Source organism: Pituophis catenifer, unplaced genomic scaffold (assembly GCF_029215685.1).
Source record: "Pituophis catenifer annectens isolate HBS135680 unplaced genomic scaffold, rPitCat1.0.hap2 SCAF_2, whole genome shotgun sequence".
NCBI classification, from domain to species: Eukaryota; Metazoa; Chordata; class Lepidosauria; order Squamata; family Colubridae; genus Pituophis; species Pituophis catenifer.
In genome coordinates, this window is record NW_027256882.1 from 199,344,263 (window position 1) to 199,416,351 (window position 72,089).

General features: G+C 40.4%; 1 protein-coding gene across 1 annotated transcript; it reads right to left on the bottom strand.

Moving 5' to 3' along the window:
• Positions 1–3,665: 3,665 nt before the first annotated feature.
• On the bottom strand, positions 3,666–57,293 carry LOC139310323 (cysteine-rich protein 1-like). The gene is made up of 4 exons (XM_070934481.1): positions 57,251–57,293; positions 21,972–22,066; positions 14,147–14,201; positions 3,666–3,736 (listed from the first exon to the last, which is right to left on the bottom strand). The coding sequence occupies exons 1-4, from the start codon at positions 57,291–57,293 to the stop codon at positions 3,666–3,668; spliced, it is 264 nt and encodes an 87-aa protein (XP_070790582.1).
• Between the last annotated feature and the right edge of the window lie 14,796 nt (positions 57,294–72,089).

Consider the following 72,089-nt stretch of genomic DNA (forward strand, 5'->3'; position numbering starts at 1 on the left):
AAATGTGGCCCTTTTACAGCCTGTGGACTTCAACTCCCAGAATTCCTGAGTCAGCTTGGCTGTCTCAGTTATTCTGGGAGTTGAAGTCCACAGGTTGTAAAAGGGCCATATTTGCCCACCCCTGCCCTAATGCGTCTTTTGGAGCAAAAATTAATATAAGACCCGGTCTTATTTTCAGTGAAATATGGTAGTGTGCACTGTGATCATGTATGGATCTGGACTCACTAGCTTTTATTTTAGGAAGATTACATGATGAAGAAAAAAAGTAGGGCCTAGCTAACTGGTTTGAAAAACAAAGAACTGATATAAAAGAAGATGCAAAAATCCATTAGGCAAGGCATTTCAGCTGGTGGGATTCAGGAGAAGAGCTTTTTCTATGTGGCTCCCGTCCTTTAGAACATCATAGCTCCCCTAGAGGTGAGATCCATGTCCACTCTTATGATCTTCTGTAAAGGTTGGAAGTCTTGGTTCTGCCAGTTGTCCTGGGGCCCCAACAGGGATACATCACTCTGGAGGTGACTGCTGGAATAAGAGAATAAGAGAAGAGCCCCACCTCTCCCCGTGCGCATCTTCCTCTGCAATGTTTAATTGTAAATTATTATTGTTATTTATTGTGCAATGTTTTACTGGCTTTTAATATTTTAATGTTTGTAAGTCACCCAGAGTTGCCTTTAGGTGAGATGGGCAGCTTACAAATCAAACAAAAAAACACACATCTAAATAAATAAACCAATATTTGTTTGTATTTTGTGATATTATTGTCACCAATCTTGCAATTATAATTATTTCCCTAGACAAATGAGAATCCAGGCTTATGGCTTAGAAAGAATATACTCTTTTTTCAGAATTTTCTTTGATATGTGTACAATCACATTAATGTGTATGCCCTTTTTGTGAGCAAGAACAAATTCAGTTACCCAAAGCTACCCAATCTCTTCCCCTTGTCCAGTTGTGTATATTTTATTAAGGAAGCAAGCACAGGGCAGTTGAAAAAATAATACAGGCAATATTCTCAGCAAGCCGTGAAGATTTGTTACTGATGTACTGAAGGTCAAACCGTGAATGATTTGGTTAGTTAGAGGTTGCAAACACAGGAAGGGAATTTTCTCCTTTCTGTTGTTTAGATTTTACAGCAAAGTGCTTGGTGCCTTCAGTTCATAGAGTTAATTCAGGGGCCTATTTCACTATTTATAACAAGAGTTAAGAAGGACAGAATAAGGGAGGGCAACATTTCGGTGGTCACAACAGCTGCTTTCAATCTTGCATGACATATTGAGTTAGAAAAAGGGATTGTGGGCAGGAAAAAGTGGGTAAGGTGTAAAAGGAAAAAGTGGATGTGGAATGATGTATGTTTAAAAGGACATGGTATTTTCAAGAGGACAGAAAGAAGGGCATGGAATTAAACATTTTAGGAGACAAGGCTGCATGTACTTGCTTATATTTTGTCCTCCACCACTGCACAATATAATTTTTCTAAATTGAAGATTTTTTTTCAAACCAATTATATACACCTACACATGTACATGTACATGTACATGTACATATACCCATACCCAGTGGTGAAATGCTACCGGTTCGCACCAGTTTGGGTGAACCGGTAGTGATAAAATCTACCAGTTCGGGCGAACTGGTAGTAAAAAAATGCTACCGGTTCGTCTGAACTGATATTTCCGACAATCAGCTGTGCCGTGCGATTTATATTCGCTAAAAAGCAGGAAATCCTACTTTCTAGCGAATCTAAATCATGCAGCACAGCTGTTCCCCCCCCTCACTGTTTTACTTATCTTGTTAAACCTCCTTTTTCCGCTTGAAGCATGCGTTTGGCGTGCACTGCATACTTATAGTGCACACAGTCCATGCATGCCCAGCACACTTTTGGCACGCACTGCACACACACGGACAGTGAACCGGTGGCAATCTGTGGAGGATTTCACCAGTGCCCATATTATATCCATATCCATATCCATATCCATATCCATATCCATATCCATATCCATATCCATATCCATATCCATATCCATATCCACACCCATACCCATACCCATATCCATACCCATACCCATACCCATATCCATACCCATACCCATACCCATACCAGAGGTGGGTTTCAGCAGGTTCTGACCAGTTCTGGAGAACCGGTAGCGGAAATTTTGAGTAGTTTGGAGAACTGGTAGTAAAAATTCTGACTGGCCCTGCCCCCATCTATTCTCTGCCTCCCAAGTCCCAGCTGATAGGGATGAAATGGGGATTTTGTAGTAACCTTCCCCTAGAGTGGGGTGGGAATGGAGATTTTACAGTAGCCTTCCCCTGCCACGCCCACCAAGCCATGCCACAGAACCGGTAGTAAAAAAAATTTAAACCCACCACTGACCCATACCCATACCCATACCCATACCCATACCCATACCCATACCTATACATCCTCTTCAGTTCTCATTATTTCTGAGTAGTGGTTTTCTTATCTGTCATTCTTTGTGTTCCTAAGAAACATCTTCAAATATATGAGTGAAAAAAAAAAAATTAGGATAGTAGATTGATTCCATCACACAAAGGACAAGAGTTATGTTTTTTGGAGGAGTATACATTTATTCCTTCATTTACCTAAGGTGATCATGTAGTTCTGGGTGTCAGAAGTCACCAGAAGTAACAGTACCTGTTCAAACTATTTCCTTATTTGGTATAAAATTATGCCCCAATTTCTACTTATTTAAGCACTCAAAAGGGTGAACAATAGATGGATCGATCAAAACTCAATTCAAAACTCAAAAGCTGTCAAATCATATCAAGTCTATTCCACATAGAAAGCACACCACTCTTATCAATGGAATACTACTTGTGTTGGTTGATTGAGAAGCCTCTTGACAATAATACATGAAAGCAACTGCAAAAAAAGTGAATTATTATTTGTGTTGGAAATGTGGCTTGATTGCCATTAGTTCTTTATAATGAGATGTAGTTTCATTATATATAAATCCGAGGATTATCTTACAGCATAATGCAGTACATTTCCTCAAAAGTAAATCATGCTGGGCTTAGTGCTTACAGTGTAGGATTGCATGGATTAAACCTATGGTTCCCATAAGTGGTTGCTTAATGACAGAATGCCAATTGTGTGAATTAGGGACAATGGAGAACTTGTTTCAGTATGTTCTTATTGCTCATGTTTACCTCAAAGCTCTAGGAAAATATTGCATGAAACATTAAACATATATTGAACATGAAAACACAATTCATATTTCCCATCGCTAGCACATACATGAATAGGCCCATGACTACCTGGATTCATTGTGAAATTGGGCCAATCCTGCTCTCTCTTGTCTGCATTAGAGATGTGCATTTTTTTTTTGCTTCATTTCTGAATGAAAAGGGAAAAAAGATGTAATGTTGACTAAAAGGCGCAGAACTAACATGTTCATTGAAACACTGCACGTACCAAAAAGATAGTACATTTTTTGCAGATATTAACTGCAACCTATTGAAAATGTATTTATCACAGCTGCTATCTGAAGCAGCTGTAGCATTAACACTCTTCGAGGAGCTGTCTTAACTTATTTGGACTCATATTTATAACCAAGCGATAAAGTCCTTTAAATGTGAACTTGGCATATTGTTTTATAAAATGCTACTTCTGCAGCATAACAAAAGCCAGGCATCTAGCTGGATTTTCAGATTTGTGCTGGAACTCGGGAAGAAGAAGAAGTGCCAAAGGATGAACGCAATCTTGAAGGTCTTGCTCCTTAAAAACAAAAAACAAAAAAGTTAATGTTAGGGATAGATGGATGGATGGATTGATAAAGAAAAAACTGCATTTAACTTTCATAGGTTAGCACTGAAAGCCCCAGCCTTTTAACTATTTTTTAACAGTGTTTTAATCATTCTTGCCTCTTTTTAAAATGTGTAACTTTTAGATGAGTTTTTTTTTATGGTTTAATATGTTATTAAAGCATATGCACCAAGACAAATTCCTTGTGTGTCCAATCACACTTGGCCAATAAATAATTCTATTTTTCTATTTTTCTTATTGTACATAGCCCAGAGTTCCTCTGTGAGAGAGATGGATTGGTTCCAAAATGTGATAAATAAATAAATAAATAAAGAAGCTAGACAATTAAAATATAGACACATGCCAGGAAAGATGCTGTACCAGAAACCTAATCTGTACCACTTGCTTTATTCTTTTTTATCAAAATTTATCCTTTCTAGGAAATTACACTGGCTCAGTTTTGCAGAAAGTTTGCAAAATATAATATTGGCAATTAACAGGGAAAAGTGAAAAAAATAATAACGACAAGCTTCTGGTCCTATAGTGTAGAAGCATATGATTAAAGCTATTAGTTCTCCTTTACTTCCACTTTTCAAAGCTGGTTTAATCTCACAAGGGATACATAAAATTAAAGTTTATTGGAATGTGTGTGTGTATGTATGTGTGTGTGTGTGTGTGAATAAAATGCAATTCACAATTCTTGAAACATTCAATAGCTGCAATTAATTGAATGAAACAAAGAAAATATAAGTCTTTCCCCAGATTACAAGTTCTCACTGACCTGTTCCAAATCATCTACACCTCATTTTTACATAGCACAAAGACTTTTCCAAGGAAATGTTATGATCTCAAGAAAAAAAGGTTATCCTAATGCATATTTATTTTTCTTGCAAGCCTTCATTTGCTGCATTTGCAGAGAGAAGAGAGGTAAGACAAAACTGCCGTTCTTGGCTAAAACTTCTAGATCTGGGTTCCAAAAAGCCAAATGACCACTACATGGAAGAGGGATACAGGAAACTTTATTGTCATGTGTTGATCGCTTGCATTTTTGCAGCCCAGATCCGATAACCATATTCTCAAAAGTTACTGCCATGCACAAAGGAATGCTTAGCACATGATACTAAATCAAAATGTAGGAAGGTTTAGGTTTGGGTTTAGTACAGTGAGTAGACCAAGCCATTGTGTCCAATTAAACAAATCAAGGTTAAATAAACTTGGCAACCCACTATTTTTCATATCATCTGAGGGAAACATCACACACTACTGTAAGATTTAAAATGTGCATGAGGATATTTTCTTAATTTAGCCAATTTAAGACCCATGAAAAATATGCAAACGTTTAATATTTTTTTATCACATCAGGTAAGATATTAAAAGAAACCATTCTAGGAGACCAGAGATAGAAAAATCATATGGTAACAGAACTTATCCCCACTGTTTGAATCTTAAGATATGCTTGAGGGAGGGAGAGGGAGAAGAAGAGACTACAAATATTTAAGCTGAATTCCGGGGGGAAAACCCCACAAACATTTCTTAAAGTTCTGAAAATATGATGTCAGGGTAGAATTCACTGGATTACTGGAATGTTTGCATTCTACTTGGATATTTCCTTAAGGTTGGTTTTTCTCTCTGCCCAACTGATTTTTACAACAATTAACTGGATGAAGACATTTGGAGATCTTGAAAGATTTCATGTTCTTGACCTCAAGATGGATTTTTGCAGCCTAGAATCTGGCCAACCTATTGTGGTGATAAAAGGTACCCACCCACACACACACCATACACATGTAAACAACATTCACTACCAAACCTATGAGATTCCCCCCACACACCCTTATGTATGGACTGCTTAAGTTGCCATTGTAAGAAAACATTCATAGTACGCTGAATTGACCCTGAGGGGTGACAGGGAGAAGACTCACTCAGGAACTGTTGCAATATTTTTCAGGATCAGACTCAATAAATTTAGTAAGAGTTAAAGGTTTAAATATATCTCCTTTTATTTACAATAGGCATTCTATATTCACTGAATATTCATAGGTAGAAGCAAGAAAATGGGGGCAAACAGCTCCTTATATATACAATGGGTGGAGCTAGATGTGGGAGTGGTGAATCATGAATACATTAAAAATTGAAGAATAAGTTAACCCCTGATACCCCGTTCATATATTATTTACACATTATAGAATAAGGCATTTACATCTGACAAATCCCCCTCTAAATGCCGATTCGTTACACAACACCAATTACATTCAGATTCAGGACAGTACAAAACATACAGTTTAGAAGTTAAGTATTTATGCTGCTTAGCAGGTAAAGGTTTTGTCAATATGTCAGCTAATTGTTCTGAAGTTTCACAATGCACTGCTTTAATAAATCCATCCTGAGATAATTGTCTCACATGTTTAAATTTTATATCTATGTGTCTGGACCTTTGTCCAATGGCGTCTGATCTGGATATTTCAATAGCTGCTTTATTATCTTCATGCATAACAAAAGGCAAAGCAGGTTTTTTCCAAACATCTGAAATCAAATCATTAAACCATACAAGGTTATTTGCAGCTTTAGATAAACAAACATATTCTGCTTCTGTCGTTGAAGTGGCCACTAATTCTTGTTTACCAGTGTACCAGTAAACTGGACAGTCATTTAAGAGGAATATATAACCAGATGTACTTTTTCTACACGAGGTGTCTCCAGCCCAGTCTGCATCCGCATAACATGTAAGCTTTGGTTCTTTATTATCGTTAGGTTCCAACATTAAACAAAAGTCTAGTGTACTTTTCAGATATCTTAATATTCTTTTAACAGCTTCCCAGTGGTACATTGTTGGCTTGCTGACATGTCTGGATAATAAATTGAGGGGTAAAGCGATATCTGGTCTTGTCCAATTAGATATATAAAGAAGTGAACCTATGACTGATCTATAAAATGTGCTATCTTTGAATTCAGGGGATGATTCATCAGTATTTCTTAGAAAGTCAGTCTGCATAGGAGTATCACAAGGTTTGGCATTACTTAGATTGCATTTGTTTAAGAGCTCTATGATCTTATCTCTTTGAGTAAGTTTGAAACCTCTTTTTGTTTTGTTAATTTGAACACCAAGATATTTGTTCACTTTGCCTAGAGATTTCAATGAGAAATGTTCATTTAGCTTGGTTACAAAAGTTTCTCTTCTCTCTTTATGTTTTCCTATGTATAAAATGTCATCCACATAGATTAATACAAATTCTATGTAATCATCACCCTTTTTAACGAAAAAACAGTTATCAGCAGTGGTGGCATTGAAGTCCATGGTTTTAAGTACTTTTACTAAGCAATCATACCATCGTTTACCAGATTGTTTTAACCCGTATAAACTCTTGTTTAACAACCAAGTCTCATTTCTGTTTGTGTATTGACTGTGGGGTGCTCTTACATATATTTCCTTATCTAGTTTTGCGTGTAGGTACGCTGTCTGTATGTCATATTGGAATACATCGAGATTAAGTGCTGATGCTACCACTAGAGCTGTTTTGACACTCTCGGTTCTTACTGTGGGGGAATACGTGTCAGTGTAATCCTCCGGATATTTCTGTGCATAACCTTGTGCAACTAGTCTAGCTTTGTATAGGGTATTGCCTCCCTCTAAGTTCTTAATTTTATATATCCACCTGGTACCAATAATTGTTTTATCCTTTGGTGCGATTGCAGGTGTAAATACATTTAGTCCTTGTAAGCTTTCCATTTCCTTTTTCATTGCTAATTCCCATTTTTCTTTTTCTTCACGAGGGAGTTTTAACACTTCCTCATATGTATTAGGTGTCTTTGGTTCATCATCCATATGCATTACATAGTCTTTATATTTATTTGGCATCTGATTTCTGGTGTTTCTAATTGTTTTTTCAGGTTTACTATTGTTATCATGCAAATATCTTGCTTCCTTTTTAGTTAGTGTGTCTGTCTTTATTTTGTGTTGGCTATTTGTCCATGTTTTGGTTTTGTTTTTATATTTGTTGATGTTTTGCTTTTCTATGGTCCCTTTCTCTTGGGATTTTGTATCTTTGTTGTCACTTGGAAATATTTCATTAAGATGTATTTTAGACCAGTTGGCCTGTTCATGGAATACAGCTGTTCTGGAGACTATAAATTTGTTATTACTATCAATGAATCTGTACCCTTTAGTACCTGTCTCGTATCCCATAAATCTGAGTCTTCTGGACACGTTTTCTCCCTTTCTTCTCAGTTGCTTAGGTATGTGTATGTCTGCAGTGACCCCAAATATGTGCATGTGTGCCAATTTTGGTTTTCTATTATACATTACTTCATATGGTGTTTTATTTACTATGCTGGACCAGGTTCTATTCTGTGTGTAATTGGAATAATGTAAGGCTTCTGACCAGAATTGTTTGCTTAAGCCAGCATCTTCCAATGTGCATCTAATCATGGTTTGTAATGTTGAGTTCTTCCTCTCTGCAATCCCGTTCTGGAACGCAGAAAATGGACTAGACGTGTAATGTAACATTCCTCTGTCCTTTAACCATTGGGAGAATTCTTTAGACATGAATTCACATCCCCTATCTGTCATAATTTGTTTTATTCTGATATTGTGTTGTGTTTCTATGCGTTTATAAAATTCTTTAAATTTTTGAAAGGTTTCGTCTTTGTGTTTTAATGTATAGACAAATCCATAACGGCTATAATCGTCTACTATGGTTAAGAAGTAACGTTTTCTGTAAGTGATTGATGGAGTTAGTGGACCAACTAAGTCCATGTGTACTAAATCAAAAATTTGGTTGGTTGATCTGGTGGATTTTCTTGGTCTGGGGCTAGTCTTTAGTTTTGTAGATTTACATACTGAGCATTCCAAATAGTTTTCACAATTTTTTATTTTGACACCTTCTGCGTGTTCAGTCATTTTTTGTACTACAGGAAAACTGGCATGTCCTAACTTCCTATGTAAGATGTGAGCACACTCATCATGAATTGGCTTACCTATTTTTGGTTTTTTTTCATTGTGCACATCTTTGTGATCATGAGATATTTTACATTCATCATTGTCACTGTTGCTAATGTTTTCATCATCTACTTCAATACAATCTTCCATATTTGAATCAATGTTGTGTAACCATTTTTCCTTTGTTATCAGATAAGGTAGGCCTCCTTTAATTATTACAGTGCCTATATCTATTTTATTTTTCTCTAAAGTCGCCTTTCCTTTAGAAAAAACTATGTTAATATCAGAATCTCTACTTAGTTTTATGGCACTTAGTATGTTATGAGGTATTTCAGGTATTAGCAATACCCCCTCTATTTTTCCTAGACCTGGCAGTATTACATTCCCTCTGCCTAATACTTGAACCTTTTCTTGGTTAGCTACCTTTATTACAAATTTATCTTCTACAAATGAAGACAATATATCTTTGTTATTAGTGGTGTGATTAGTTGCTCCAGAATCAATAAGCCAATTACTATTTTCATTCTGCTGTGTGTTAGTGTTGTCTTGTTTATTTAATCCATTCAATGAACCAGATTTTCTATCCTTTGAATTATCTCTGCCCCCTCTATTGTCTTTGTAATTTGGTGGGCTTCTGTATCTATGTCTATCCATGGAAGACTGTCTATAATTGTATTTGTTTCTATATTCTGACCTATGTCTTTCTTTTGAAATTTTGGGGCAATCCCTTCTATTGTGTTCCCTGGATCCACAGTTATGACATTTAAATGTTTCATTATATTTTTCTTGGAAAGCTACTTTCCTATATGTTTTGTGTTCTATGTGATTGTTAGAACGATTCCTTCTTGAATTGTCTTCTGCTATTAATTTATTGGATAGACTTTCTATGGATAAGTATCCTAGATTGATTGTGTCTAAATGTGACATATAATTGTCCCATGATGAATCAAGTGAGTTGATAATAACACTTTTCATTGTTTGATCTGAAATCACCTCCCCCCTTAAATGCAGCTCAGCTCTTATTTTGTTTAAAGATATTAAATGCTCACTTATGGAAACCCCTGGTTTTATCCTAGATGAAAAGAAATCTTTAGACATCCTTGTAGTGGTAGCTACGCTGTCACTGTAAAACAAATTGAACATGCATTGAATAATTTCTGACACAGTCATATTTTGCTTAATGCTATGATACATTGCAGGAGACACGCTAGATATTAATAAGAAAAATGCTCTATGGTGTAAGCAGTCTATTTTTAGAGTCCAAGGTCTTTTTGGGGGACTAGTGATAAAAAACAGTAAGTTTTCCTTCATAAAGACAACCTGGAGCTGCTGATACCATTCTTGCAAATTAATGCCATCTACCCTTAGCTTTGGGAAGTCACTGGGTAAATTTCCGACATTATTAGGTCCATTACTTACAACCTGAGGTAGTCCGTGGTCTCGCAAATGCAGAAAGTTACAAAACGGCGTGGGGATGCTCGCAACGAGCCTGCACGGTCTCCTCGCCAGTTCATGTCTTCCCGGACCGTCTGCGTAGTCTTGCGCATGCGCGTTGTTCATTTCTTCCACGGAGTCGTCCTGAGAGGTTCTCCTCGTTGCGGCTCGCTCGTTCTGCTCCTCCTCAGACGAATTGGTCTCTGGCTCGATTTTGGGAGTCTTGACGATGGCGGCTGCTCTTCTTCTTCTTTTGACGGCGTTGGTGCTTGCTTCGGTCTGTGGCGTGGGGCGGTATCGGCAGGGCTCTCTGGGTTCGGGCGTCGTCGCTCTCGTAGTCAGAATGGGAGCGGGCAGGTCTTGAGGCATTGGCTTGACCGTTCGCTTCTTCGTCAGTTTTTTTGTTATTTTTAGTTTTGGTCCAAAGGCAGCAAAAAGCATTTTCATTGCTGATTTTATTTGATTGTTTGTTGAATCCTCTTCACTTTCCGATTCCGATTCTTCAGAGGTGTTAGAGTCTTCTTTTTCATTTTCGTTGTCTGATGTTTTTCGCGCCAGAAATTTTGAATTGAGCTTTCTGATTGGCTCTGCTTCGCTCACCCTGGAGGTCTGTTGAAACCAAGATGGCTGCCATTCAAAATTTCGCGCGGGATCACCGGTTTTCTTTTTCACAATAATATTTTCTGTAGTCATATCACTCACTATTTTGGTGTCTTTTGATTTTTCATTAGTGATGTGCTTCTCTCTCGCTGCTCCGCTGTTCTTCAGCATATCTTGGAGGTCCGCGATGAGACTTTCATCATTCTTCTGGCTTTTCAATAGTTTTAATATTTCTGACCTGAGTTCGTTATTCTTTATTTCGATTTCCTCCTCATCATCATTTTCATCTATTATTTCTTCGTCTTCAGTGGTCTTCAGATTCTCTCGAAATCGCATTTGTGGATTCGTTGATTATTTCTTGTTCTGTTTCTATTTCTTTGCTGTATGCCCTGGTGTTGGGCCTATCTTTCTTAGACATTTTTAATTTTTATTGAGTCAATTAACCATCCTCTGCTACCAGCTTGTTGCAATATTTTTCAGGATCAGACTCAATAAATTTAGTAAGAGTTAAAGGTTTAAATATATCTCCTTTTATTTACAATAGGCATTCTATATTCACTGAATATTCATAGGTAGAAGCAAGAAAATGGGGGCAAACAGCTCCTTATATATACAATGGGTGGAGCTAGATGTGGGAGTGGTGAATCATGAATACATTAAGAATTTAAGAATAAGTTAACCCCTGATACCCCGTTCATATATTATTTACACATTATAGAATAAGGCATTTACATCTGACAGGAACCTGTGGTCCAATAACCAAATTGTTTCTATTCACTGACCATATCTCAAAGATAGAATGGTTAGCATGACTTGACCCTAATGCTAATTTTAAATGTATTATAGTTGATAGGCGCTGTACAAAAATAATGTTAAGAGAAACAAGGCTAAGGCTCTTAGAAGCCAGTATGACAAGAAAAGGCAAAATGGGAGCACAGAAAAAAATTAGAAAGCAAAAGTAATCACACTTTCCTTAAATAATTAAGAGTTGTTAAATAACAATGAGGGTGGGAGCAAAGGAAGAAACAAACCAGATAAACAGAATTTTTAGGCAAACTTCAGAATTTCTGGAAAGGCCGTCCACTAGCATAATAACAAATTGTGGGAATTACTAATAAATTTATATAAAAACATCTTTTAGCTGTGATTTATAAAGAACAAGTTGAGAGACTGCTTCTTTAATAGATTTATAATCTAAAACAGTCCAATCTAAACCATCTAAAATAATCTAATCACACTTGGCCAAATATAGTTTTTCTACTCTGTTCTGGTCTGTTCTGTTCTGTTCTATTTTCTATTCCATTCCATTCCATTCCATTCTCCATCCCACTGCACTCCACCTTCCATTCCATTCCATTCCATTCCATTCTATTGTATAATAGATTTGGAAAAATTATAATAATCAAACTTTGGTCTTATACTTAAAGGCATAAACTGGAATGATTATTATGAATTTAGGAAAGTTGAATAATCAACTTTCTTCTTATTCTTGTAAACTGGGACAAGGTTTCTAAAATTCAATTCTGTTTACTTCAGCACAGTAAAATGAAATTGACTTGATTGATCAAATGCCAAATTCACCATTCTGGAAGATGTTAAGAATACACTCTGAAAAGGATCTGTCATTCTTTCAAATAAGCTTTCTTTGCTGCTACTAATTAGTTGGACTATTTTTCTTCATACAATGGAACCTAAGCAATGGAAAGAGAGATTGAGGACTGGGCTTCCCAATAGTGCAACTGGAAAGCAGCATATTGTTCTGCACATCTCAATTTGGAAAGAGCTTGCTAAGTAAAACGGCAGCTCCATAATCTGTATGAAGAACAGAGAATTAGCAGCTCCTTTGTTCTCACCTTTTCATCACCACTTCTATGTACAAAAAAAGGAAGGCATTGGACCATGCTGAAGTAAAGATAGGAATGATCTTTACTTATCTTCTGTAGATTAAAAAGATTTTTTGGTTTTCATTGTTACCAGCAGAACTGTTGCTGAAGTGATGGAATTAGAGCTACCCAGATGCCACAGACCTTTAAAGTAAAGTTCTATGAAATCAGGATAGTTTGGATGGACTGATAATACCGAACAGTTTGCTGCAGATTACTTTCTTTCCAACCAACCCACGGTGGGGACAAGTAATTCAGTCACCTGAAGTAGGTTATATCATTCATAACATGCCCTCCAATAAATTCTGTAAAGCAATCCAAATGATGCCTCACTTGACACCGAGTTACCTTCATAGCAGGGGTGAAATCCAGCAGGTTCTAACAGGTTCTGGAGAACCGGTACTGGAAATTTTGAGTAGTTTGGACAACCGGCAAATACCCCAGAGTGGGATGGAAATGGAGATTTTGAAGTATCCTTCCCCTGGAGTGGGGTGGGAATGGAGATTTGCAGTATCCTTCCCCTGCCACGCCCACCAAGCCACCCCATGCTCACCAAGCCACGGCCACAGAACCAGTAGTAAAAAAAATTGGACTTCATAGAGTCCTCATATTTGTCCTGATTCAATTTTCATTTGCATGCAACTAATCAGGCATAAGAGCTTAGAAGATCCACAAGTGGCATGCCAAATGGAACATGGAGATGTACAACATAGGCATGGATATAAGTGATTACTTGAGAGCAGGAGCACGATCTCACCTGTCTCCATGCCTCCCACACTTGTCCAATTTCAGATCGGTGAAAAATGGACGTACGTGTGTATGTTTATATGGCTCTTCCTCACAGTCAGGATCGCTAGAATTCCAAAGAAGATTTTCTACTATGGGCCTTTCTTACTGATGCTGCCAGGATAAATATAAAGGCTCTAGGGATGACAACTACTTGGGAATCCAAGCAGTTTCCCAGTCATTTTAAATAAAAGAGCAGTTCTGAAGAAAAGTGCACTAGCCATTTTGGTTTGTGATGATAAAAGTTGCAAAGATGAAGTAAAGTCCCTTTGATGCACATGTAAGCCTCCTGTTTTCAACAACTGGTGTTAGAAACTAGCTATCAATCAGCTTTTAACATTGATCAACAACAGTTTTTCTCTCCTTCTTGCTGGAGGTTGAAACTTGGTGTGCGTCCACGTGAACATTCCTGTTAATGGGAATTTGATCTGAGCAATGGAGATTTTATAACTATAACAGAAAGAGATATATTTATTGGAAATACATTATAAGGATGGGCAAAGCCCAGCATCTCGCTACCTACATCCTGCAAAGAAAAGAGTCTACATATGACAGGAAAGGAAGTAACCCAAGATTAGCAATCTTTTAGCCAAAGAGCAAGCAAAATAATAAAGAGGGAACACAGAAGAAACCCTGAAATCTCTATTTACTCCATACAACTTGTCTGCGCTCTACTTCTGCTTCCCCTGTTCTCTAGTGTTCCTCTCCTATTACAAGCAACTGGTTTCCAGGTCTTAAATTTACCTCTTGGTCCAAAACGCTGAAGATAGCAATGGGTGCAATAAGGCTTGTCATCATGCTGTGAAAGAAGATGAGAAACAAGATCAGTTATTATTATTATTATTATTATTATTATTATTATTATTATTATTATTATTGTTGTTGTTGTTGTTGTTGTTGTTGTTGTTGTTGTTCATCATCATCATCACCATATGGCATTGTTACATTAGCAATTGCAGAGTAGTAGCTTGGCTGCCAAGGTACCAGCTCCCTTGAAGGAAGCACTCCCATGGTGCGCCACAAGAGGGCGAGCTGGCTTTGCACCAGAAAAAAAGACAAGCGGCTCTTGCTATAGCATCATCCAAGGCACCCTCCCTCCCCAGAACCATTTTGGGCTTGGATCATTTTGAATCCAAGTTCATCCATGTCTGATAATTCCATACATTACATACAACCAGGAAGGTTCAGAGGGCAGGAAACTGCCTGCCTGCACAGAGCACCAGCTCGTTCTCCCCACCCCCGAAATGGTACCTGTTTATCTACTTGCATGGAATATGCTTAGGTGGACAGAAGCTGAACCAAGTGATGGGAGCTCACCCCATCACGCAATGCTATGACTCGAATCGCTGGAGCAGAAATAATCTCCAACGTCATTAATCCACTGAGCCACCGCGCCTCTTACAAGATCCATTGTTGCATATTTACTAAAGATATTCATGGACTGTTAATCTCATGGAGGCTGTTGTACCGCATGCTGATAGTGCATAATATCTGAGGGTAGACAATAGGATCCTGATCATAAGTATTCCAAATCATTGGAATTTGTATCACATCCTACTGGGCTAAAAGCAAAATTGCCACTTGAAGGCAAAAAGAGAGTATGAATCAGTCTGAATCTGGAACAAACATGTCTGTGATGTAAGAGATGCTCCTGCTGGAGTTCTGGCAAGAAAGATTGGTACTAGTATTATCCATGCACACACTTGCTATCCATCTGCTCAACCTGAGTAGGATGAATACATTTGTCAAGTCAGTTTCTCACTGTTCCACCTTTTCATTTTATTTCTACAGCAGTATGAAGGTTTCTTTTTTTAAAGAAACCCAAAAAAACTCTTGCAAAAAAACCTGTATACATTATAATGCACATTTTTCTAGCAGACACTACCTGAACTTTTTTTCTCTAAATTACTCATATACCTGCCAAAAGATGCTTGAAAGTTTAAACTGAACCCTCCTACTGCAGACACTTTGAAGTCCACCCAGGTTTTATTTTCTCCTTGAAGTCTATTTTCCTTAAATCAGATGCTAATGGAAAATTAAATATATGTGCCAGTCCAACCTATTTGGGTGTTTTGGAAAAAAGAACCCCAATCAATGAATTAGAAAGACACCCCTTTCTACCATTTCTTATTATTAACATTTTCTCAAATTCCTGCAATGTACCTTGAGTCTAAAACCATTTCCATGTAGGGGATAGAGGAGATCTGCCATTATGCCTCCCCCAAATGTTCTTGTTAAGGAGATTTAAATTCTGGGAAAGATGTGGGTGTGATCATGCAGAGTAAAACACATGGCCATTGTTACATGGGGAAACAGGATAAAAGCTGAGAACTTAGTAAGGAATTCCATGGGGAGAGTTCAAACAGTTATGACTGAGAGATTAGGGTTGTACTTTAGTTTTGTATTTTATTTTCTCTTTATTAGGAGGGTTTACTCTGAGCTCAGCACAATGTTAAAGTCATTGCCAGTTCAGTCCCACCCTTTTGCCCATTCAGGATAGCCTATTCTTCAAGGCTGAAATGCACTGGAGCAACCATTAGCACCCGGGTATGTTTTGCCCAGAGAAATTGTGTTGGTGCTGGTAGAATGTAGTGCTTAATTTATAAAATGCTAACCAAGACTGAATCTTGAGTTAAAGTCTTACCATCATCTACCCTACTGGCAAATGCTGAAATTTCTCACTGATGAAGGAAAAGTACTGTTCTCAACAGTACTGGGTTCATAATTGTAAGGGGTTGTGAGAATAACCTTGAGGGAAAGGAGGAAATAGCCAAGGCAAGACATTGGTCAAATAAGAGAAATTTGAGTCTGAAGCAGAAATATAATTTGAGAAAACATCTCAGACTTGAGCTTCCCTAGTCCTCCTTGAGATAAAGGCAGGGAGGGGAGAGATACATTCAGACTGGCAAGGCTGATATCAGCCCTTCAAAGTAGGCCATGGAAGGAAATCAAAGTTATGAATGCTAGTACTACATTTATTATAGGATTACAGTAACAAATCTTACCAGTCTGAATCTGCCTTCATATCATATCCCTGTAGTTCAACAGCATCATTTCTGTCTGGCAACTAAGCCAACTTAGTTCCATGTTGCTGCAATGGAAGAGGAACGGTTCCAAATCTATGTTTCAGTTGGAAACCAGATTGCCTTGAGGAAGATTTACTTATCACGTCATCTCTCCCTAGTGGTATTTACCCAGCTGGTTTGATCTGACAGGTGAGGCATGCTCTGGTGCCTATCTGCAAGGAAGTGCCATTGGCAAGACTCCCGAAGAGCCTTTTCTGTTATGGTACCCTTCCTCTGGAACAGCTGGCTGACTTTAGATCCCTGTGGAAATTATACTTCTGCTGGTTTAAACCACCCCTGCTGGTTTTTCACAAAGATTTGATTTTGCCATTGAGCCTAGAGCCCTGATAACATGGGTGAAGTCATTGTTATCCACCCAGAGTTAATAAATTTCATAAGTAAGTGAATAAATAAATAATTTCTGCATTGGGAGAGGGCTTCCCCCCTCCTGGTTTCTGAGTGTAGGATCTTGTAAAGAAAAAAAAACCATTTCTTCTCCTCAGCGTCTTCTCCTTAGAAGCCTTGGCAAAGCAAACAGGGATGAAATGCCAGTTTCCATTTTCTCTTCACTGATGGACCTCCTTTCCAAAGTGCCAGATTGCTTTGCTTTGCTTTTTTTTCTTCTTCTTTCCATTTCTTCTCTCCCACTCCTCCTGCCTTTGTGTGGAATGAGGGCAAAGAGATTTTTCTTGCTTTAAATTATGCAGCAACCCAGACCAGGTGGTGATCTTCCCTCATGCTCGTGCTTTTGAATCAACAAAACAGAATACAAGTGGATCGTGTTTAAGCTGCTTCAGAGGAATTGTGGGAGTCGAAATGGAAGTCCCCTTGGTTTCTGGGGTTGCTTCCTGATGAAGAGTTGATCTACAGAGCAATTGTCTTTTGCAACAATGTCCAAGTTGCATCATTGGGAAGTCATGATTTTGGATATGAAACTTCATGAATTACTCTTCAGTGCTCAAATCATAATTGACGTTAATGTGTAATTGATAAACAAGCTAACCCAAACAGTTCAAAAATATGTGCTGCTCTGGATTGTATTTCCTAATCCACAGCAAAGAAATTAAACCAGGAGGTCTATAGTGGTATATATATATATATATATATATATATATATATATATATATATATATATATATATATATATATATATATATATATATAGAGAGAGAGAGAGAGAGAGAGAGAGAGAGAGAGAGAGAGAGAGAGAGACAGACACTAACGAGACATTACAGTACTGGAAAGTTGTTAGGAGATGCTACTTAAAAGTATCCATACATAGTCTATAAAGCCTTATATACAAACTCCATCATAAAAATGAAAGTGACAATAACTAATACAAATTATTCATCATCTGTTTGGTCTATTGATTTGGGTTTTTTAGGCAATAGATGGCATTGAGGTTAATTATCTGGCCAGAGTCATGGGTGCCATTCTTGAAAGAATAATGTTCATGCTCCAGCTTCCCATATGTATAGTAACTTATGTTTAAGACTGTAATGATTCACTTAAAAACTGTGTCAAGAAAGGTCGTAAAATGGGGGGAAACTCACTTAACAACTGCCTTGCTTAGCAATGGAAACGTTGGGCTCAATTGTGGTTGTAAGTTGAGGAGTACCTGTACAAATCTGCTGGGTCTAGGAGAACTCAACACAGTCAACTCACTGTGGCTGATTCACCACGGCCAGCTCGCCACAGGACAAAAGTTACATAATATTGAAGAAATTTCAATAAAAATCCGTTCATTAAAGAACGGATGCAAAAGGAGGGACAAAATGAAATGTGAACAACACAAATTAAGAAAAAATGTAAATTATTTTAAATTAATAAATAAAATTGTTGAATTGTCCCGTGCCGAATTTTCCCATGGCAAATTGGCCGTGTTGAATTGTGGCAAGTTGGCTGTGGCGAGCTGGCTGTGTTGAGTTGCTATGGCAAATTGGCAGTGGTATGTTGGCCAAGGCAAGTTGATCATGGCGAGTTGTTCCATTCTGAACATGTCAGGTAGCTGTGAATTCTTAGAGTAGCAACCTAAGCATCTGGAGGAGGATAAGTTGAAGGAGGCTTGGCTAGAACAGTAAGAAGGAAGACAGTTAATCAGCTTTCATAAACAGTTTCCTTTCTGAATAGATCTTTTTGACTTCAGGTCTTTTTGAGCAATGCTTGTGCATTGTAATTTGATCATATCCATGTTATTCCAGATAAACCTAGGAAGTTATATTAGACCAGCTCAATACATTGTTCTCGCTCCTCCATTACTAACTCTGATGGCAACCAATGTCTCTCCAGAGAATTTCTGCAGACAATTTCTGACAACTTGCTTGGACATTTTACCTCTTCAATGTTAACTTCTGTATATTTAACATGCCCTGCTAAAATATGCAAATAACATCCATAGCTTAAGGCCATTCATAATGAACAAGATCATATCATGTGAATTTAACCCTTTCCTCCCTTGCTGCAATCTTAGTGAAAATCCCTCCTCTGAAACTGATATTTGCATTAGGGGGACCCCTATCAAATTTAGAAAATTTACTCTCCATATAAACTAACAACTTCAAAGGAGTCATTCTCATGAGCAAATCAAAAAGTCCAGGGTATGACCAGTGAAGCAACCAAGATGGCAAAAGGGCTATCCATCAGCATCCCCAAATAAGCTAAATTCTCTTAGGGGGCAATTATGGATTGCTTGGATTTTAGTCACTACTAGCACTGATGATGTTACCTAGTTTGGGTAAGAAAACAACCAAGCTCAGGGAGCTCCAAGGACTTCGCATTTCAACTCTGAGCTACAAATATTCTCCTTTATTGGTAGTCACTGTTTACCCAAACTTGAACTAATAGTATCAATGGACCTAAATAGTCTACAGCAGGGATGTCAAACTCAAAACCTGGAGCTGGATCTGGCCCATGGGGTGCTTAGATCTGGCCCACGGGGCTGCCCTGGAAACAGTGAAGGACCGGCCCACAGTGTCTCTGCCAGGGAAAACAGAGCTTGTGAGGGCCATGTGAGCCCTCCTGGGGTCCATTTTCACTGGCAGAGGGTTGCAGGAGGCCGTCGCAGCTGAAAATGGAGCCTGGGAGGGCCAAGCACAGCCTGCACAAACTCCATTTTTGTTGGCAGAGGGCTAGCAAAACAAACTACTAGCAAAAGTGGCATTTGATCACACTAGTGATGTCAAATTGGCCACGCCCCCCTGACCATGCCCCTGATGTGGCCCTCAATGAAATCCAGTTTGACGCTCCTGATCTAAAGTAAGGAAATAAAGGAGGGGATCAAAGGGTACACCTTATGCATTTTCAGGCCTTCCAAATAGATGTGCTATGATTCCATGAATAATATCAGCATTAGAGTTAAGTCAGGGTTTCTCAAATATGGCAACTTTAAGACATGGGGACTTCAACTCCTAGAATTCCCTAGCCAGCATGCTGGCTGAGGAAATTCTGGGAGTTGAAGTCCCCATGTCTTAAAGTCACCAAGTTTGAAAAAACATAGATTTAGAGCTTTTCCAATGAAGAAAAAAGACTGAAGGGAAGGCTGTGAAAAGTAAATTTCAGGAAGTGGGTCTGGCAACTTTGTGCTCAGTGCGCATATTTTTGCTTCTCTTCCCAAAGCATTTTAAATGTGGCTGAAATGATACTATTTCTCCTCTTGCTGTGTCAGGGCCATTCTATATTCTATGAATTGTTCATGCATCCCAGGCAGAAAACTTGATTTAATGCTGCAAACTGGATCAGGCATTCTTAAGGAAACCACTTTACAGTGACAGTAAGCTTAATTTGATACTTTGAATTCGCCCTAAAAGGAAGTACATTGGAATCGATTCTCCTTTCCTGTTACCCAACAGAAGGAGTCAATCCTTCACAGTTCCCTTTCCTGAAGTGGAATGATGTTGTTTCTTGGCTCTGGCCTCTTTTCTGACGAACCAAATAAGAGATAATTTATTGCTGCTACATTGAAACTTCTGCATCATTGGCTCCAACTTAGCATCATTGAAAACAACATAGTATTATCGCTAACTTGTGCCAATTCCAATAACTGTGTCTTAACCCAACAGGATAATTTAAGAGGAAGACATTAAAGTTTTAGTGGGTGCAAATGTCTCTCTTGCTAGAGGCAGCTTGGAACTACCTGGCTACCTGCCCATGCATCTTTTCCATTGTTATATTCCATTGAAGTGACGTACAAGACCAACCTTGTCTGGGTTTGGAAGGTAAGCAAGATTGAGGGATCCTTAGTGCTCTCTGAGCTTGGTTGTTTCCTTGCAGATGTTTCCTTGCCCAAACTAGGTAACATCATCAGTGCTAATAAGCAGGTAAGCATTAGTACTTGGCTAGAGACCACTAGAAAACCTCAGAATTGTAGATTAGATGTCAAAGTTAAAGCAGGGGTGAAATTCAGCAGGTTCTGACAGGATCTGGAGAACCAGTAGTGAGTAGTTCGGAGAACCAGCAAATACCATCTCTGGCTGGCCCCAGAGTGGGGTGGGAATGGAGATTTTGCAATATCCTTCCCCCAGGAGTGGGGAGGGAATGGGGATTTTGCAGTATCCTTCCCCTGCCATGCCCACCAAGCCACGCTCACCAAGCCAGACCACGCCCACAAAGCCACGCCCACAGAACCGGTAGTAAAAAAAATTGAATTCCACCACTGCTATCAAGGAACTGCATGGGTGTGTCCATATACTCACCTGGGGTCGACTAACTTGAGGGCACCTTTACCTGGTTTTTATAGCATTCCGGTTTCTTGTCATTGCAGGGCGTTTGAGCAGCACATGGAGCTATTTTGAGTCCTCCTTCTGCTGTCAAACTTGGTAGGCCTTTACTATAATTAGTATCTTTCTCCATGTAATCAAGTGCAATCCACATTCCATCACAGTCCACCTGTCCACTGAACCATAACTAAGCAACATGAATCAGAGGGGGGTGGAGTGGAGCTCCATGAAGGAATGTGTTGGACAAAACATGGGGGAGTTGCCATAGTTTTCTAAACTTCCAATTACCTTCCAAAACCCAAAAGAAACAGGCAGCCCAAGAGTTACCTAAGGGGGTGTGGGTACAATTGCTTAGATCCCCCCAATCATGCTTTTACTTTCTCATATGCAAATGAGGACTGAAAGAAAAAATTCTGCAGAAAACCTGGCATCTTGGCCAAAACTGATTAAGTCTCTTGGTGACATATATGATGAGGCAGTGTATGTAGAGATATAAACAAACCAAGGTTCCCCTTGCAATATGTCACACACACACACACACACACACACACACACACACACACACACAAACACCACTGCACATCCACATTCCATTCTGCTGGATTTAAGTTAACTGTAGCCTACGTATTTTCCCTTTCCCTCTCTTCAAGCCAAAAGATGAAAGCAATCTTTGCTGGCAAACCAATTCCAGGCAGCCTTTGAAAACAGAGCCCTCTCTCAGGAGACATTGCTGTCAGGGTATCACAAGTTACGGAAGGAGACAGATGGAATAGTTGGTTTGCTCTGTACCTCAGCATGCTGGCCAGGAGTGAGTTGCCGTTTGCAGTGGTGGCACTTCAGGCAGAGGGGATGGTAGTCCTTGCCGAGAGAACGCCTCCGCTCAGCTGTTAAGAGAGGGAAAAGATATGAATAATTGTACAACTCCAAGCCCCTCATTAATAGGAGAAGGTATGTGGAATGCAGCTTTGAACTGCAAAATTTCTTGCTAGAATTTCAGAATAAAAGGAGTTTTAATACAGAGGCAATACATTGACATTTTTTCCTTTGTTGAACCCTACCTGTTTCTCTTTTGTAATTTTTATCTTTGGCTCGCAACATATAATGATATCATTCTTATCTTTAACTCGTAGACATATTAAAACTGTAACTGTTTAACGCATTTCATTTATGTTGTCCATTTTCTTTTCTTCCATTCAATCATGTCTGATTCTTGAGATGGCCTGGAGAAGTCTCTGCAGTTTTCTTGGCAAGGTTTTTCAGAGGTGGTTTGCCATTGCGTCCTTCCTAGGGTTGAGAGAATGTGATTGGCTCAGGGTTACCCAGCTGGCTTTGTTCCTATGGCAGGACTAGAACTCGCAGTCTCCCAGTTTCTAGTCTGATGCTTCAACCACTGCACCCAACTGATTCTCCTGTCCAATTTAAGGGCATGTAAACTTTTAAGACTTTCAAGGACATATCCCCACCTGCTGTAATTGAGAAATAACTTTCTCTACAGAAGTAAAGTGTAGGCAAAATTTTAAAAAGATTCCTGAATTTTACACCTTTGCCATTCTATGTGTGCTGTGCAGCCTAGCTATGATAGTCTGCCAGCAACTGAGATTGCACAAAATGCAAAATGCCAGTCTGCAGGAGCAGGAAAGGGGTTGTTTGCAGCAATCCTGGGCCAAATGCCTCATTCCAAGAGGTCATAAGAATATGGGAAGGTCCCTGCTTAGCTTAGTCCACCATTCTGTGTCACAAGGTTACTAATTTTGTACATGCAGGTGGAGTACACACAGGAGGGAATAACTTTCTCTCATAAGAGGCTAGAAAGCCTCCCCCAAAGCCTCCAGCGTTTGGATGATATAGCTCAGGATGTCAAACTCCAGGCCCGCAGGCCGGATCTGGCTCGCAATGTGGTCGGATCCAGGCCATGGGGCCGTCCTCGTAAGGGGAAGGCCCGGTCTACCCAATGCAAAGAGGAAATATGCCAGCAGTTTGGGGAGTGGCGTCAAGCTGGCCACACCCACCCAGTTGACAACGCCCACCCAGTTGGCCACACCCACCTGACATTTTGCTTCTCGCTTCTCATCCAATCTCTGAGCTGAAATCTTGAATGAGAAGTGAAACGTCTTCAGAGAAAAACTAGAAAATCCTATTGCCTCTTAAAAAAGAACCTTTGGGACAACCATGACCTGGATGACTGAGAAACTCCATAGACATAAAGCAACAGTATTTTACTTAAATTTGTTGTTATCAATAGAACTTTGAAGCTCTGGTGCTGTTAGTGAATATATAGATCCATTTAACCGTGGTTTTTTTCTTTCCTACAAGTGCAGGGTCCACTATTTTTCAGATTGCTTGCTATAAGAATTGACTGACCGGTTTGTCGTTTGAGTCTAATTTCATGAACTGAGAGAATGCGACTAGCTCAAAGTCACCCAGCCAGCTTTCATACTTAAGGTGGGATTAAAACTCACAGTCTCTTGTCTTCTAGCCTTCTCACCATTACATCAAACTGGCTCTTGTATTTAACCATTTCTACCTAAGAATTACTCACAGTTTTTCCATCCTGTTGCCATGTAGGAGCATTAAGCTGCTAATGCCAAGCTCTCTATTCAGGCTTCTTGCAATTTTAGAGCGGGGACGGGGGTAGGGTTGAATCTCAGAATAAAGCCTTTGTATTTGATGCTTCTTTCCACCACTAACAGAATCTGGTGTAACACTCTTAATGTAGTTGTAAGCTGACTGTAGGAAACCTAGATTCAAAGTACTGCTTGGTTAGTAGTAACCACAGAAATGTGGTTTATGTGATATATAGTGCTTTCAATTTAGGAACAGATTCTGACAATAGCATTCATGCATTACATCATTTCTGAAGTTCAGAAAAATGTATTTTGAACATATTCATTATGCTTTTGAATATAAATTTTGATGAACTAAGTTTAGGTATGCATCAGAATCCTTTTTTTTTAATAGTAAAGAGAATAGTCTTAGGTGCAGTATCTGTGAATGATCACACTTTGAAGTCTATGAACTGGCCAAGCCACTTTGGCACTGCAATGCTTAGACTCCACCTAACTGATCTCTAAAACTCTGCAATGGATAACTGTCCAGATTTAACTCTAGCTAAGGACCATTGTTTTAATTGGAAAGGAAAACCCTGATTTATACATGCAAAGAAACCACCGTGGTAACCATTTCTAATTCTAATTCTGGGCAACGTTCATTAAAATGCTCAAAGGATGAAGGTATGAGGAGTGAATGAAAGAAACAAGCAAGTGCTAAAGTAAGAAAAGCACAGCAAAATCAGGAGTCACCGCAAGAGCCAAGAGTAAACTGTGTTTGCAAAAGACTTAAGTCCCAACCATAACCCACAATGCTTTTCACTTTGTTTAAGATGACTGTATTATGTATGTGCAACCAGCTTGCAAGCACTGAGAAGTTTATGGGGCAACAGCGCTATCCAGATTTTATTCTCTACCAAGAATAAAATGTCTCCATCTTTAACAATCCAAGCAATTTGTGTTCTTCATAAAATCTATTACAGATATTTAGAGGATCCTTCTAAATATCTGTAATAGATTTTATTTTTTTTTTCATATTCTTTTATTATTAAAAAAAATTAACATACATAACATACATGAATCATAATATATAATACATAACAATATACACAATACAAATAATCAACGAGTGCTCCCCCACCCCTCGGGATCATTTCTGCTTCCAAAATCTTAAAGCTTCTTCTGGTGGTGGTATCCCCCTTCCTCCAGAAAACACATATATTAGGAACTATTTCCAGATTCCATTGAATTCATTTACTTTCATTATGCCCCTCCTTACTTTAATATTACAAGACAATTTATCATTTATGGCAATGTCCCATACTTCCTTATACCATTCTTTCAAATAATAATAATAATAATAATAATAATAATAATAATAATAATAATAATAATAATAATAATAATTTTATTTCTATACCGCTCTTCTCCCGAAGGACTCAGGGCGGTGTACAGCCTATTTAAAACACAAGACAAACATCAATTTAAAATTTAAAATTATTAAATAAATTTGACTCCATTTAAACAATAATCACCTCATGTCTTCCAGTTCCTAGAAATCATTAACCTTGCTGCGGTCAACAAATTTGTTATCAACTCTTTTGTCTCTTTTTTACATTTTATATCTTCCAATAGTGAGAGTAATGCTACCTTTGGTGCCTCTTCTACCTTTATTCCTACAATTTCTTCAATCTCCTTAAACACCATCTTCCACAATTTTTACACAAATTTACAATCCCACCACATATGTAAATACGTTCCTTTTTCCCCACAACCTCTCCAACAGTTATCTGAATAGTGCTGATTCATATTGCTTAATCTAACCGGAGTTAAGAACCACCTCCATACCATTTTATAATAATTCTCTTTTATTCTTACTGACATATTTCTCAACACTCTTTGTTGCCAACTATTGACCAACGCATTAAGAGATGACGGGGAGATAGAAGGGATAGGTAAAATAAAACTAAATATGTTTGCTGATGATACATTGTTAACAGTTAAGAATATAATAGATAAGATGGAAAAAATTGGATGGCATCTAAAAGAATTTGAAGAAATAACTGGATTAAGAATAAATTGCTCAAAATCTGAGTTGATGCTGTTTAATTACACTAAAAGGGAAGAGAAGGATTGGGAAGGGAAGCGAAGCGAAATGAGAATTAAAGATCATATTAAATACCTGGGAGTTAGAATTACAAAAAATTTGGAGAGTTAGAAAAGGAAAATCTAGGCAGCTTAAAGAAGGAGATTTTGGAAAGTTTGAATAAATATAATAGGTTGAATTTATCATGGTTTGGAAGAATTGCTTTAGTAAAAATGAAGATTTTAGCAAAGATCAATTTTGCTTTTAGGATGCTACTAATAAAAATATCAGAATTAGAGTTAAAAAGTTGGCAGAATATACTGAATAACTATTGTAATGGGAATAAGAAAGCGAAGATAAATAAAAATAAGTGATATCTAAGCCAAAAAAAAGTGGGTTTAGTACTCCCAAATATTAAATTATATTATGTCTCTAACAGGCTTAGACATGTTATAGAGGCAATTTTAGGAATAGGAGAATTGGAATGGTTGGAAGATAAATCTAAAATTAAAACCAAATTAGAATGGAAGCTGGAAAATATATTTTTTATAGAAGGTGGAAAGAAATGGGTGGAAAGCATAAGTAATCCTTTCCTGAAGTTTCATTGGGAAATTTGGAGTAAATATAAAAGGAGGTTGCTTCCGAAGAACTCTCCATTATCATCGGTAGTAATCTTGGAAAAGTTCCCAGGGAATTTGAAGAATAAAGTGAATACAATTTTAAAAGAGAAAAATAAAATAAAACTAAGGGAATGGTTAGGAGGAATGAGGACACGTGAGGAATTGGAAGAGGTTCTAGGAGGTAAACGATTGTCTTGGTTAAATTACAGCCAAGTGGAACAATGGACTATAAATTGGATAAGAGAAAATGGAGAGTGTAGAGAGTTAACGAGGTTTGAGGAATTAATTGAAAAAAATGGAACTGTAAAGGAAGAAAATAAAGGGATAAAAGGCTTAATGAGTGGAATTTATAAAATATTGTTGGAGGAAGAGGAGAGGGAAAATTTAGGAAAGATGGTATGGGAAACCGATTTGAAGATACAAATAGGGCAACAGAGTTAGGACAGAATTTGGCAACAAAGAGTGTTGAGAAATATGTAATAGATTTTATGAAGAACACAAATTGCTTGGATCTATTACAAATATTTAGGGGATCCTTAAAAAGGGACACAGTGGCTCAGTGGCTAAGATGCTGAGCTTGTCGATTGAAAGGTCGGCACTTCAGTGGTTCAAATCCCTAGTGCCGCATAACGGGGTGAGCTCCCGTTACTTGTCCCAGCTTCTGCCAACCTAGCAGTTCGAAAGCACATAAAAAATGCAAGTAGAAAAATAGGGACCACCTTTGGTGGGAAGGTAACAGTGTTCTGTACGCCTTTGGCGTTTAGTCATGCCGGCCACATGACCATGAAGACATCTTTGGACAGTGCTGGCTCTTCGGCTTTGAAATAGAGATGAGCACCGCCCCCTAGAGTCTGGAACGACTAGCACATACTTGTGAGGGGAAGCTTTACCGTTACCTTTTTAGAGGATCCTCTTCTGGGTCCAGTGCCTTTCAGGTAGACTGTGTTGGACATCAACTTAAGCCAGCTGTTCTACAATTTTTTGCAAAGCTGTATAGTTAGGACTAAGATCTGTGGTCGCACAGTGGTTAAAATGCAGTACTGCAGGATAATTCTGCCAACTGCCACCAGTTCATTCCTGACCAGCTCAAGGGTGACTCAACCTTCCATTCTTCCAAGGTCGGTAAAATGAGGGCCTAGACTGTTGAGGGAGATACACTGACTCTGTAAACTGGTTAGAGACTGCTGTAAAGCATTATGAAGCGGTATATAAGTCTAAGTGCTATTGTTATTGCTATTATGCCTTTGCAATTTATCCAAACTCAGAGGGTTTATAGTATGTTCTTTGTCTCACTGAGCCTTGGAGGGGAGGGGAGGACAGAATATATATATGTAATGTATACGTTATATGGGGTAAATTATATGGTTCGGTTAATGAGCTTGAGACAAAAGCAGGACTGCACCAGAGTTGGGAAGGAGATGTAAAGGTTGTGCCTGATTGGTCTCTGTTTATCACCCCCAGCAGACATCTCCCCTGCCTTTAGCCAATATATTAAAATTTAGCCAATACATTCGAAACATAGGCAAGCTTTTATTGACAATTATTTTTCATAGAGTTTTAAAACCTTAAAGAAAAAGGTGAAAGAAATTCCATCTGTTTCCTTCCAGGTTATTTTTAGCTTTCATCCTATGTGCCTTCCCTTGGTAGGTACTGTCTCTGATTAATAATGGAGGCATCTGATACTGGAAATAAATCTGTCAGCGTTTTGTCCCATCACCTCCCTGCAGGATGCACTGGGACTTATTAAATGCATGATGCATCAGTCACACTTTAAAACCACCTCCTTCCCCCCACCCCCCCCACCCCATTCGTTCAATTGCAGGCAATGCTGCAGTCCTCTATATTCAGCACCACGCGTTCTCGCCTTTGGGAAAAGGCTGCTCTGCACAAGCTAAATGTTGCACTGCCCTTGTCGAGGTGAAGCATTAGTAAGCATGCGAGCAAATGCCCTGAAGAAAAGCTCTTTCGCAACGAGAGTCTGCAGAGGGCTCCACTTCCTATCAAATAGAATCAAATTCAGAAAGCAGTGCAGCAGCTTTGCTTCCACAGCACCCACAGACACCATACCTTGATCCCAAACGGTCTCTTCCGGCAACAGGGAGAGAGGCTGATCTGGGATTGTTGAACTATTTTCAAGTCTTTTTTTTTTTTAAAGGAAGTTACAATGCAGTTGGAAAGAACAGCATGTTAAGGAAGGGCGTATGTGTGAGGACAGAGAACCAGCAAGTTGTGCATGAAAGTGAAAGCATATTAAATAACTGCCTTATTTACCATTTACCTCAGGGGTCCTCAAACTTGGCAGCTTTTAAGACTTGTGGACTTCAACTCCCAGAATTCTCCAGCCAGCTAAAATTCTGACTGGCCTCAGCCTCATCTATTTTCTGCCTCCCAAGTCCCAGCTGATCAGGAGGAAATTGAGATTTTGCAGTATCCTTCCCCTGGAGTGGGTTGGGAATGGAGATTTTACAGTATTCTTCCCCTGCCACGCCCACCAAGCCATGCCACACCTACCAAGCCACACCCACAGAACCGGTAGTAAAAATTTTTGAAACCCACCACTGATGTGGTCCCTTTACTTTGGTGTCACTGTCAACCAGAACCTGAACAAGCTGCCATTTTGGTTATGTGGGAACTGGAATTTAAATTTACAATTAAATGCCTGTTAAATTGAATAAAAAAATAAATAAAGGTGGTTTTAAATTTGTGTGATACATTAACCCCAAAAGACTATGATGGCTATATATGACATACTTATTAATGAGCTTTATGTTTTAGTATATTGGGCAAGCACAATGTATAAAGAAGACAGAAACAACACAGGAACATCCAGAACTACAATGGGACAACCTGGACCACACCATGCTTCACATTCTTACTACAGCCACAAATATTGTCCCTAAGAGTTGCTTTTTCAATCAGCTTTTCCCAGGTTAAACTGGTCTACAAAAAAATAAAATCTCGAGACTGAAATAGGAAGAGATTGTTCTATTAGCACTATACCAAGTTGCTGTCCCTTTTGATGCATTAAGACTAGAAGTGCTTAAGACACAAGAGAGTCAGCATGACATAATCACTGCCAGGAAGTCAAACTATCTCAGGGTTGTGGCCCATCAGCAGCCTGTGCAGTTAGTTGCTGATTCTGACAGTGAGGAGGCTGGTGTGGCACTCGAGTCGGACAATGAGGAGGCTGGAGAAGATGTGACAGAGGCGGGGATTCAGCCAGGGCCTTCAGAACCTCTAGAAGCTCCCATAAGTGAAGAGGAAGAAGAGGAGGAGCCTCTTCTCGATGCACAAGCGCGCAGAGCTGCGAAAAGGCAGGAGTGGCTCCTCAGGAGGAGGTCTCCTTGAGAGTAAGGCTTGGGGCTAATTGGCCATTCTCCTAGCCTATTTAAGGAAGGACGACGACTGATGTAATTTGCAAGAAACAACTTCGTTCAAATTCCTTCGCGTCTTGATTCAGAAAACGTTTGATTTGGCTCTTGTTTCTCTCTTATCAGTTTTCCTGCAAATTGCTTCTGGGCATTCTGCCAACGACAGTAAGATTATGGTTATCTGAAATACTGTGCCTCAGAATTGAGTTATTATTCTTTGAATTCTTGTCAGCTGTTAATGAAGTTAAATTAACAGCCCTTGTTCAGAAAAGACTGATTTATTGTACCTGTGTCGAACAACTACTAAGAAATCTCATTAGTAATCTTTAATTAGTAAATTAAGGTTTGTACAGACTTTGTGTGTGCTGCGTTCTTTGGGGTCCATAGCTGGGGCAGAACACTCAGATCACTGATTCTTCTAATTCATGATGGTCCATCCAATTTTCCAAGGTCTTAGGCAGCAGTTTCTTCTTTTGATTCTGCTACTTGAGCACCTGCTACTTTCCTACAACAGTCCTAAAATCTAACTAGTAGGGTTTCAATCTGAAGATTTAGTGCAAAGATAAATGATCAAATTTTCAGAGCATCTTCTGAAGCAATATTTAGAGCTGTCTAATCAAATCAGACACCTTCACGTTGATTTTTATTGAATGTCTTTCACAACTGAATTTGCTTGAATCCAATCAACCCAATGCAGATCAATTCCAAGTGTCAAATCAAAATTGATTCAGTGCTTCAAATCAACTCAATGATCCCGGTAAATTGATCCGAAATGAGCACAGGACAGCCACCCCAGCTGACGAAGCAACATGGCCCCAGGGACAACAGTGTCAATATTCTTTTATAAATGGCAATGAAATTTGACTTGTGAATCTGACATCATTGAAAAGAGGTTGGGACATTCAACATTCCCGATACTTTAAGGAACTTGAATGCCCATCTAAATACATTCAAACAAATAAGCACATATATACTGTCAGAGAGCCAGTAGGGGTGTAAAGACTACTCAGTATATTATACTAAATTCATAGGTATGCAATCAATGAAGTGAACTTCAGGGTCTTAAGAAATAAAGTCCTTTCTTTAAATCCAAGATAGCTAGTTTGTAAAAAGCTGGGAGAGGCAGAGAGAGGGGAACCTTTGGAATTCAACAAATAGCATCCCACTCAGTTGTAATACTTTGACAGACTTTGAAAATAAAACTGATGATGTGTTGTGGCCCGCCAGTGGCCTGCGTGGATTGTGGCTGATCTCGACAACGAGGAGGCTGGTGTGTCATGCCAGCAGTCTGTGCAGCCGGCGCTCGAGTTGGACAGCGAGGAGGCTGAAGAGGATGTGGTGACAGAGGCAGAGACTAAGCCAGGGCCTCCAGAACCTCCAGAAGCTCCTTCAAGTGAAGACAGTGAAGTGGAGGAGCCTCTTCTCAATGCTCGAGCAAGCAGGGCTGCCAAAAGGCAGGAGTGGCTACTCAGGAGGAGGTCTCCTCGAGAGTAAGGCTTGGGATTAATTGGCCACACCCTTAGCCTATTTAAGTTCGCACACAGATAGCAAACATTGCTGGAAACAACGTTTGGTCCTACGCAGTGCATTTTGAGAGTGAGTTTTTTGTTACAACTTGGTTTCTGGGCTGATTGCCAACCCTTGTCGGACTTTGTTTAATCTCTGTAATTCATAGCAGGCTGATAAGGACATTGGTGGTTAAAGCCTGCATTTTGAAAGGGGTCTGTTTGTATTAAACGGAGTTTTTGGAGCTGTGTGTGTGTACTACACTTCTTGGGACCCGTAGCTGGGGCAGAACATGTCCCGGAAGCTATTCTCCAAGCTCGGGGACAGAATGAAAGCTGAGCTCCTGCTGGATTTTATTATTTATTTATTTATTTTATTGAATTTCTATACCGCCCTACTCCCGAAGGACTCAGGGCGGTGAACAGCCACGAAATAAAACACATACATATAAAAATTTAAAATCGAATAAAATGAATTAAATAAATTTGGCTGAATTAATACCCATGATTTAAAATACCCATATTTTAAAACACATTAAAATTTAAAATTTGCACTTAAAAGGGAGAAGATTTAGGCGAGGCCAGCTTGATGAAATAAAAGAGTCTTCAGCTCGCGGCGGAAGTGCGCAGATCTGGAATCCTCCGTATCTCTGGGGGGAGCTTGTTCCAGATCGTCGGTGCCCCCACAGAGAAGGCTCTCCCCCTAGGGGCCAACAGCCGACATTGTTTGGCCGACGGCACCTGGAGGAGCCCTCTCTGTGGGAGCGTACTGGTCAGTGGGAGGCTATTGATGGTAGTAGGCGGTCCCGTAAGTAACCAGGTCCTAAGCCATGGGAAGGTGGTAACCAGAACCTTGAAGCGCACCCGGAAGACCACCGGGAGCCAGTGCAGCTCGTGCAGGAGAGGTGTTACATGGGAGCTCCATGCCGCTCCCATAACCACCCGCGCGGCCGCACTCTGCGCCAGTTGGAGCCTCCGAGTGCTCCTCAAGGGGAGCCCCATGTAGAGAGCATTACAATAGTCCAGACGAGAGGTGACGAGGGCATGAGTGACTGTGCGTAACGAGTCCCGATCTAGAAAGGGACACAACTGGCAAATCAGGCGAACCTGATGAAAAATCCTCCCAGTCACGGCCATCAAGTGCTCTTCTAAAGACAGCCGTGAATCCAGGAGGATGCCCAAGTTACGAGCCCTTTCCATGGGGGCCAATGATTCGCCCCCAATAGCCAGCGATGGCGCCAGCTGACTGTATCGGGATGTCGGAAACCACAGCCACTCGGTCTTGGATGGGTTGAGCCTGAGCCCGTTTCTCCCCATCCAGATCCGTACGGCCTCCAGGCACTGGGACATCACTTCAAGGGCATCGTTGGGGTGGTCTGGGGTGGAGATGTACAGCTGGGTGTCGTCAGCGTACTGATGGTACTTCACCCCGAAACCACGGATGATCTCGCCCAGCAGCTTTACATAAATGTTGAACAAAAGGGGCGAGAGAACCGATCCCTGCGGCACCCCACATATAAGGGGCCTCGGGGTCGATCTCTGCCCCCCTGTCAACACAGACTGCGACCGGTCAGAGAGAAAGGAGGAGAACCACCATAAAACGGTGCCTCCCACCCCCAACCCTTCCAGCTGGTGCAGCATGATACCATGGTCGATGGTATCAAAAGCCGCTGAGAGATCTAACAGGACCAGGACAGAGGAACAACCCCTGTCCCGAGCCCTCCAGAGATCATCAACCAACGCGACCAATGCCGTTTCTGTGCTGTACCCAGGCCTGAAGCCCGACTGGAACGGATCCAGATACGTTTGATAGAGATTGATTTTCTTTGATTATGTGTTGTGGGTTTTTGGAGGAAGGGCATTCTTATGTTTGGTTTTTTTATTAACTTGTAATTATTTGCAATCTAGTATCTCTGGGAAGTGGGCAGCCTATAAAGAGTACAAAGAAATAAAGCCCTCAGGATGGAAGAATGTCTCAGAAGGGAGAGGAAGAGGAACCTGCAGGAAGCATTATGTCTTTGAGGGATAAACAAATATCCTCTTACATTAAAGATGTTCCTCTGAATAAGGAGGTACGCCTAATATTGAGTTCAAACTTTACTGAGCTCACCTTGGCCATAAATGCCAGTTGGGTGACTTTGGGCCAATCACTCTCTCTCTCTCTCTCAGCCCAACCCAACCCACCTTACAGGGTTGTTGTTATTGCAAGGAAAATAGGAGGAGGAAGGTGTGTTGGATATGTTCACTGCCTTGAATTATTTGTAAAAATAATAAAGTCAAGAAATAAATAAATATTGGGGGATTTGATTATTCGAAGCATATACTTATGAGTGTGTGAGGAGTATACTGATCGCCTGATGACTTGCTTGTATGATGCAAAATTTCAGACATCACAGAGTGTCTAGACAGCCTGGTGGGAGATGCTGGGAATAAGCCAATGGATGTTGGCATCAGTTATGTAAAATATAGGTCATTCTGAAAGGAAATGTTAGGTTGTTTATTAGGGTGCTGAAATCCAGGTCTACCAAGCTGGTTTTCTTAGAGAAAAAAAATACCTGCATAGCCTGAGAACACGGGTTAGAGCTCTAAAACCTCACGAGGGGCAAATTAGGTTTGCAAAAAATGAATGGGTTCCTCTTGGATCAGGGAGGTACTAAATTGCAGGGGTCCATTTAAAGGGTGGCACAGCAGCCTTTAAACAGATTCATGAGGATAGGGAGGGCAGGCAAATCAGGATGCAAGCACTTGATTTAAACTGGTACAGAAAAGAGGGGGTTAAATTATGTGCTTTTCTAACGGTTGTCTCAAGGTGAGACAATGTAGATCTAAGAAGTAAGTGTCGCTGAGCAAAACAAAAAATAAATAAATAAAACCCCACAAAATCACAAGGGTAAAAGTGCACTCCACAGATCTAGCAACCACTGCAGAAACTGGATTAATAGAAGTCATCAACTGGGCCAGGGTTACCTCTAGAAATAAGCTATAGTGGAAAGACTGGAAAAGAAGTATTAGAGGTACAATATGTCAAAGAGTACACAGTATCCCATGAAGTAAAAAAAAAAAAATTACAAATGGAAGGAACCCTTCTGCTGAATCATTGCAGGTCTCTATATTCAACCTTCAAAAGCAAGCCAGTATTATTGATAGTACTTTTCACTAAAGGTAAAGCTGACCACAAATGGAAAATGAATTCATCTGACATAGAAACAATGGGTGATGCTAATCAACCTCATACAGGTTGGAAAAATGAATGTTCTGAATGGGGCAAACAAAGTAAATTTCCACATAGCCTATGAGTCAATAAAGGGAGATGTAAAATGAGATTTAATCCTAAATAATGTCCAGAATCTTTTTTCCAGACTTATAAGGTAGAATGGTAACCAGTATTCTGTATCCCTTAACAAATCTCAGTAGCCACATTTTACTTCGGAAGAGTAAACTCCTCCCTCGTTCTCCCCAAAAACTGTGGATTGAAAAAAAAAGGAAAGTTGTAGTTGTAATGTTGTTACCTTTGACTGTGCCAAAGAGAGTGGGAAGCTGATGCCTTTTTTCTTTTTCCCCCTCACATTACACTATACCCCCTCTTTTTCCTTTCTCTTTTTCCTTTTCAATGTTTTTTTTATTTCTATTTTATACTTCGATAAACTAATTAAAAGTTTTAATTTGGAAAAAGGGGGGGGGGGAAAGAAAAGTTGAAAGAGAGATTCAAGAACGTCCGTTTGTTTCATAATGGTTGCATATTATTCAAAAACACAACAACAGAATCTGAATTAGAAATTACTGTATATCTCAAAACAATAAATATTCACTAAAGTCCAAGAAAAAAAAAACAGAGTCCAAGAAAATACTAAAATGATTAATGAACAAGATCAGAGAAGTCTGCTCAAACAAGAACAGAAATGACCATATGTTCTGGCAAGTTAGATATGCAAGCAATGCTAAAAGATGCAAAACAAACAAACAAAATCTATGAGAAGCCCATAATAGAGTCTATTAAGAAAAACAATAAAACAAAACACACACACACAAACACACACACAGTACTTGGAATAAAAAGAGGGGTCCAGAGAGTTCATTTGGCCATTGCATGTTACAGGCACTTAAAGAAGAATAAGGAAATAATCCAGAAACTGAATTCTTTGCCTCAGGCTTCCTGCTGAGGTTGTAGGATGGATGGGTGTGCCTGAGTTGGCTTTTCTGGAGGAAGTCAGTTGAACTGAGGCAAATAAAGGTAATGAGAGCTGAGGTTCTAAGCCAAATTGACAAACTAAAAATAAATAAAACCCTGGATCCAGGCAGTTTCCACCCAAGAATTTTTGAACAACTTGGATATGAAATTGCTGATCTTTTCATAAAAATATGCAGTCTCTTTTGAACCTTGGAATTTGTTTCCAAGGGCTGGAAAATAGCCATGGCAGTTCTGATTATTATTATTTTTTAACACAGAGATGAAGGGATGAATAATAAAGCAAATTGTAGGTCAATTCTCTTCTGGAGAAGAATGGTTGAAAGTTTTACAATATTAAAGAAAAAAAATAAGCAAGTACAAAAAAATATGTCTCACTAGAAAGTACCAACATAGCTTCTGCAAAGATAATAATAACTTGATTATACATTATACACAGTCTACCCATACAACGAGATTCACTTAACATCCAAAGCCCAGGTCCAACACACATAACAATCCCCAAACACACCCCTACCCAACACAAATTCCCCACCCCTAAACCACCAAACATCCACACAACAGACCAAGTAATGCTGTCCAACAGCTCACTGATAGTGGCCCTTTAGTTCATTGTTGAGTCCAATTATAGCTCTTGTCTCACTGATCTTCTAGTTGTTATTGAGAATATTGACTAGCAGGGAGACAAGGGTGAACCAACAGATGTTGTACACTTGGACTTTCCAAAGTCCAAGTGTTGTAAATTCCTTCATCAAAGGCCTCTGAGGAAACTCAATTTTCATGGCATGCAAAGACATGGGCTCTGATGGATTTGGCTACAAGAAGCACAAAATAGAAACAAATGGACAATCCTCACACTGGAAAGACATGCAAGGTGGGGTCCCTGAGAGATCCATTAATTCAAATCAATGTTTTTAAAAAATTATATATAGTGTAAATGATCTGGAGTTAAAGCTGAGCAATGAGACGCTATGTTTCCTGATGATACACCAATCAGTTCAGGATAGTAATCTTAAAAGAAATTGTAAAAAGTAACAGAAGTATCCCTTCAAATTCAGTGATGGCAAATGCAGTTTAATTGAAAGGGTATAAAGTTTACTTATATATTAGTGGATTCTGACTTTGACCAAGAAAAGAAACTAAGTTATGGTGGACAATTCAGTGACAATATCAGTCCAGGATGCAATTGCTATAAAAAGGGAAATCCCATGTCTGGAATCCTTAGATAGGATTGAAAACAAATCTAACACTATAATAATCCTTGTACAGCTCTGTGATAAGATCAGGCTCGGAATTCTGTGCATAATTTTGGTCATTTCACCTTAAGAAGCATATGATAGAGATAGAAAGGGTGGAAGAAGTTGGCAATCAAAATAATTAGGGGGTTGAAGAAGTTCGCACAGAAGGTAAGAATACCGCAACTGGAGCCTTGGTAGTACAGTGGTCTAAGGCACCCTGTTATTAAGCTGGTTATTAAGACCAGCTGCCTGCAATTACTGCAGGTTCGAATCTCGCCAAGGCTCAAGGTTGACTCAGCCTTCCATCCTTTTTAAGGTAGGTAAATTGAGGACCCAGTTGTGGGGGCAATAAGCTGACTTTGTATAAATATACAAAAGGATGAAGGCTATTGCTGAGCACTTTGTAAGCCGCCCTGAGTCTCCGGAGAAGGGCGGCATATAAATCAAATTATATATATAAAAAACTCTTTAGTCATTGATAAAAGAAGATAAAGAAAGACTTGCTTGATGTATATACAATTATACAAGGCACAGATAATGTGAATAGTGAGTTTCACTCTCTCTCTCTCCCAAGTTCATTTATTGAAAAGAAATGCAGGGAGATGTGAGACCAACAAAAGAAATATATATATATATATATATTTTACATAGTGCATACTTAAACACTGCAATTTGCTGCCAACCGTTCTGGTACTGGCAGCCAGTTTCAAAGGTTTTGAAAGGGCAGAGGACAAATTCATGGAGAATCAAGCTATCAGTGGCTATGAATATTGATGGCGGTTTATTATCTCCTGAACAATAAGCTGGGTTGTTCCAACAGTGGAACAGAGCAATCATTCAGGCATCTGAACTTCCCAAATATGCCTAGTTGCCCATTATGTGACATTAAATTCTGCATTGGATGGGCTTATGGCCTGATCCAAGAGAACTCTTGTAATTTTATAATGATTCCAATTGGGTTAGACCCAATTTGCACTGGTCTACTAAATACACTAATTAGAGATATGTCCTAGTACCAATTATATGAACATAGGCTTGCACAGTGTTCCCTAACATCAGTATTCTGTCAGCCTTCATCATGTTCTCTCTCTTTCTCTCCCTTGACAACATGGAACATCATGTTGTAAGAATTATTGAGATTATTGAGAAATTTTTGAATGCTTGACATAGTTGGTAAGTTATTATGTGTGATAACTTATCATCAACAGCAGTAAGTAAATTCAGACAGCAAATTTACATATTATCCTTAGATACTTTTCAACACGCGTAAGAATATTTGAAAGCTGCAGTTCTCCACAAACTCTTCTGACAATCGGTCCCATTAAATGTAATAGGGTTCATTCCTGAGCATTTATTTATTTGTTTGTTTGTTTGTTTGTTTGTTTGTTTGTTTATATGCATGCATGCATGCATATATACATACATACATACATACATACATACAATTTAGAGGTTGACTGACTCCAAATGATTCTGAGTCAGGGGTGGGTTCTACTTATCTTTACTACCAGTAAAGATAAGAAACTTCTGCGCATGCGCAGATGACCCATGATGCCGTCGTGGCAGGTGGGCGGAGCCTCCCGCTGGTTTTACTACCAGTTCTATAGAACCGGACAGAACCAGGAGCAACCCACCACTGTTCTGAGTGACTTACACTTAAAAAACAAAAATGATAAAAAATAAACCAGCCATTTCAATTCTAAGAAGACAACTTCTCTTTAGCAAACAAGACCAGGGACTCAGCCACCACCCTGCCCCAAGGAAGGGAGAACAAACATGTTTTCAGTGACTTTCTGACTGTCATCAGGGTAGGAGCCATACTAATCTCTGGAGAGATGCTGTTCTGACGTACAGGCAGTCCTTGAGTTACAACCATAATTGAGCCTGGCAATTACAATCATAAATTGTGACAGTGGTAAAGTAGATCATCCAATATTATGACTTTTTTTTGAAGCAGTGACTAAGCAAATGTGGAGTGATCTGCTTTACAACTGAAGTACCGAGCTCAATTACAGTCATAATTTGAGGACTATCAGTACAGGATTACGCTGGAGGTCTTAATACTACTATGGGTTTTTTTTTTTAAAATCAGGATTATTTCTTAGGAATACATATCGCACTGACCATTCAGGAATTAGAATGGACTGAATCCCTGTCAGGATTACATGAGACAAGAACGGTCTTTTGTAATCCTGTCAGAACTGATGAAGCTTCTTGGATGAGAAGTGAAACATCTTCAAGGAAAAACAAAGAAAGTCCAGTTGCCTTTTGGGACAGCCATGACCTGGATGACTGAGAATCTCCATAGACAAGAGAGAAGAACCTTGTGTAAAAAAAGATACCATTATACCATTATACCATTATAACCAAATATTGTTCCTCAACATATATCATCTATGCCCTCCTACTTATGTTCAATGCACACATCACTAAACTAGAGATTATTTATGTGCATGCTGTTCCAGATCCTTTCAGACATCGCACTGGTTTTAATAATATATACTGTTCTAAATCATGTTAATTGACAATGTTTAATTTTAAATTTCAAATTTGGCTTGGTCTTTGCAATATAGGCTGAGAAAAGCTTGGCTGAAGATTGTAACAAAAACGCTATATAGAATAATTCACCACTCAGGTTTTCACTGGCTAATCACTTTTCTTTTAATGACTTGGTATCCTATGAAAAAAGTGTCAATGGTCATAAAATACTGAAATGTGAAAGAGACAAAATATTATAAAGGAAACAAGTTTGACATTTACAAATGATTAAAAGGAAGTGTTCCCTGAGTGCATTTTTCTGCATTCAAATGGCTAATATCAATGGTCAGTTCAGTTAATCTCTACTTCTTTTCACTCCTCACCACCCTAAATATTCTCCTGTCACTTTCCTCCTAGTAAAATCAAAATATTGGCAAGCCAACAAACTTCTTGAGGTCATGTTGTGCCCATAAGCACTTATTAATGGAAGGGATTTCACAGCCAGTGCTCATATACACACAATCATTTCTGACAGCATTTAGAATACCATTAGTAGGACGTCAGTATTAATTACTCCTGCTCAGAGTGTTTACTTGACCAAACAACATAGCAGTTATTAACAGGGGTAATGACTACTGCAATGGTAGAGAACCCATGTGTGGGATTAGTGATATGAAAATACTGCTGGTGGTAGCCATTTCTATAACCATCAAGACTGAATTACTGCCAATGATTTAGGAACGGAGTCAATAATGTCCATACCTGCAAACAGGTGAATTCTATTAGTTGCAATCCTAGCAATATTTCTTAGTATGCTGCACTTTCATAACTTTGTGAGGTTGCTCTCAATACCTTTGTTCCAAACAGAATAAAGGAGTTGCAAGGGACCTTGGAGGTCTTCTAATCCAACTCCCTACTCAAGCAGGAGACCCTTTACCATTTCAGACAAATGACTGGCCCATCTCTTTTTAAAAGCCTTCAGTGATGAAGCACCTACAACTTCTGAAGGCAAGTTGTTCCACTGGTTTATTGTTCTCACTGCCAGGAAATGTCTCTTTGGTTCTAGGTTGCTTCTCTCCTTTAGTTTCCATCTGTTGCTTCTTGTCTTACCTTCTAGTGCTTTGGAGAATAGATTGGACCCCTCTTCTTTGTGGCAGCCCCTCAAATATTGGAACACTGGTATTATGTCATCCCTATGTCCTTCTTTTCACTAGACTAGACATACCCTATTCCTGTAACTGTTCTTCCTATGTTTTAGCTTCCAGCCCCCAAAGGATTTGAAAACATGAAATGCAGATACTAGAAAGAATTATCCTGAAGAGTCCATCAAGGAAACCATGGTATGTTACTGGGAAATGGTTCATCTACCAGAAGTTTGTAAGGATTTAGTGACATCTAATTTAAATAAATATCATCAACATATAGCCTAAGTGCAAATCTCTATCTGATGAATCTTTTCCCATCACCCCATGTTGTCTTTTCCAATCCAGTGCCTTCCATCATTCTTGATAAGAATTCAATATATCTGAAGGACACCAGAATAGGAAAGCTGATGTACTATAATTCTTTACCAATACAATTTCCACTACATCACAATAAATTCTCCATCTTGCATGTTGAATTATGGCTCCCGATATATGGAAACTACAATAGAGAACTTAAGATCTAAAGTGGCAACTCTTCCTTTCCAGATACCTCAGCAGAACCTCAGGGATAGCAACAAAAATGACAGAAAATTTTGTACAAGACCAGAATTTCAATAGTAGTAGTCATTGAGTTACAACCATGCATTTAGTGACAGCTTGAAGTTACAAGTCACTGACTTATGACTGGCCCTTGCACGTAGTACTTTTTTAGGATCTCCATGGTCACATGATCAAAATTCAGGTGCTTGGCAACTGGCATGTGTTTACAATGGTTGCAGTGTCCTGGTGTCACATAATTGCCATTTGCGATCTTCCCAACTTTTTTCCAAAAAGCAAAGACAATAGGGGAAGCTGAATTCACTTCACAGCTGCATAATTCACTTAACTTTTTTTTTAAAGTTTTTTATTAATAATACAATTAAAAACATTGGACATGATTTGACATTTCCGGTTTAGACTTTTCCGTCACATTTTACCTTACAACTAATACAATTCCTTTAGGTTATACAAATTATACAAACCTTGTTTCACAATTCAAACATGAACATTCTTACGTCTATAGAACTAACATCCATAACAATTTCATTCCTATCTCTTTCAAGAAACTAACATATAGATTTCTAAACTTTCAACTCATCAGTAATCCTTTATCCCGGCAATCTTCCTCCTCTCCAACCAATAGTATAATTTACTCCAGATTTCGTAGCATTCTGTTTCGCTCTTATCTTTGAGTTCCAACGTCAACCTGTCCATTTCAGCAAAAGTTAATATCTTAGCTACTACTTCTTCTTCTGAGGGGGTTTCTTTATTTTTCCAGTTTTGTGCCAAGGCCAGTCTTGCTGCCATTAGAATATGTAACATTAAGTATATTGTTTCCTTATTGTATTTATCTCTTGTAATACCTAGTAAGAAAAGTTCTGGCTTTAATTTTATATTTTGCATTAGCATTTCCTCCAGCCATTGCTTTATCCGGTGCCACATAATTCACTTAACTTCAGTGCTTCACCTAACAACCGTGGCAAAAAAAAAAAAGTCACAAACTCTGGCACGACTCACTTAACAACCACCTTGCTTAGCAAAAGAAATCCTGATCCCAATTGTGGTTGTAAGTTGAGGACTATATGGCTCAAGGAGAGAGAGCACTACCCTGTTTATTGCTGACTATTAAGAAGCTCTTGGTTTCTCTGCAACAGTAGGTCTAGGGTCAGAAGTATCATGTAGCAGAGAGAGGCCGATTTTGCCTGTCATGAAAAAGCAGGAAATTGTTCATGATTTAATGTGTTAATCGTCCAAATTTATGGCAAGGAGAGGAGGATGTAGGATTTTCTACTGCAAATACCAAAATGAATCTTACTTTGAGTAGTAGGGGTTCTATTGCATGCTCTAGTGTAGGCAGCCAATGTCTTAAGATATTTCTTGGAGTTAGAAACCAGATGTTACTGAGTTACAATTCCCCTTGTTAATGGGGCCAATAGTCAATAATTATGGGAGTAGTACAACAGTGAAAGTCAGTTGACTGACATAGGCTCCCACTGGAATTTAAGTAAGGGTTAAAGTTCAAGATGGTCAATCTTTCGGTGGTCAGGAGTTGCAGTTAATTGTGGACAATGTGGGGTGGGGGGAGAGAAGGAAGAGTCTAGATGAGACAAGCAATAAGAAAAATGGACAAAGGATCGATCTACTCTATCTATCTATCTATCTATCTATCTATCTATCTATCTATCTATCTATCTAATCATATCCATCCATCTATCTATAACCAGCCCAACTCAACCAAGACATCTGAGCAGCTTACGAGACCGCCTTCTGCCACCGATAGCCTCCCACCGACCAGTTCGCTCCCACAGAGAGGGACTCCTCAGGGTGCCGTCGGCCAAATTATGTTGGCTGGCGACATCCAGGGGGAGAGCCTTCTCTGTGGGAGCCCCTGCCCTTTGGAATGAACTGCCCCCGGACATACGCAAGATCTCTGACCTCTCTCTGCTGGTACACGCGCTGTCGCCCCAGGTCAGATCTCCGTGGCATTTCTTTCGTGAGCTTCTGTTTCCCTGCAAACAATGAAACAGAAGCTCACGAAAGAAAAAGATCTTACCTCTTGCCATGCTGCCACTGTTGGGATGCCCTGCCTCCTGCCAGCCAGCTGGTGTTCGGGTCTCTTGCGCACGCGCACATGTCTGCACATGCGCATGTGCACATCTTTCAATTTGGGTATGCACGTGCGTGCTGTTTAGGCACTCGATGTCTAAAAGGTTCTCCATCCCTGCTATAGTTTGTGTGTCTTTCCTTTCTCAGAATAGCGAGAAGCCACGGAGTTGATTTTAGGCAATTTTAGTTCGCAGTGATTATTTTCCAAGGGGGTCATTAAAAAGAGATTCAAGAATTTGTAGTTGCCTGTTGTTAACCCTACCAGGAAAAAAAAATGCTTGAGAAGAAAACAAAAACGTGTTTTTATTTCAAGCAAAAAATAAAACATCTCATCTGGAGCAGTCCAGCCAAACATTTCAAACTGGCTATCTCTTGACAGAAAGAAACTCTGATCAGTTTGTATGTTACACGTTTCGTTGAAACAAGGCTCAAAACATTTTGAGTATTTTGGCCATAAGAAACCATGGAAACACAGAAGAAGTATCTTGCTCCCTTCTTTTCTCTCCAGTATTACAAGAATAGATATGGTAGCAGTTCAGCCTGAGTGCAACCACCAAGCCAGCTTGCAGAAGAATTGGCAGATAAAAGGAAATAAAATATTTTTCAAAACACTCATCACAAAAGCATGTTTTTTCAGTCTCCTATATTGCTTTCCTTGAATCCAGATATATGGCTATCTTTCTTCCTTTGTCCATTGGTATACTAATTGAAAGAAACATGCAGAGAGATTACTAAACTGGTTCATGTTAAAAAAAGAGAAAGAACACACAGAAGCTGTAATTTCTCTCACACACCTTTCAAATCAATTTCCTTCTCCAGGGCAGGAGGACATCCTGGCAGAAAATGAATTCCAGTCAGTCCATTAACCCAAACAAGATTTCTTTAAAAAAAAAAAGCGTGCGCACACGTGTGTGTGTGCACTTTTAGCAATAGCACTTTTAGACATACTGTATATACCACTTCATAATGCTTTACAGAGTGGTTTACAGAGTCAGCATATCCCCCCAACAATCTGGGTTGTCATTTTACTAACCTCAGAAGAGTGAAAGGCTGAATCAATTTTGAGCCAGTGATAATCGAACTGCTAGCAGTCAGCAGAATTAGCCTGCAATACTGCATTCTAACCACTGCACCACCATAGCTCCAAAATGCTTTCTGGAATAACTTTTTTTTAAAATACATTTTTCTGAATGCATTTAAGAGGGATCATTCCTGAAGATTGCCAGTGACCCCAAAAAGTAGCACTTCCTTACTTCAGCTTCTTCTAGTTACCGATGGTGGAGCACCACCATATACGATGCAATAGCTTGTGCCAATTCAGAGTGCAGCAGGTGGTCCTGTAGATATCCAGGTGCCAAGCTATAATGGAAGTAGAGTAAGCCTCCTCTTAATCTAAGATGGATGAGTACAAACCTATCCTTGCTGATAGCAGGATCATGATCTCATTGTAATATTTAAAGGTAAAGGTTCCCCTCGCACATATGCACTAGTCGTTTCCGACTCTAGGGGGCGGTGCTCATCTCCATTTCAGAGCCGGAGAGCCAGCGCTGTCCGAAGACATCTCCGTGGTCATGTGGCCGGCATGACTAAACGCCAAAGGCACACGGAACGCTGTTACCTTCCCACCAAAGGTGGTCCCTATTTTCCTACTTGCATTTTTTACGTGCTTTCGAACTGCTAGGTTGGCAGAAGCTGGAGGAAGTAATGGAAGATCACTCCGTTATGCTGCACTAGGTATTCGAACCGCTGAACTGCCAACCTTTCGATCAACAAGCTAAGCATCTTACCCACTGAGCCACCGCATCCCCACAATATTTAAAGACATACCTGCAAATTTAGTTGGGGGAGGGAATTCTCTCCTTTTTGGCAATTTGGTACAGGCTGGCTGCCCAAAATTAATGCAATTTCTGCCTGGTAGAAAAAGAAAGTGTCCACCCAGGGGAAAGGACCCCTTCCAGGAAACAGAAATAAATTAAAACAACCCTCCTTATCAGGCATTTTATATCTTAAATGTAAATTACATTTTTATCCTCATCAGCATGCGGCACACAAAAGGAATCATAGGTCACACACAAACTCTCACTCAGCAAAACAACTTTTTTTTTTTTTAAAGCATGTTTAGTGTTTGAGATGCATACAGGCCAAATCAACAAATCTGAACATGCCCTTGAAGCAAAATGTACCATATCAATACTATACAAGAGTGCACAGTCATTTTACTTAGCAGGCCAGCTAAGTCTTTTGCACTCTGAAGGTTCCCTAGATTAAAAAACGCACAAGACAATGCACAGTGCAATGATCAACAAAACGCAGAAACTCTCTCCCAAATCAAACAGAGTTACTATGTGTCTGCTTTTTCAAACACACCCAAAATACAGAACTCCAAAAGAATGAATGTTTAAGCAGCTGAATGAAGTCAAACAAACAAAAATGTAACATAGCTGGCTTGCTAAGCTAAAGTGTTTGTGTGCACTCTGTGCATGTCTTTGAAATTGCTGATTGTGGCAATTTCAAAGTATCTTTGAAAATGGAGACTCGCTGCATCTCGAATCTCAAAATCACTAGGAGCCCTGGCGCATGTATCAAATGTGGGCAGACAGACCTAAAGTCAATTTTACATTCACACGTCATCTACCCTGTTTTCCAAAAAATAAGCCCTATCCCAAAAATAAGCCCTAGCATGTTTTTACATGTGCACCTAATATAAGCCCTACCCCCCAAAATAAGCCCTACTTAAGAGCCTGTGCAGCTGTCCACCTGCCCATTCTGTCTGGTTGCTTGCAGTGCTGTGGCCACGAGGTGGGGTGGTGGAGCTGCCCTACATACCCTGCACCGGCTTACCTCAGGGCCCCCACAGCCAGGCCATCCATGTCCCGACACCTCCCTCATGGCAGCAGCACCAGCAGCCATGTGCAACCAGAGCCCACATGGCCACCAGCCCACTTCTGCTTGCTTGTGGCCACAACAGAGCAGGAGGCTGAGTGGTGTGTTGGTGCTGCAGCCGTGAGACAAGGCAGGTGTCACAGCGTGGCTGGCCTGGCTGCGGGGGCCCTAAGGTAAGCTGGTGTGGGATGCGTGGGGCAGGTCCTCCACCCCCCCCTGCCTTGCCTTATGGCCATGACACCAGTGTGTCACTCAGCCTCCTGCTCCACTGCAGCTGTGAGCAAGCAGAAGAAGTGGGCCAGGGGCCACGCAGGTTCCTGCTGGATGGGGTTGCTAGAGCTGCTGCTGTGAGGGAAGGCAGGTGTTGGGACATGGGTGGTCTGGCTGGGATGCTGAGGTAAGTGGTGTGGGGCACGTGGGGCAGCTCCACCCTCCCCTGCCTCATGGCAGTGGCACTAGCATGCCATGTGGCCTCTTGCCCCGCCACAAATAAGCAGAAGTGGGTTTCCCGTACATGGGGGGGGGGGGAAAAATAAGATATCCCCCAAAATAAGCCCTAGTGATTATTTTGGGGCCCAAAAGAAAATAAGACCCAGTCTTATTTTTGGGGAAACACAGGTATTTTAGTTCTGAAGGCTATGTGTACAGATAGTCATTGATCTACAATCATCCACTTAGCACCTGTTCAAAGTTACAACCGCACTGAAAAAAAGGGATTTACAACCCGTCCTTGCACTTACAGCCATCACAGCATCCCAACAGTCACATGATTAAAATTTGGACATTTGATAACAGACATGTATCTAGATGACTGCAGGGTCCCGGGGTCATAGGATCACCATTTGCAACCCTCTCAGCTGGCTTCCGATAAGTAAAATCAGTGGGGAAATCTGGATATTGTTAACGTCCATGTGATTCATTTAAAAATTGCAGTGAGTTACTCAACAACTGTGGCAAAAAAGTTGTAAAATTGGGCGCAACTCACTTCACAACTACCTCGTTTAGCAATGGTAATTCTGATCCCATTTGAAGTCATAAGTCATTTTCTGTATACTACTACTACTACTTCTTCTTTTAGTTCCTTTGAGATAGTTTTTGACTCCTGGTGACTGCCTGGACTAGTCCCTGCAGTTTTCTGGACAAGATTTTCAGAAGTGATTTGTCCTTGACTCTTTCCCAGGACTGAGAAGGAATGACTGGGCCAAGGTCACCCAGCTGGCTTTGTGACCAAGAAGGACTAGAACTCATAACCACCTGGTTTCTAGCCTGGCACCTTACCAACAACAAGAACACCCCACCAATTTGGATTTATTGGCTCCTTGTTGTGCCAGTCTGTCTGAATCACAATCAGAACAGAGCTGGAAGAGACTTGGAAGTCTTCTAGTCCAGCCCCCTGCTCAAACAGGAGATCCTATACCATATATATATATATATATACTCTTCTTAAAATCCTCCAGTGATGAAGCATGCACAATGTCTGAAGGCACATTGTTCCACAGTGGTTAATTGTCCTCCATGTTAAGAAGTTTCTCCTTAATTCCAAGTTGCTTCTCTCCTTGATTAGTTTCCATCCATTGTTTCTGGTCCTGCCCTCTGGTGCTTTGGAAAATAAGTTGACCACCCCCCCCCCCAATTCTTTGTGGCAGCCTCTAAAATACTGGAATAACTGCTATCATGTCCCTCCTAGTCCTTCTTTTCTCTAGACTGGCCAAACCCAAATCCTGCAGCCGTTCTGCATATGTTTTAGTCTCCAGGCCTTTAATCGTCCTAGTTTGGAGCCTGGTTTGCTCCAAAGCGCCACCTCTTTCAAGCTTAAGTCAATAAGGAATACATACACATAGCCATTCTGCCATACAGCCCCAGTTTATTTATTTATTTATTTATTGGTTCGATTTATATGCTGCCCTTTTCCTGGAGACTCAGGGCGGCTTACAATGCGTTAAACAATAGCCGCCATACTTTTGTATATACCTGCTTAGTAGGACTTTCGCCGCCCCGCCCCCCCAAGCAGTGTTCTTTTTTATACAAAGTCAGCTTATTGCCCCCACAAACCAGGTCCTCATTTTACCTACCTTGAAAGGATGGAAGGCCGAGTCAACCTTGAGCCTGGTGAGATTTGAACTTGCAGTAATTGCAGGCAGCTGGTGTTACTTAACAGTGCTTTAGTCTGCTGTGCCACCAAGGCTCAGTTCTTCAGGCAGGAAAACTCAACTCAGTGTAACATGCCAATAACGAGGAAAAAATAAGACTTCTAATGGAACCTTCAAAAACCAACCATGATTTCTTTCAAGCAGATCAACCTGTTTTGTGTTCAATTTGAATCAAGTCTTTTTTCACATACACACACACACACAAGCAGCACAAATCACTTGAAGCAGCTATTTTAAACTCGAAACGTTTCAAATCGTTTTGCACGTTTCTTTTGACTGTTGTGCTCCACGTGCTGACGGTTTGCTTTTCTCTACTTTTTTCTCAACTGCTCTTCTCCAGACCACACTCAACTGATCTAATCTTCAGATTACATATCAGCAGCAAGAGATGGCCCCATAAATATTGATGTATCTGTCTAAGTTCTATTTCTCTAACCACTTTTTTAAGTGAACATGAACCCTGGGAATAATTTGAAGATGAAGGGGCATTCAGAATTTCTAATTGGAAATCAGTCTCATAATTCTCCTTAACCATTTTCTGTTTTACTGCCTGAGAAGAGATTCTTCACTCTACATAGATATTATACTAAACAATATAGGTGTTGCCTGTGAAAATTCCAGCTTGTGCAATAATTGCAATTGATTTCACCAAGCACAACGGAAGGAAGAAGGGAAGGGGGAGAAAAGGAAGAATGCAAGCAAGCACTGGGAAGCCTGTTGTATATCATATTCTGGAAAGAATTTGAAACAGAATTAGAATACAGAAAATGCCAGTTTTTGTTTTTTTTAAAAAAAAACCCTGCTCTAAACTGAATATCTATATGGCATCACATTGCTCTGAATGGAAAGTTCAACAGTTGGGATGTACTTGTCCTGAATCTGAGGCAGGTCCAATAACAGAATAATGGAATAACAGAGTTGGAAGGGACTTTAGAGGTCTTCTAGTCCAACCCATTTCCTAGGCAGGAAGCCCTATATCAATTCAGACAAATGGTTGTCCAACATCTTCTTAAAAACTTCCAGTGTTGGAGCATTCACAACTTCTGAAGGCAAGTTGTTCCACTGATTAACTGTTCTAACTCTCAGGAAATTTCTCCTTAGTTCTAGATTGGTTCTCTCCTTCATTAGTTTCCATCCATTGCTTCTTGTCCTGCCTTCAGGTGCTTCGGAGAATAGCTTCTTCTTCTTTGTGGCAATCCCTTAGATATTGGGACACTGCTCTATTGTGCACTCCTAGTTCTTCTTTTCATTAAACTAATCATGCATTAAAAATTAAAGTTGGTTAACATGGATGCAAACAAGGGCGGGGGTTGAATAGTGATATGTGCTACCGACTTCATTATCCTTATTTCAGGTAGATAAATCAGGAAGGATAAGGCTCTGAGTGATTCTCTGCTAGAAACATTTGCCCAAAATGATAATCATAATGAAAGAGTAAAGGCAAGCTTGTCATTCATAAATCTCAGAATTGGCATTGGACTCAATTCAGCCAGAAAACTTCACTTTTGACACAGAGCTCAGATATGGAAAAGAAACACATTTTCATGTTGACCTGCGTCTGGAAAACCGAAAAACATCTCCATTTTGAGATCCGAGCTTCCTCCAGGAGTGGGAGGGAATGGAGATTTTGCAGCATCCTGTTGCTCACATTTTCTAGCATGTTTGCTTCTTGAGCTACATAAAATTGCAAAATGGTAATTTCCTTTTTGGATCTGTACTTCCTGTTTCTGTGGCTTCCTCGCTGCTTAAACCCCAATGGTTTCATTGCCTTTAACACCTGACACACAATTTATTCCTGCTGCAATTAAGTTCTTTGCTGGTAAAGCTCAAGCACAATTGCTATAAGAGGCTCAATTAGGACCATATAGCAGTGTGATCACCTTAAGGGATTACAGATCATAAAAAGAAGGAAAAAATACAGTATGATCACCTTAGAAAGGATTCAAACAAAACTTCTAAGAAGTATCTTCCAGGTCACCCACTGTGTTCCAAATGCAGTACTCAAGACTCAGTAAACTTGAATCTAATCGCTAGATAAATACCTTTATCTACTGGCTGAAACTACATCACAACCTAGCAGACTGACCCATCTGATATTGGCAGTTTTTCTTGGGAAACAGCAATCCGAAAAGAAATTGAGCCTCCATGGTTTCTCCAGTGACGCCATCTTAACCTTAGAATCAGATCAAGTTAGGTCAATACAGAGGTGGGTTTCAGCAGGTTCTGGCCAGTTCTGGAGAACCAGTAGCAGAAATTTTGAGTAGTTTGGAGAACTGGTAAATACCACCTCTGACTGGCCCCGCCCCCATCTATTCTCTGCCTCCCGAGTCCCAGCTGATTGGGAGGAAATAGAGATTTTGCAGTAAACTTCCCCTGGAATGGGGAGAAAATGGAGATTTTGCAGTAACCTTCCCCTGCCACGCCCACCAAGCACGCCCACCAAGTCATGCCACGCCCACCAAGCCACGCCCACAGAACTGGTAGTAAAAAAAATTGAATCCCACCACTGGGTCAATACTACTGCAAAGGATCATAGATATGGAATGTCAAACAGAAATGGGTGTTTTCTTTCTTACACAATAATTGCAAATAACCAAATTTTGATGTCTAAACTAGCCTCATATAGCAGGGACCAACATTGGTAAAGGCCCCAATGCTGTACAAATCCAGTGCAGTATTTCTATGGACCTCTTTAAATGTTTCTGCAAGGTTCAACCAAGCCTGCACATATTTTTTTATTATCACACTCCCTTCTCTATCTGTACACAAACTGGTTTCACCTTCCTTGCCCATATAATTTGCCAACCTCATCTCATAGTCACATTCCTTGTCAAGAACTTCAGAGTATCCAACAAGTTTTAAGTTAGTCATCTGAACAGAGAAAAATAACTCCACACAACTCACTTCCCCACAGCCCTTCAACTGATCTCTGAAAGTCCTGTGGAAGAAAACTGCTGAGAGCTGAAGAGTGATCACCTGCTCAAGAGAAGACCAGATGTTTGAGGAAGTATCAGAAAAAAACAAGAGCACACATGTTCAGGAAATGGGGTGATCAGGAAGAAGGAGAGTGATGATGGTTCTATCTGAGGCCCCAACAACTGCATTTGAGGAAATGAAGGTGAGAGCAGAAAAGTTTTTTTATATGGTTTAAAAATTCTGAGATGCATTTTCATTGTTGGGAGGGGGAGCACTCCAGGAAAAGGAGCAGCTCAGAATCCAGACTCCAAGTTTCTAGAACAAGGGTGTCAAACTCACATTGTCATGGCATCGTCATGTGACATATCATGACTTCCCCCTCCCTTTGGTAAACTTGGTGTGGGCGTGGCCAGCACGTGACGCATCCGGCCCATGGGCCATGAGTTTGACAGCCCTGTTCTAGAACTATTTCTGGGAGAAGAATATTGAGTCAGTGGGATCATGGTTACAGAGCAGGGGCGTCAAACTGGTGGGCCGCAGGCCAAATGCGTCACATGCAGGCCATGCCCGCCCCAGCTCCACGAAGGGGAAAACATATCATGATTTTTTCACGTGATGGCAACGTGACACTGTGAGTTTGACACACATGTTGTAGTGTAGTTACATTATTAACGTAATGCATGGCTTCTTAGTCTAGGCCTCTGGCAGAAGGAAAGGAACTATTGTTTTGAGAGTGGTGGGTTGAAGGACAGCGGTCTCTTGCCTCATCCATCACCAGGAATCCAATTGTCCTGGAAAACTGCATACCATTGCTTCCCAGTATATCCTGACAACAGGGAGACTAGCCCATCCCACTCATTGGCAAGATAGAGAACAATGGCTCCAGTGCTTCTTCTCATTTTCCCTCCACATCCCTTTTCCTTTTATGCCATTTCATTTATTTATTTACTAATTTAGACAGGCAGTCCTTTGTTATATGACCACAATTGAACCCAAAATTTTTGTTGCAGAGTAAGACAGTCGTTAGGTGACTTTTGCCCCATTTTAAGACCTTTCTTGCCACAGGTGTAAAGTGAATCACTGCAGTTGTTAAGTGAATGATTTGGTTATTATGCAAATCTGGCTTCCTCTATTGACTTTTATTTATTTGTTTTAGAAAATTTATATTGCTGCCTATTTGCACATGGCAACTCAAGGCAGCTTACACGAATATAAAAACATCATATATAAAAAAATAAAAAATAACAAAACAACAAAATAATAAAATAATAGCCCGTTTCCCCCTAACTCCGGCAACAACACATCACACAAGCCATTTAATGGGCTCCAACCCGTTCTAGGCTCCCCAGGCCCGCTAGCAGAACCAGGTCTTCAGCGCCTTCCTGAAGAACGTTAGAGTGAGGGCCACTCTAATCTCTGGCGAAATGATGTTTCAGAGAGAGGGAGTCACCTGTTGTAGCTCACCAGCTGCCAGCAGAGCTGGCGGCAGACTTGGACGATGAGGAGGTTGGGGAGGAACTTGGGCCAGTCCTGGAGTCTGGGGAAGGCTCTGATGAATGTTCTGTATCAGAAGAGGAGAGCGAGCCACGGCTGTCCAACATTTCCCAGCTGCCTTTGGAGTCGGAGATAAGTGGGGAAGAAGAACAGCTGGGGCCTGTTACAGATGTGCATATGCACAGAGCTGTCAGGAGAGGAGAACAATTGAGTACCAGGAGCCGACTCAGAAAGAAAGGCACACGTGGATGCTGCCTGGCCCCTCCCTGGCTGGGAAATAAATAGAAGCTAAAGGGGAGTAACATCATGGGAAACAACCATTCGGATTTATTCATTGTGATTCGTGTCTCAGAGCCTGCTTGAGAGAATTTGATTTACAGCTTTGTGGCTGGAAGCTCCCAGCCTGGCAATTATCCAAGGACTGATAAGGTCTGTACTTCAGTTAACCCTTGGAAGGATTATTGCCTGGGCTTTTCTGTGTGGGAATGCCATGAATTCCCAGTAGCTAAATAAAGAGGATTTTTTTGGGACAAGGGGTTCTGTTTCTTGGTTCTGCTAAGGCTGGGTCAGAACACTACCATGGAGAAGGCTCTTCTTCTGTGTCCCACCAGTGTATCTCCCTAGGGGATGGGACCTGCAAAAGTCCTTGGCTCCCCACTCTAGTCAGTTGGGTAGATGTGACCAGCAAGAGACGGTCCCTCAGATAACTTCGCTTGTCGAAAGCCGACTGGGAAGGTTACAAATTGTGATCACATGACCTCAGGACAGTGCAACTGTCATAAATACATGCCTGTTGCCAGCCATCCAAATTTTGATCATGTGACCATGTGAAAAATGGTCATAACCCACTTTTTCTAGTGCTGTTCTAACAGTCACTAAACAAATGGTTGTAAGTCAGGGACTTATGTGTATGACTGCCTATTCTAACCAAATAACTCTGGGCAGCTAGTAGATAATGAACCCACTATCTGCTGTGCTCTTTGGAGGAAATAGGACAGAAAGACCAACCCGTATGGAAACCATTGATAACGGCTATTTGTTTTGTAGTGGCTGTCCAATACTATCACAATGATTTCCCCAGCCGCAAAATAACTGCAGTTTCAAATGGAATAAATGTGATACCTTCAAAACTAGGCTTGAAGCAAAAATTCGAGGTATTGTAAAGGCTTCGTCTTGATAGAAACATCCATGAAATTTTGAAGGGGGTAGGCTGGCTTTAGAGTGACCTTTAAAGTTACTTTTAGTGTGCTTTTTTCATCGTGTTAATATTTCAACCATGTTTTCTGCTGTTGTGGCTTCATTGTTTTGCTTTCGGGGAAGGACCGCACTATCTTCATGGCTTTTGCAGCTGTCATGCTCATAAATAGATAATCATAATGAAAAAAAAGTGTATCACGAGACAGGGAGAAGAATGGAGGGGATGCACATCTCTTCCCAATACTGAAAAGACAAAGTTGCCTTTTTTGGGAGGAAATGTGTTTAGATTCCCTGTAAATTTGGAACCTCGGCAACAGTGGCAGCTGTGCCTCCATGAAGCCAAAAGTGATCATCTGGAGTCCTTGAAGCACATGGACAGATTTTTTTTCCCCCAGTTTTAATGGAAATAGATCCAGATCCGTGTAAAGATACCTCTTCTGCTATCATAAATAGGAGAAAAAGAAGAGGCAGGGACTATTTTCTCTCTCAAAATGAATACCCACTGTTCAGGTAGGGAACATGGAAGAATATGGTAAAGAACAGTGCATGAAATAAAACTACCACAGATTCTACAATCAAGCACAGAATGTCAGATGTCTAGTCAAGGTTCGAAATGGAACTAAGCAGAGGGTAACGGAAATTTTGAGTAGTTTGGAGAACCAGTAAATACCACCTCTGACTGGCCCTACCCCCATCTATTCTCTGCCTCCCGAGTCCCAGCTGATTGGGAGGAAATGGGGATTTTGCAGTAACCTTCCCCTGGAGTGGGGAGGGAATGGAGATTTTACAGTATCCTTTCCCTGGAGTGGGGTGGGAATCAGTGGTGGGTTTCAAAAAATTTACTACTGGTTCTGTGGGTGCGGCTTGGTGGGTGCGGCTTGGTGGGCATGGCGGGGAAGGATACCGTAAAATCTCCATTCCCACCCACTCCAGGGGAAGGATACTGTAAAATCTCTATTCCCTCCTCAATCCAGGGGAAAGTTACTACAAAATCCCCATTTCCTCCCGATCAGCTGAGATTCAGGAGGCAGAGAATAGATGGGGGCGGGGCCAGTCAGAATTTTTACTACCGGTTCTCCAAACTACTCAAAATTTCCGCTACCAGTTCTCCAGAACTGGTCAGAACCTGCTGAAACCCACCTCTGGTGGGAATGGAGATTTTACAGTATCCTTCCCCTGCCACACCCACCAAGCCATGCCCACAGAACTGGTAGTAAAAAAAAATTAATCCCACCACTGGAACTAAACCCTTTCTATCATGTCCTTGGGAGCCTCCTAACACTCAGGAGTTTGAATCAGGAATGTCTACATTCCTGGTGTAGCAAAACCAGGTTAGGGAGATTAATAGCAGTCTCTCAAATATGTGCCTTAAAACATACAAAGTCATCTTTGGAAGATCCACCCACCCTAATGAGTAGTTCTTTCCTTGGAAAGGTTAGAGTTTGCTACAAGCACTGAAGATGAAGAAACCTATTTTTATAAAACAGGAGCTGTTTAAAATGAGGGTGAAAGAGACAATTGATCCAAAACCCAAATACAGGAGAAAATCTACCCAAGATACATTTCAGGATTTCAAACTTTCAGATGGGTCAGGATTTCTCATATCAGGCAGAAAAATAAAACCACTTAAACATAATTCCAAGGGTTATTTCATTATTTTGGGTTTCAGTACTAGGATGCTTCAATAGCCAAGGAAAAGAAATAGGGGGGAAAAATCACTTTAATGTAAGATACAATAAGAAGAAATGGAAAGGAGGAATAGGCTCAAATTTGTGGTCCCAGTCAGTTTCTAAACAGCCTTGACATTGAAAGACAGAGTTTTAGCCTTGTTTATTCTCTGTTCCCACTGAGCTCTCTTCCAGGCCTTGCTGAAACATCTGCAAAATATTGCTATAAGAAAGCATTGTGCAGCACACATTCTTTAGTTAGTTCCATCACAAATGTTTGTTGGAGGTTTCCCTTTGGACATGGATAGTCCAACAGAAGACACCCACCATTTTGTTCGCCCACCATGGAGGGGGATGAATAATGAGAGCCACAGCTCATCTGAAAGATACTAGGTTGTGGGGGTGGGGACAATTTAATTTAAACAACAGCTAACTTTCATTTAATTTCTTGAAGGTATAAAAAAAAAGTTCTCCCAAGTTGCTTTTGGCCTCCAGGGACAATTCTAGGGAACAGTTTTTAAAGAAACTCTTTTCAAACTTACAGTAAAATGGGAAGAAAAGGAACCCAATCAGGGGTGGGCTGCTGGGGTTTCGCAGGGGTTTGGGAGAACCTGTAGCTAAGATTCTGTGCAGTTCGGAGAACCCCCAAATACCACTCTTGGCTGGCCCCACCCACCCCACCCCACCCCTCCCCTCCCAGGAGTCCCCATGCAGCCCTTTTAGATGCAGGTAAGTACAGGGCATGCAGGGAGGCTTAGGGAGAGCGAAAACGGGCCTACCGGAAGTTTGGGAAGGCCAGAAACGGGCCCATTTCCGGTCTCCGGGGGGCTTCCAGAGCCTGGGGAGGCCATTTTCACCCTCCTGGAGCTCAAGGAAAACCTCCAGAGCCTGGGGAAAGCAAAAATCCCCCTCCCCTCCACCGTGGTGCAGGAGGCCAACTAGGCCATGCCCACCATGGCCACGCTCACCTAGCAACCGGGCAGAAAACCCCTTGCTAAAATTTTTGAAGCCTATCCCTGAACCCAATGATGAAAAAACTGAACAAAACTAAGACCATATGTCAAAGGAACATAACAGTCAAACAAGAGGATGAAACTGTGTATAATTAATTTCAGGGACAGTCATGTGGAGCTGTTTCCTAGTTTGGACCTCCTTTGTGCAACATGTCTAATTTCTGCAACAGAATTTGCAGAGTGGCTTTGGCCAAGGAGAGGCAGGGCTCAGAATTAAGAAGACAAATGTTTCCTAAATTAGAAGGCATCTTAAATATTTCCGAATCCCTCTGTTTTACAAGAACATTATGACAGAATTAATGATCCTTTTGTAATACATTTCAGGCCTATGCAGTTGACTTCCCTAACCAGCACATCCGAAAGCCATTTTCTATGGAAGTTTATACTTTCTTAGCAGTTCAAATAAAATAGCATTTTTTTTTCTATATAAAATGAGAGAAAACCCCACTTCTGAGTTGCACCGATGATGTTACCTAGTTTGGGTAATAAAACATCTGCAAGAAAACAACGAAGCTCAGAGAGCACTCAGGATCCCTCATTTCAACCCAGACTTACAGATGTTCTTCTTTATTGGCAGTTTCTTCTGTCAATAAAGTTCTGAAAATGGGATCTTCAGGCTATTCATCATGGCTAGAGCATAGCACTTAAACTTATGTAATGCTTCACAGTGATTTACAGCCCTCTCTAGGTGGCTTACAGAGTCAGCGTATTGCCCCCAACAGTCTAGATCCTCATTTTACTAACCTCGGAAGATGGAAGGCTGAGTCAACCTTCAGCCAGTCAGGATCGAACTCCTGGTACTGGGAATGCAGAATCAGCCTTCGTTACTGCATTCTAACCACTGCGCCACCATGGCTTCATTCACAACATTCAGTATTCCCACCTGAACAGATGAGACTTAAACGGTCATACGACGAAAAGACTTACCAAAGTAGACTGGCTTTCCACAAATGGGACAGTAGGAAAGCATTGTCTATCTCCCTTTAGGCACACTCTCCAACTAACGCTTCTTGAATAAACAGACTTTTGTTCACATGAAGAGACAGGAAAAGCAGGGTTGGGTGAGCAGGGTGGTGCTACATTCCGCTTTTTCAGAGAGGATGTTGTGGTCGCTGGTAAATGTGATGTAGTGGCAGCATGAAATGGAAGGAAGGTATCAAGTATTTCTTATTTTAAAGCATGATGTTGTAATCTCTTTAGGTTCTGATCTGGCAGTCTTCGGCCTTTCTCCCTCTGCTTATTTGATATTTGATTTAGTTTAGATTTTCTTTTATTTCTTTATTTCAAACATTACATTATTGTTTATTAGCATCCTACCTCCTGAAGGAAACATGTTTGGGGCCTGAAACAAAACAAAATAGACAAAACCTGAAAGTAACTTTCTTAAAGCAAAATAATTTTAAAAAGTTAAAATATGATATTTAAAACAAAGCTCTTTTAAAAACACTATTCTGAAAGGATTTTTTTCCGTCCATTCCTCCTCCTCCTCCTTTGCCACTTTTTGAGGACCCTGGTCACATAACTATGTCTTTTTAGGGGCTTTGCTGGGGGAAGCAATGTTAAATAAATCAAGATGACCACAACTGTCTAATTGAAACCCCACTCTTTTCAGGTGCATCATATGTAAGGTCACACCTTAAAAAGGAGTGACATTTTGATCATGGGATCATGGCTGCCACCTGGACTTGTTTTTAACCTATCCACCCATCCACTCACCCACCCTGCAAATGTCCCTTGTCTCTTTCTTCCTCTCCTCTTATTCTAGTGTCTAGAATGTGTAAGGCACATTCTAAAACAAGTTTTCTTAAGTTCTCCTCCAATGCGACAGGATGTCAGGCAGCACATGAGAGCAAGAAACAAGGTTTTAGCCTTAATCAGTGAAATCTGAAAATGGTGAGACCTCTCTTGACCTAGTCCTGGTTTCTCTGAAGCCACCTTGTGTTGTGTGTCTTGCTGCAGTTTATGCAAACATTCTCAGGAGCTGTGGTAGTGCAGTGGTTAGAATGCAGTATTGCAAGCTAACTCTGCCCACTGCCAGAAGTTCAATCTCGATGAGCTCAAGGTTGACTCAGACTTCCATCCTTCTGAGGTTGGTAAAATGAGGACCCAGATTGCTGGGGGCAATATGCTGAGGTTGTAAACAGATCAGTGAGTGCTGTAAAGCACTGTGGAGTGGTATATAAGTCTATTGCTATTGCTCATCTTCTAGACCACAGCTGTCCAACCTTGGCAACTGGTTGGTTGGGGAATTTTGGAAGTTGAAATCCACAAGTCTTAAAGATGCCAAGGTTGGACACCCATGTTGGACCAAGGTAGGCAACTTCTAGCCCATGCAGCTCCCAAGATCTCTGGAAGAGGGTAACAAAATGCAGTGGGTTCCCATTCTTTCTTTTTTTTTTAATCACCTCTCTGCTATTTATGTATCTATTGGAAATCCACTTTATTTTAAGCTCTCAGTATGCCTGATATACAGTTGGACCAGGGGTGGGTTCTACTTACCTTTACTACCAGTTCGCAACAGGATCGCACGTGCGCACATGTTTCGCTCGCACGCTCACCTTGCTTCTGCGCATGCGCACATTGCTGATGACAACATCCGGGATGGTGGGCGGGGTCTCCCGCCAGTTTTACTACCGGTTCTTGCGAACTGGTCCGAACTGGGGGCAACTTACCACTGAGTTGGACTAGAAGACTTCCAAGATCCTTTCCAGCTCTGCTGATGTTCTCCTCCTGATGTTGTATATGAATAAAAACACCATTTATATAAGGTCACATTGTCACTGTCCTATATTCTCACCTGAAGCACATATCCATTCATACCTCCATTCTTGAGTGGTGATGACTGTAATGTTCCCCTGTCAACATCACCTAAAGCCAATATATTTACAAATTTAGTGACTGGTAAGAGCCAATGAAATACCTTCCTTCAGTGCCTACCAGGGGTGGGTTCTAAATTTTTTTACTACCGGTTCTGTGGGCGTGGTTTATTTTGTGGGTGTGGCTTGGAGCTCATGTGACTAGGTGGGCATGGCTAGCTGGTCAGAGTCATTTCTGGAAGGTCCTCGCACTTACGACAAGTCCTCACACTTATGACCCGACTCATTTGTTTGCTTTTAACACTGATCAGCTGTAGGACGGCCCTTTGAAGCCCCGCAGCAAGAGTTTAAACAGTTTTTTTCCCTTGTCATCAGCTGGGACTCAGGAGGCAGCAATAGATTGGGGGTGGGACCCAATAAAAGGTAAGAATAACGTGGGTGGGTGGGGAGGAGGGTGGGTGGGGAGAACCGGTTCAGTGACATCATATTGTCACCGCTACCGGCTCGGCCGAACCAGACCGAACCGGGAGGAACCCACCACAGGTGCCTACAGCAGTGCATGCTTCTCTACCTCCTAAGTTACCATTGTAGCTGAAAGAGACCCCCCTGAGAACCTTTCCCCGTCATTGAGGGTTATGGAATCTGGGAGACTCTATGATGTGGCTGATTACAAAGTCTCTTTCCAATGCATAATTGTCTTTTTTTTTTTTTTTATGTATGGAGGATTTCTAAGTTAGCATAAAATGTATCAAACACTAAAGGAGCCCAATTAAAGCTTTTCTTCCTCACTGATTTGCCAGAGCAGCCTGACAACCTAGATTTCATACCCTGTCCCCATGAAGATACCCTTGTCTCGTTCCAGGCCCTGAAATTACACAGCCATATCCTGCTGTTTTCCACGCTGCAAAACACAGAGTGAAAGGAGTCAGGGCAATGCGTAATGATGCCAGCAGTTCTTTTGTGGTGCTACAGCAATGGCTGGGTTCCCGGAAAGTTTGCTGCTGTGGAAAGATTCTTCATACGTTGCAGCAGGAACAGCCAGGTGTCTTCTAGCCTCTTAAAGGTCATTAAATCAACCATGGAATAAACTTTATGGACAGCCTACGTTATTTTTTTATAACAGATTCACCTGGGAGTCCAGAAATGTTATTGTACTCAATACTTAGTTTGGTAAAGAAGATAATTTTGTGCGCCAGTTGCGCCCTTTCCTGGACCGAGATGACCTTCGCACAGTCACTCATGCCCTGGTTACTTCCCGCTTGGATTACTGCAATTCCCTCTACATGGGCCTGCCCCTAAGATGCACCCGGAGACTCCAGCTGATCCAGAATGCAGCTGCACGGGTTGTTATGGGAGCCCCTCGTTACTCCCATATAACACCCCTCCTGCATGAGCTGCACTGGTTACCAGTGGTTCTCCGGGTCCGCTTCAAGGTGCTAGTTCTCACCTATAAGGCCCTACATGACTTAGGTCCGGGATATTTGCAGGACCTTCTCCTGCTTGCCTCCCACCGTCCTGTTCGCTCGCATAGGGCCGCTCTCCTCAGGGTTCCGATGGCGAGCCCATGTCGTCTTGCTATACCCAGGGGTAGGGCGTTCTCTGTGGGTGCTCCCACCCTCTGGAATGAATTACCTACTGAGCTCCGGACGGCTCCTGATCTCCGTTCCTTCCGTCGGGACCTTAAGACTTGGCTGTTCAAACAAATAGGCTGACTCTGATCCTGGGTTTTATTATTTACTATTAATTAGTTATTTGGTTTAAAATGGGATTTTATTGTACTTGTTTCTTAACTGTGTTCGCCGCCCTGAGTCCTTCGGGAGAATGGCGGCATATAAATACATGTAATAAATAATAAATAAATAAATAATTCTCCTCCGTTCAACAGAACTCTATGCAGGTAATTCTCAACTTATGACTACAATTGGGACCAGAATTTCCATTGCTAAGCAGGGCGGTTGTTAAGTGAGTTGAACCCAGTTTTACAATCTTTTTTTTTTTTTTTTGACACTGTTGTGAAACAAATCGCTGAAGTTGTTAGGTGGCTGTTCAACGAACAGCTTCCCCTGTTGACTTTGCTTGTTAAAAGCCGGCTGGGAAGGTGGACGGTGGCATGACCCCACCCAAGATGCTGCATCCATTTTAATTATAGGCCGACTGCTGAACTCCCAAATTTTGATCAGGTGACCATGGGACTGGTCGTAAAAGCAAGGACCAGTGGTAAGTAACTTTCTGCAGCATCGTTGTAACTTCAAATGGTTGCTAAACAAATGATTGTACCTCAAGGACTATATGCAAGTAGCTATACAGGTAAGTCCTTGACGTATCACCACAAGTGAGCCCAAGAGACCTTCCATTGCTAAGCGAGACAGTTGCCCCATTGTACAAGCTTTCTTGCCATAGTTGCTAAGTGAATCACTGCAGCTGTTAAGTTTGTAGCAGGGGTTATTAAGTGAATCCGGCTTCCCCGTTGACTTTGCTTGTCAGAAGGTTGCAAAAGGGAATCACCTGATCCCGGGACACCGCCAGAGTTGTAAATATAAGCCAGCTGCCAAGCATCTGAATCTGGATTGCATGACCATGGGGATACTGCAATGGTCATAAGTGTGAAAAATGGCCATAAGTCATTATTTTCAGCACTATTGTAACTTCGAACAGTCACTAAATGAGAGGTTGCAATACTATCTGTATTCCTCTTGATCAGTAGTCAGCTGTAGCCACTTTACTTGTAAGTGGGAACTAGACAATGGGTAAAACTGACCAGTCGGATATTGCTACCCTGCAAGGAGCCAATAAAACACCCAAACGTAGCCCTGTGATTTGCATATGCTGCAATGAGAGCAAAGCAGCTGGCTCCAAAGCTAATGAACCCGTAGTTAGTTAATGACAATCTGTTTGCTCTCTGAGAGTATAGCTGAAGTCAAACTGAACTTGCCACTTAAGTGATTTCTTTTTTCTTCTTCCCTTGGTCTTGACCAAACATTTATTTTTTCCAGTTATAAAAGGCTGCTCTATAAAAGCCAAAGGAGATTGGGCTTTTTTCAGAGATCGGTGACCAATTGCTTCCTCTAATGTGATGGGACATGGCAGCAAAACTACCGTATCAAGTGCAAGAAATCAGGAGTCAAGGCAGTTCAAATGAATAGAGGTTTATTGCATGCTATCACTCTCTACAAGAATCTGAACTACTAACGGTCAAAACAAATTGACGGTAGAGAACAGTCAACAAAATTCAAAGTGGGCTGGACTTATATGTCTTGTGGACATAAAGGGCCTTGAGACTGATGGCATGCTTGACCCCTCCCTCAGGCTCAACCTAGTCATTTCTTACAAAAACTACGAGCCTAAGGGCTTGATTAGCCCTTGCCCCCCTGGCAGTATGATTTTCATGACCTTAATACAAGTATTTATTCCTGTTTGCTCCAATTAAGAAAAAGTTGCTTATTGTCTTGAGGAGGTTAACAGCAAATTTGAGAGGGAAAGGAAACATTTCATTCTGGCTGAAGTGGAAGTTAAATGGGCAAAGACCCCTGAGGCATGATTCAGCTTCTTCTCTCTCATACTCATTGGGAAGGGTTGATCACAGATTAATTGGTCTTTTTTTAATTTGTTGCTATGTAATTTCCTATTTTGTCATATTTGTTTCTCTTGGGCCAGTTGATGGAGTAACATGACCCCGATTTTCTTAAATTGTTTATACTCTGTAAAAAAATTACCTTCTGCTTTGTTTTTTTTTCATTTTGATTATTTCTCATTTCTTATAAAGTATGTATAATAATATCTGGGGGTATACTCAGAAATATATTTCTGGTGATATCCTTATTAATCTCTCACTTTAGTTTTTGATTGATAGAAGTGGGTCTTCCAAATTATTCCATGCTTTTATGTTACCTCTATATTAAGCGTTTACCCGCCCACTTTAGCAGATATCAAACAGATTGATGTGAAATTGCTGGGCCATAGGAACATTTCACACTTTATGCAAAGGCAACTCTTGATTTGTCACTGACTATACAGTTTCTAAAAAATCATCATTCAATTATAGTGTTTTGAAGGATACCTGGTGTTTTTCAGAGACATTTTTTTTCATGGAAACTAACAGTCTAATTCTAGAAGGGTGCTGTAATGCCCCCTCCCCAAATTAATAATCCTACTAAGTCAGTTCATGGACAACAAAGCCTAGTTTCTATCTTCTAGAAGTGACTATCTTAGCACCTTTAGAAAGTCACAACCAAAAAAAGAAACTAAGGAATGATGCCTGCTAGATTTAGTTCAGCATTCTGTGATACAGTGTAGGAATAAACAATCACCTTGAAGGACAGGAGGAAGAGTCAATGGTTAGATGAGCAGAGCTTGAGCCTGGGCCAAAAAATACCTTGAGGAAACATCTCAGAGAAGTCCCTCCCTAGAAGTCCCCACATGAAAATAAGAAGGAGAGGGACTTGCAAGATTCTGTTAACTACAACTATTTCAATAAAACTAGTTGTCAGATCCAGTTCAAGAACGACATAAAAGTTCAATCCTTTATTTGCTCATAAAGAAAGAATCTTGCCAGACTAAACCTATACTTCTCTAAACCTGATGGATTTACCCTGGGAGATTCTAGGGAGTGGCCATCCTAAATCTCTTCCCCTTTCTCTGATCCAGCTGTTGTGGTCCACCAGCAGGCTCCAGAGCTGGCAGTGGAGTTGGACAGTGAGGAGGCTGGGGAGGACAATGGGCCAGTGCTGGAGTCTGGGGAAGGAGGAGCCTGTTCCTAGTGTATTCATGCGCAGAGCTGCCAGAAGGCAAGAGCAGCTAAAGCAAAAAGGAGCTTATTCCTTACTCGGGAGTAAGGCCAAGAGATGATTGGCCTCTCCCATAAGGCTTAAAAGAGCAGCAAAGGCTCTTGGGCTCTTGTAGGAAAGCAACGTTGCTAAATCTGTTTCCAGTTGTTTCTGAACTTCATGGGGCTTTGCCAAGAAAGGCCTTTGGCAAGATGCCAAAGAAGATAACGGTTTGTGATAAGCCCGAAGGACTTTTTCTGAAGGACTTGTTTTGGAATTAATTTGGACTAAGCTGGGAATGAAGTAATTCTCAGCTGTTATAATAAAATAGTTTTGTTTGGGACTAATAGTGTCTTGTAATGACTAAGTGAGCCTAGGTCACAACACCAGCTCTGATTGTTTCGTCTCTTGTTTTGCCTCCTTCCTTGGAATATGTTGTATCCTTCCTGGAAAACTGCTATTTCACTGTAGTCCATTACACCAATCTTGACCTGGATGGCATCGGTTTCTTAGTCTGGTCTGCCTTGTAGGGCTAATACATAGCATTCAACCTTTGCTACTCAAATTCCCAGGAACTTTGTCTTCCAGACACACCCTGATTTGACAATGCACAGAATCTATGGCTATAATGCTCCCCATTCTCTTATAAAGTTGTGTTCTTGCTTTTCTTTCTTTCTTTCTTTTTTTTCCCTATAAGAAATATTCCCAAAAAGAACAGTTATGCAACTGGTGCTTCCAGAACCCAACCAGGCAGAAGGCCTCTGCCTCTGTGGCACATCTAGCTCTGAGCAGAGCAAGGCCAAATCAGACCCCTGTGGGCTGGAGATCAAAGAGGAAGGTGACATTTTAGCAGGTAAATATTTTGCCAGGGAGAAACACTGAATATACATGGGCTGCCCCTGGCTTCTACCCTCCTGGGAGTTTGGCTTGATTGATGTATGCAGCTGAGCAGAAAAGGCTAATAGCCTATTGCTTCACAATTTATGGTTGCCTAGAAACCTGCCCTTTGTTGTTTTTCCTTCCTGGAAATGCTCAGCTCTAGGACTCTTGAGCAGTCTACTGGATGCATGGCTGAGGGACAACCTGACAGCCTCAGAAGTGGCCTTCTTTATTTCTGCTGCCCCCGGTTTCGGCAGCTCCAGTCTCTTGAGCAGAGGTGAAACTGGACATTTGGAATATTGTTAAATAAACAAGCTTCAGCTTGTTCCAGTGGAGTATAAGGCATCTCTCTCCACTTTTGCTCCCTCCTCTTGTAAACTAAGTACCTCCTATATTAATTTTAGATGAGAGAGGTTAAGGATGTTACATTCACTTCCCTCTCAAACACCACCCCACTATATAATTCAATTGGGCTCAAATCAGAGGCCTCTCAGGAGAATGCAACCTACATATTGAATTTTGGAGACGTGCCAATTTCTGCCAGAGTAGAATGCATTAGGGCAGTGATAGCTAACCTTTTCTGGACCGAGTACCCAAAATGTGTGCATGTGCATGCAAATGTGCATGCCTGCACCCAAACCCCCAAAATGCAATGTGTGTGCAACCCTTGCGCATGTGTCCTGCCCCCTGTGCATGCGTGCACGCCCCCCCACATGCATGTGCGCCTCCCGTATGTACCTTGCACCCAGCGCATGCACACACATCACCCTGCACACGCCCCACCCCGGGCATGCACGGCAGAGGCCCAACGACCAGCTGGCTGGCAGGAGGCGCACGTGCATGCACAGTGGAGCTAAACTGGGGTGACGGCTCGCGTGCCCACAGAGAGGGTACTGAGTGCCACCTGTGGCATGCGTGCTATAGGTTCGCCATCATGGCATTAGGTGTGTCAAATTTTTCAACTTTCAATTTCCAAACATTAGGGGTGCTCAAACATTGCGACATGCCTTGTGGATTGTAAAGATATTTTGGTTAATATAGTTTAGATGTGCTTGGTAAGTAACTACATAAATATCATAACTTTTTAACAAATGTTTACTTTAACATTTTGTTGTTCATTTGCTATATATATAAGACTTTCCCAGCAGCGATAAATAGTTGGTCCAACAATACAAGAAGACTCTCCTTGTTTTATTTCTTCTCCCAGATCCACTCCGTGCCTTGTTTTATTCTTTGCCTAAGAGGGTTTCTAAGTACCCAAAACTAAGAAAGGAATAAGTTGTCCACTTTCTCCTACAAGGTGAGTCTGCATGTTTCTTAAATAAATACTTAAATAATGAATCTGCACCTATTCAGAAAAACTGATTAAAGTTGATTGAGGCTAGATTAAAGCCCAAGATGCTACAAGTCATTGCTGCAAGTTCCTGTAGTCAAGTTGAAACTTGGTATAAACCAAGTCTCAACTTCCCATCCATCTTTCTGTGACCTATAATAATTGTTAAGAAATACTTGATTTATTTAAACAAATATCTAAACCAAAAATGTGGCTTGACAATGCTGAATTGCTGAATTAATTGGAGTGGCCAACCCAACAAGAAAAAAGTGGCTTCCTCTCTTTGGGCGTGTTCCCAACTGATGACCATTGGGTGGGGCATGTCTCCAAAATTCAATACACAAGTTGAAGTTTCTTCCCAACTATCCAGAGCAGAAGGCACAGTGCAACATCATGTGGGCTTTCCCCCACCCACTGGAGCAAATTTTGATAGTGCTCAGGTGTGGAATATAAGGAAGATAACTTGGCATTGTACTTCTAGATACCACCAGAACATATTTTGAAATTTTAAATAATAACAAAAATGAGCTTTGAAGTTCCTACATGAGATACCATCTTAATACCTTCCATTTCACCTGTTGAACTGCATCACCCACCTATATCAGTTCTGATTACTCATCCTTGCAACCTTGGTGGCATCTTTATTCAGTGGTGGGATTCAAGTAATTTAACAACCGGTTCTCTGCCCTAATGATTTCCTCCAACAACCAGTTCACCAAACTGCTCAGAAAGTTAACAACCGGTTCTCTCGAAGTGGTGCAAACTGGCTGAATCCCACCACTGTCTTTATTCCTTTTGGCACCCTCCCATTTCAAACGAATTAACCTTGCATTGGTGAACAACATAATCATACTGCATTCTCTTTTACCCCCTCATGTTAATTTTTTTTTTTTCATAAAATAGCATAGACATTGCAGACTGAGAAGCATACTGGGGAAAAGATTGTGGTAGATGACTAAAGCTTTGCCAGTTATTTGAAGGGCCCACCTGTTGTTCTATTGAAAAAAAACCATAAAGAAAAAGAATTTCTTTCCCAAAGCTCATGGGCTCCAGTGCCAGTTTAACCATGCTGTGGTTAATATCAGGCTGAACAAAAAGAATAGAAAATCCTCTGCAATAAATTTATTATGACGTGAGCACTTAGAAATAAACACCCATTTATTCAGACAGATCTCATGAAATAGGTCCCTTGGTTGGTAATTTAAGTTTTTTTTTTAAAAGACATACTTTCAAGTTAGCAAGTTATTAACTCTATTCATTGACTGATTCAATGATTCAGTTTCAGCTGAAACATAGGTAAAAAAATTCTATGATCCTCTCTTTTCCAATATGAACAATTTAAAGACACAGTCACCCTTTATGCCCAAACATAGCTCTGTAGGCAAGATGCATATGGAAAGAACTTTGCCAAGCATCCTTCTACAGCAAGTTTGTAAATTAAAAAGAAAAAAAGTTGAAGCAAACAATAGACTGATACTGGGAAGCTCACCCAATGGCTTCTGTGAGCAATAGTTAACCCGATTACTGCAAGGGGTGCTGTTCTAAACCTTCCTTTTCCTTCCATGATAAATGAGCAAATAATACCCTTATACTTAACAGCTACCAATATTCTCAAATCTCCCCAATCTGTTGAAGTTTGCAAGGTTCTAAAATGTTCACCAACCCTCTGCAAAAGTTCTCAACATTTTCATGTCTATATGAGTTTGCATACAAGCTGCTGAGATCATTTGGCAGGAAGGTCTCAAAGCCAAAACCACAGCATTTGGTGCAAGACAATGTCCTTGGATAATCAGATTTTTCCTTAGGGTAGACTTATGGAAGTTCCCATTCAACCCAACGTGTGTGGATCTTTAAGATGCCATAGACCTGGTACTCATTGAAAACTATGTTTGCAGAAGAGTCCATTCATTTGAGTCTAGTCTACCATAGCTCCTTAGTGTAACCTCCTCACTCTTCATTGGCTGGGAACCTGTGTTTGTTTATTAATGTTAGTCATGGGTACCTATTAGTTACAACTGCAGGTATATCTGGTAAGGTTTTAGTGTATAGCTAGAGAACAATGTTAGGCTACTTAAATGCCCCATGAAGAAATCCAGATGAGAAATCCATATGAGAAAGGGAAAGAAACATAGGAAGAGAATTAACTGCAGAGGAATGACAAGTAAAGAAGATGGTAAATCTAAAACAGCTCTAGAGGTGATGCATAAGGCAGGTTTGACCTGGGATGTTTGGAAATCCAATATGGCCAACTTTCATCATTATGAATTTTATTCTATTCTTTCCATTAAAGACTTCCCAAAACTGGATTTAAAAATAGAATTCAAAAATACTAGTCAATTGCAGAACACAACAATGATAATAAAAGCAGAATGTAAAAGTGAAATTGTTTTGTCTAATAGGCCAGAAAGTAAAACCTGGCTGTAACAGTGAAGAGGAAAAATTTCACGTTTTGGGAATGTAAGAGGAATCTCTTTCCCAGATGGCCCACAAAGGGCCTTCTACAAGTGGTGGGACTCTGGAAGAGCCCTTCCTGCAGAGTTGAATAACCAGACACAAAATCCTAATGTTCTTATAGTACAAAATCTTCTGTTCTTGCCTCATCCATGTTAAACACAGAAATCTTTTCCACAGTTTATTAAGAAATAGAAGGACAAGCATATAAGAAGAACGTTAAGAGAAATTGAATCCAGGGATCATGGCTATTTCCTGCATTTTAGAATTGTAAGCCACCCAGAGTCCCTTGGTTGAGTTGGGCAGCTGTAGAAAGAGAATAAAGAAATATAAATAAAATTGTAACATCAAGGGACTTCAAAAACACTTTCATCTTGCCTACCTTAGTGAAATATTTACGCTATAGATCATCCAATGAGGCAGCTGGAGAGCTAATAAGATTTCACTTAAGGACAGAACTGTTTTCCTATTACTGTTAAATTGGGGATATGGATACCCGGGCCTCCCTCACTACCACACCAAATGTGATATAAGTAAGGTCAAACTTCTCCAATATGCATCAATCAAAAAAGTAACGAGTGTTTGCAAATCATGTCTGTAATATTTATTTTAAGGAAGTTAAGGCTATTATCACCAAATATAGAAACAACAGGACAGCACAGATTGCCAGATCTCCATGAAGCTATTTTCTCACAGCATGCAGTCAAGTAAACATTCTTTTTAGCAAAAAGGTTTGAAGTTTCAAGCATGCTTGCTTACCTTCCACTGGATTCTTGGCTTTTACTGTTTTTTCAGGGCAGACAACATGGATATCTTTGTCTTGTAGCATCACGGCTACAAGGGGAAAAAACATGAATTCTGTGATATATATATATATATATATATATATATATATATATATATATATATATATATATATATATATATATAACTCTTTTCCTGCTTAGGTTATCTACTTAATCTAGTTATTGAATTAATGCAATTTACCTCCTTCTAATAGATAAGTTTTCCAACAAGTAAACCATTTGGGTTCTGTAGACATTTAATGTTTATTACTTTTTTTTATTATTCAAATGCCCAGGGAGATTTATTCTATTCTCCAAAGCCAGCTTTTTGGTTCCCAGTGTAACAAGAATGAACTTAAAATGGTAATAATAACGGTAACAGAGTTGGAAGGGACCTTAGAGGTAATCTAGTCCAATCTTCTGCTCACGCAGGAGACCTGTACTAGGGATTCGAACCGCCAAACTGCCGAACTCTCTGATCGACAAGCTCAATGTCTTAGCCACTGATACCAGTTGTCCTCCAGTTACAACCATTTGTTAAGCACCTGTTTGAAGTTACAACAACACTGAAGCAAGTGACTTATGACCTATCCTTGCATCTACAACGGTTGCAGCATTTTCACAATCAGACAGTCAAAATTCAGCCAGCAAGTATTTACCAGGTTCATGGGATCACCATTTGTGATCCTCCCAGTTGACTTCCGATCAGCAATGGGAGAAGCCAGATTTGCTCCATGACTGCGTGATTCTCTTAACAACTGAACTGATCTGGCAAAAAAAAAAAAAAAAAAACCAAGTTCCAGAATTGGGTGTGACTCATTTGACAACCAGCAATGGAAATTCTGGTCCCAATTATGATTGTAACTCAAGGACTACCTGTGTCCAAACATTTCATCCATGGAGTGTAAACGAGGAAGATGTATCAAAGGTTGTAAGTAGGACCATATGTCATTTCATTTCCCTGTTAGTTATATGGTAGCAATATATGAAACTGATAATAAATATCTCATAATTGCTGTTATATTTTCATAAGGGCATTTCTGGTTGCCTTCATTAAATCTGAATGTGTTGCATACTGCATATGAACAACCCATGTTCCCTTCCTGTCAACAGTAAACTATAAAAAGAGCAATTGGTATCTATTTAGAATATAACCCCCTGGAATTGTTGGTAGAGGTTACTGTTATTTGATTCTTATTTCTTGCAAGTCATAAACAGTTTATTGAATAAAGACTCAAGCACAATTGCAAATTAATCATTCCCAGTTTGTTTAGTAAATACCAAGCTGCCCAGATTGCTATTGAATTATTGCAAATGTTCCTTTAAAGATAACATTTAAACTGTGAGAATTGCCTTATTGGAACAGACCAAAGTCTATCTAATCATGCAATTCTGTAAAGAATTCACAAATAGGTTTTGAGTATTAACCAGTCAAGGGATTCCCTTTCTCATAAGAAACTTGATTTTTACAGCTAAGGAGGTTTGTTGGCATGATGCAATATCCCATGAATACTATACTTGAGTTTCTGCATTTGGAGCTGTTGGTTATTTTCTTTCTGGACATTGAATTTATCCAGCAGAATACTATTTAAAAAAAAAAAATACAAGAGGAAACTAATATTACTAAGTTATTGTGAGTCACTAAAACGATTACTACTCACAATGTTAATGAAAATAGACTGCTTTCAGTTTGAGCAACAAAATCCAATTCCGCTGGCCCCTTTGTGCCCACCAACACTAAAGCCTTTTGTCATTAAGTCATTTTTTCCCCCCACAGAGAAACATAATGCACGGAATTCAAGGCCTCCATTCCTGATGGGTCTCTCTCCTTCCAAGTCTCTTTCAAGAGCGACAAAATATAAACTGTGTTTGCTAACAATTTAGCCAGGCCCTCCATTTCTAAAATGAGAAATGGAACAGAAACCACTGCGATGGCGGTAGCAAGCACACAAAGGGACCCTGTTCAAATAACGTAGGCTTGCTGGACAGACGCCAAGAATTAGTTTATCATTTTTTGTTCCTTTTCATCATGGGAGAAAACACAACATCCATAATATTTCACTGAAAAAAAACAACACATAGTCCGATGTTGTGTTGAAAAATCGGACCATTGTGGAATGAAATCTAAATAACCTCCAATGGAAATGACTGAGAGATCACTTTCATTTCACTCCCTTGCAATCCTCTTCCCTTGGTTATTTAGATCCACCTTCCCTAAACAAGTGCTCTCAATGCATTTTATTGGCTGCAAATAGTAGGAATCAGAGCGCTACACTTCTGAAGGGCATCGCCTTGGGAAAGTAATTTAAATTGTAAGTTCTTTTCAGTGGTTGAGATTGGCTTTCTTCTCTTCTTCCCTTTCTGTCCTCATAAATATTACTTTATAAAATTTCATAGACCAAAATAATTCATTTTATTGAAGCGAGATCATTTTCATACATCTTCTTAAAAACTGGTCAGGGACAAGTGGTCCATACACCCTGTGGCTGATGGAAGTCTCCAGTATTTTTCAAAGGTCAGTCAGGAATCATCCTTACCCCCGATACTGAAGAGAATCCAAATTTATTTGACAACTTCCCTTCCCATAGGAACCCCCAGCTCAATCTTGACTGTGTTCTGGAATTACTTTCCACATAAGAAGGATCTAGGACCAGAATCTAAGTTACATCTCAGAAATACAACTTCAAGGGCGTTAGTGGCCTAAATAATGCTGATGGGTAACCACTTGTATGATTTGAA

What these genes read in the sequence shown, in the direction of transcription:
- LOC139310323 (XM_070934481.1), bottom strand. Translation starts at nt 57,293, where the DNA reads ATGCTTTCCTACTGTCCCATTTGTGGAAAGCCAGTCTACTTTG. An exon ending in TGGAAAGCCAGTCTACTTTG is followed by an intron (nt 22,067 to 57,250) that starts GTAAGTCTTTTC and finishes CTCTCTTAACAG; the next exon opens with CTGAGCGGAGGCGTTCTCTC. An exon ending in TCAGCGTTTTGGACCAAGAG is followed by an intron (nt 3,737 to 14,146) that starts GTAAATTTAAGA and finishes TTTGTTTTTAAG; the next exon opens with GAGCAAGACCTTCAAGATTG.